General features: G+C 46.6%; 1 protein-coding gene across 1 annotated transcript; it reads right to left on the reverse strand.

Moving 5' to 3' along the window:
* Window positions 1–16271: 16271 nt before the first annotated feature.
* Window positions 16272–44481, reverse strand: LOC129387569 (uncharacterized). The gene is made up of 5 exons (XM_055076646.1): window positions 44314–44481; window positions 42700–42851; window positions 28598–28665; window positions 17448–17534; window positions 16272–16520 (listed from the first exon to the last, which is right to left on the reverse strand). The coding sequence occupies exons 1-5, from the start codon at window positions 44449–44451 to the stop codon at window positions 16384–16386; spliced, it is 582 nt and encodes a 193-aa protein (XP_054932621.1). The 5' UTR covers window positions 44452–44481; the 3' UTR covers window positions 16272–16383.
* Between the last annotated feature and the right edge of the window lie 11206 nt (window positions 44482–55687).

Raw genomic sequence — 55687 nt, forward strand, 5'->3', positions numbered from 1 at the left:
CTTGATCCTCCCCAGCTGCCTTCCCCCTTTGCATAGCTCCCACGGCTTTCTTTACTTCTTCCGGTGTTACCTGTGGGATTTCGAATTCCTCTAGACTATTCTCTCTTCCATGATCGTCGTGGGTGCCACTGGTACTGTATAAATCTCTATAGAAGTCCTCAGCCACTTGAACTATCTCATCCATATTAGTAATGATATTGCCGGCTTTGTCTCTTAACGCACACATCTGATTCATGCCAATACCTAGTTTCTTCTTCACTGCTTTTAGGCTTCCTCCGTTTCTGAGAGCATGTTCAATTCTGTCCATGTTATACTTCCTTATGTCAGCTGTCTTACGCTTGTTGATTAACTTCGAAAGTTCTGCCAGTTCTATTCTAGCTGTAGGGTTAGAGGCTTTCATACATTGGCGTTTCTTGATCAGATCTTTCGTCTCCTGCGATGGCTTACTGGTATCCTGTCTAACGGAGTTACCTCAGACTTCTATTGCACACTCCTTAATGATGCCCACAAGATTGTCGTTCATTGCTTCAACACTAAGCTCCTCTTCCTGAGTCAAAGCCGAATACCTGTTCTGTAGCTTGATCTGGAATTCCTCTATTTTCCCTCTTACCGCTAACTCACTGATCGACTTCTTATGAACCAGTTGCTTCCGTTCCCTCCTCAGGTCTAGGCTAATTCGAGTTCTTACCATCCTATGGTCACTGCAGCGCACCTTGCTGAGCACGTCCACATCTTGTATGATGCCAGGGTTAGCGCAGAGTATGAAGTCTATTTCATTTCTAGTCTCGCCGTTCGGGCTCCTCCACGTCCATTTTCGGCTATCTCGTTTGCGGAAGAAGGTATTCATCATTATCCGCATATTATTCTGTTCCGCAAACTCTACTAATAACTCTCCCCTGCTATTCCTAGTACCTATGCCATATTCCCCCACTGCCTTGTCTCCAGCCTGCTTCTTGCCTACCTTGGCATTGAAGTCGCCCATCAGTATACTGTATTTTGTTTTGACTTTACCCATCGCCGATTCCACGTCTTCATAGAAGCTTTAGACTTCCTGGTCATCATGACTGGATGTAGGGGCGTAGACCTGTATAACCTTCATTTTGTATCTCTTATTAAGTTTCACAACAAGACCTGCCACCCTCTCGTTAATGCTATAGAGTTCCTGTATGTTACCAGCTATGTTCTTATTAATCAGGAATCCGACTCCTAGTTCTCGTCTCTCCGCTAAGCCCCGGTAGCACAGGACGTGCCCGCTTTTTAGCACTGTATATGCTTCTTTTGGCCTCCTAACTTCACTGAGCCCTATTATATCCCATTCACTGCCCTCTAATTCCTCCAATAGTTTTCCGAAAAGGTGCGGCCAAAAGCCACAGGGGACGAAAGGCGACGTGGCTTCAGCGAACGGGAAGATGGGCGACGAGTTTGCAGTGAACTAGACTAGTGTCCGTACGGCGATGGTGAGCGATTGTACCACGTGTTCCTAGCAGAGTTGTCGGCGCTGTAAGACTCGGCGGTGGGCGAAACATTGCGGTGATTTCCATTAAAACGGTTCAGATTGGTTGGCGTGCGAGGTGTTGAGGGCCAGGAGGTGCGACTGTATGGGGACACATCACCTGTGCGGTGACAGGTGAAACATATCGGCTGGTCATCCGCAGTTCTCCTCTCAGTCGGGTTGCGATAACACAGAGAAAAGCGTCGGAGTGGAGCGAAAATAGTAGTAGGGCGTTCGTTGGCTATGGTGTTGGCGATAGAACAGACAAAATGTAGGCCAATGTTTTCGATGTTTTCATGTTCCTGGCGAACGATGGCTTGTACGAGGGGAACTGAAAAAAGGGAAGCATCAGGGTTACGCAAGAAGAAAGCTGCTAGCGCCATTGCGTCCAGTTCACGTCGAACGATTCACACCACGTCCTCCGATGGCAATGCATGCTGCTGTGCGGGATGATCTTCCCACGTCGACGTTGCGGCAGTATGGGAAGTCTCGCGAATGGTTGCAGGACGCGTCGACATTTGGCCTGCTCGAATTGTCCGCACTCTTTGATGATGCTGCTGTAGAAGCTGCGGGAGAGCAGCTTTTGCATATGAGCAGATTAAACGCGTCGTCAGCAATTCCGTTGAGCACATGCCTTACCTCCTCAGCTTCTGTCATGTCGGGATTGGCTTTACTACAAAGCGCCAGCACGTCCTGGATGTACGAAACATAGGACTCCGTGGGGGATTAGGCACGGGAGGCCAGTTCCTGCTTTGCGGTAATTTTACGGCCGGCTGGTTTGCCAAACAAATCCGTTAACTTCTCTTTATATTGGTCCCAGCTGGTCAGCTCCTCTTCATGGTTTTCAGACCACATGTTTGGCGTGGCCCTTACGTAGAACAACAGGTTAGCTAGCATAAGCGTAGGATCCCATCTGTTGATTCCACTCAAGCATTCGTACATAGCCACCCACTATTCAACGTCGGCGCCATCAGTACCGCTGGAAGTTCCGGGATCCTTGGGTTGCACAACCACAACTGAAGGGGACAGCGACGTAGCTGGTGATGGTGATGTTGGAGGCGGCAACGACCTCGATTCCCTGTGCTGACCGTCATTCATGGTGAGGACGGTGATGTGACGTCCACTGCGGAGCTACGGTTCCAGCTGTGGTACCCCACACCTCCCAGCAATATGTTACGGGGATGTTGGGAGTATAGACAGACTGTATTTACAACGTGTATCGAAGCAGAATCAATGGGGTTTAGATAACGGACTAACAACAACACGCAGCAGACAGCGTCTCGCGATCGTTTTCTTCCTCTCTCTTCTTTTATCCCTCCATAACAATATATTTGACACGGGTCGTGTGGGATTCTCATGTGATCACGTGGTAGCAGAATATAGCAAGTAGCTTAATCGCGCTTCCAATAGTGGCGCCAACGGTTACACGACTTGGATTCATGCGTGTCTTGCGGCTGCACCAAATGTTCCGCGTGTACTAAACAACAAAAATTTGTTATGGTGATGTTGCCCGCAGTGACCTTATTTTAGCATACTCCTTACGCATTGGTATTTGTTAGGACCTTTATTTTTCTCTTATGTTTTTCTTCTCGTCTTTTTTGCGTTGTGTGTGAAACATTGGGAGGGTCAGCCATAAAGTGGCCTAACTTGCTGTTGTGCTTCATTTAATAAATGGCAAAAAGAACACGTGCACGCAGTTATTTATTGCCGGCTCACCTGCTCAGTTGTTGTTGCTGCCGTTGATTTCGCACCTGCGACACGTTTGTGGCATGTAGAGCAATTACATTGTGCGCTTATCTTCCATTAATCTTATCATGACCACAGGTCGGGAAAACAAAAAGAACCCCATTCAATGTTTTTCTCTTAGTGCCTTACTCACACTCAGACTCGACAAAATTCTGCCCTGTGCCTGTCGTCGGCATGTGTGCGGCACGTGTCAGCATCGCCGGCCGCCACTCTCCTGTCCTCTTCACCGTGATTGCTCATTGACCCCACGACCTGATTCTCGGCCTCAACTTTCTTTCCGCGCATTCTGCTCTTATTGACTACTCTGCCAGCACCCTTCGCCTTGAGTTGCCGATTCTCGCGTAGCCTTCTGATGCACACCAGTGCCGCTTACGCCCCACCGGCTTTCTTCGAGTGCCGCCAAAGTCAATAGCATTTATTGAACTGTTGTCTTCCCCACGAGTTCCTGATGGCGAGTACCTCGTCACTGCTCTGCCCGACATTTCACTACAATATGACGTTACCGTGCCTCACAGTATATTTACTATTACTGCGAACCGCACTCGCATACCTATCTTTAACATTTGATTGGCAAAACAAATTTTACCGCAAGGTATCTGACTTGCCAACTTTCACTGTCTCGGCGAGCATTACGTGGCAGAGTTATCAACCGATGGTTTTTGCGTGCTTAGCAGGCCCCTCACGCCAGCCTCGGGCGCCAATCCCAACATAAAGAAAATAGTTTAGACGGACCTGTCCTCTACGCAGGCTGACGAGCTTTGCCAAGTATTATCGTCCCACCGAGATATTTTCGACTTCGATGATCGCCCTTTCGGCCGGACGCTCGCGGTTAAGCATCGGATTCTTACTGGCGATGCTACGCCTGTTCACCGACGACCGTACCGAGTTTGTGCGTCGGAATACCGAGTAATTCAAAGTGAAGTGAACAAAATGCTCGACAAAAACATCATTGAGCCTTGTTCAAGTCCATGGGCGTCACCTGTGGTGTTGGTTAAGAAAAAGAACGGCACATGGCGCTTCTGTGTAGAATACTGTCATCTGAACAACATCACTAAGAAGGATGTCTACCCGCTCCCACGTATAGACGACACCCTTGACTGCCTTCACGGTTCCAGCTATTTCGCTTCTATTGATCTTCGTTCTGGATACTGGCAGATTGCTGTTGCCCATATGGACAGAGAAAACACCGCGTTCATCGCACCTGATGGCCTATACAAATTTAACGTACTGCCGTTTAGATTATGCAACGCCCCTGCCACATTTGAGCGTATGATGGACTCCTTGCTCCAAAGATTCAAATGGTCCACATGCCTCTGCTACCTCGACGACGTCATCGTCTTCACGCCAACGTTCGACACTCACCTTGAGCGTCTAAGAACTATACTTGATGTATTTAGAGAGGCCGCAAATATCGTTTTGGCCACCGTAAAATTACTCTTCTGGGCCATCTCGTTGACGCTTCCGCAGTGCAGCCTGATCCTGACAAAACTCGCGCTGTTCGAAACTTTCCGGTTCCGAAGATAGCCGCAGACATCCAAAGTTTTGTAGGGCTATGCTCGTACTTTCGTCGTCTTGTTCCAGATTTTGCGTCAATTGCTATACCCCTCACTGATCTTTTGAAGAAAGGCGTACAATTCTCGTGGGGTACTGCAGAAGCCGCCGCCTTCTCTCGTCTCGTCACTCTTCTAACCTCACCACCCATTCTCGCCTACTTTGACCCTGACGCCCCTATAGATTTGCGTACAGATGCCAGCGGTCATGGTGTAGGTGCCGTCTTAGCCCAGCGTCAGCGTTGCCAGGATCGCGTTATTGCTTATGCGAGCCGCCTCCTAGCACCATCGGAGCGCAACTATTCCATGACGGAAAGAGAATGCCTTGCTGTTGTCTGGGCGCTTGCGAAGTTCCGTCCTTACCTTTACGGTCGCCCTTTTTCCCTAGTCACTGACTATCCTGATCTCTGCTGGCTCTCATAGCTAAAAGATCATACAGACCGGCTTGGTAGATGGCCTTTCAGGCTAAAATGATTTTCATATTCCGTGGGCTACAAGTCTGGCTGCCTGCACCAAGACGCTGCCAGCTTGTCGCGTTACCCTGTTGACGACTCTGACTCTTCGAATATTGCCAGTGCTGCTCGCATATACTCTGTATCACAGCTGCTTCATTTCGCCGACGAGCAACGTCGTGACGCCTATATCAGAGCACTCGTCGACCGTTTTGAACACTCTCCGGCCGATGCCACTCTACGCGTCTTCGTCCTCCGCGACGGTACTCTGTAACGTCGTAACCTTCATCCTGACGTCTCTGCGTTCCCTACTTGTCATACCTTAACACCTCGGCTCAACCGTTCTAGAAGAGCTTCACGACGCACCGACGGCAAGACACCTCGGCGTATCTCGAACCTATGACCGTGTACGTCGCCGTTTTTTCTGGCCGAGCCTTGTCCGTTGCATACGACGTTACGTCGCCGCTTGTGAACTTTGCCAACGATACATGAAGCCTTCCCAGCTCCCCGATGGCTACCTGCAGCCGCCCTACATCCCTGCCGAGCCCTTACATCGTGCTAGGCTTAGGCGTTCTCGGCCACTCCCACTACGTCCTCCGCTGTGACAACCAGTGACATTGTCCACGTCGCCCGACTCTCCGCGCGCCTTGGATATTTAACAGCACCGTGACGGCGCTTTTGCCGCCGAGGGGGTAGTATTACGATATTATCGGAAGATACTCAAGTGACGAGCCGCCGCGAGAATGACGATGAAGTTGGTCTGTGCCTTAGCGCGGGCGAGTGTCGGCCTGACTGTCTGGCTCCAGTGTAAATAGCCTGTAAATAGCCTCTTTCATCTGTGTCTTTCTACACGTAACTATATTTTATATTGACGTACCGCTGCTGAAGCGTTCCGGCGTTGCTTTGCACTTACCCATTTTGTGACACTAGACTACAACCAGGAAGCAGCAACCTTTCCTACCACAAGTAAGTTTCTGTTCTCAAAGTCCTAAAACACGCATTTCAATGAGCGCATAAACGAGCAATGCATAATGAAGCCCTCAATAAAATTTGATTGTCAAGCCACTAGAAGTACAACTGTCTATGTGTTGTATCAGTAGTGCCTTCTTTTTCCTATTCTGAAGTTTCATAAAGCACGTACCGCTAGAGCACCAACCAAACACACTAACAAACGAAGGTCCAAACGATCAAAACATGTTCTTTCATCGTTTACGATGTCGTCGCTTTCTCGTCAGGGCTTTGACACAACGCCTAGACACAAACATCGTCACAGACGCTGGTCCAGCGCGCTATCGCCACTTCGAACAACATAACAAAGCTTTGCGTTGCACTGTCACACTGCAGGTTATAGCAATTCCGCTTGGAGCGAAACCAAAACTGCCAAAAAATACTTGTAGACAAGTTTGTCAGTCAACAGAATGCCAATCCGTAGCCTGTACTTCCCATCAATCCCATGATGGTTTCTCTCTAGTTATACTAATATCAAACTCTATGCGTCCACGCAACAATGGCTGCAATACTTGTGTACTGTCAAACAGAGTTTCCTACAAAAATTACTAGAGGGAACTCTGGCGCTGCAGTCGTTGTACCAGCATGGGATTTATGGGAAGTGCATGGATTTGTCTGATCTTCGTGCTTGCGGATTCAGACGTCCTTGTGGCTTTGCTTATTACGCTATATCAATCTTATTGTAAGTTTCAGCGCAATCTATGCTCTTCGAAGTGCAGAAGACGCCGGGAACACGCACAATTGCTATTAATTGCAACGATTGAGCTTGTCCAGGTGACGAAATCGAAAGGCGCCAAGCGTGTCACGGCACTGGCATGCCCTCGATAAATTCATAAGGTCCTTTCATTCGCTTGTCGACACATGCGCCCGTGGCTTAATGGTTTCAATATCAGGCTTCTGTGCTAGAGTTCCTGTATTCGAATCCTGTCGTCGGACAATTTTAACGATGTTTATTTAATTATTTATTACGCAATACACTGTTGAAAATGACGAATTTACAAAGTCACAATGCCGTTTGAAGTCAAAAGGACGAAGTTTAGGCAAATCCATGTACTTCCCATAATTCCCATGCTGGTACAACCCCTCCCATTGCAGCTCCCGTAGACACTAGCGCCAGAGTTCCATCTAGCAATTTTTGTAGCAAACTCTATGCTGTCAAATACTCAAATACCGCGGCATAAATAAAAGCTCATGTCAAAGTGCGAAAATGCGCTTGTAGCGAAAGCGAAATATTGTGCGGCGACATGCATGCAGACGCGTAGTCGGTAGCTGCGAACCACCGTGCTGCGAACCCCCGCGATCGATGCATGGAGGCTTCATTCTTCTTTCTTTCTTTCTTTATTCAATACTGCAAACCTTGTACAGGTCCAAGCAGGGTGGGTCAAATGACAACAAAACAATAAACAATAATAACAAAGCTAAAAAAAAAAACATCAAAGTGTGGCGAAAGGCAATAAGGAATCATTCCAGTCGGTTATCGTGCGAGGGAAAAATGAAAACTTGAATAAATCTGTTCGCGCAAAATATGGTGTCAGGGAATTAGGATGATGGTGGCGTGTATGCCTTGACGTTGAAAGCGACAGGTATGGAGAAGGGTTAATAGCTAGATCTTGATTCCAAAGCAAGAAAAGAAATTGCAAACGTAAATTTTTTCTTCGTTGTTCAAGACATTGTATACCGTTAATGTGCATTAATTCAGAGGGTGAGTCATACGGGGAAAATTTAGAGTAAATAAACCTTACAGCTTTTCTCTGTACCTTTTCTAGGCGGGTGATATTGTGTTTATTAAATGGGTCCCAGACAACGCATGCATATTCAAGTTTAGGTCTAATTAGTGAATTGTAAGCAAGTAATTTTACGCTAGGGGGAGAACTTCTTAGCTTATGTCTTAAAAAGTACAGTTTACGGAATGCGGAAGAACAGATGTTATCTATATGTAAATTCCATGATAAAGTATTAGTTAGTGTGGCACCCAAATACTTATATTTAGTCTCTTCCAGCAAAGGTGACGAACCAAGCCTGTAGTTAAAAGAAAGCGGAGCTTTTTTGCGAGAGAAGCGAAGAAAGACGGTCTTATCTGTGTTAAGTTTCATGTCCCACGTTTCACACCATTCAAAAATCTTAGCAAGAGAGGAGTTAAGATGGATTTGGTCGTTAATTGAAGTTATTTCTTGAAAAAGCACACAATCATCCGCAAACAACCTGATTTGGACATTCGGATCAAGTTCAGCAGCAATGTCATTAATATATAATAAGAACAATAATGGCCCCAGCACACTTCCTTGGGGTACGCCAGAGCCGACCGGAAGGCAACCTGATTGCTGCTCATTAACTGTTACAAATTGGTAGCGATTGGTTAAATAGTTTGATATCCATATGATTGAAATTTCTGGGAGTCCAATGCGTCTGAGTTTTAAAATTAGTTTGTCATGGGGAACTCTATCGAAAGCTTTACTGAAGTCAAGAAATATTGCATCAATCTGCCCGTTCCTATCGAGACATGAAGCGAGTGAATGTATTACTGCAACTAATTGTGTAATTGTTGAGTATCCTTTTCTAAACCCGTGCTGGAAATTAGAGAGGACTGCGTGTGCATCTAAAAATTCATTAATCTGGTTGGCAATAATATGTTCGATTAGTTTACAACATGATGATGTAAGTGATATTGGACGATAATTTTGTAATAATGTGCGGTCACCTTTCTTGTGTATTGGCACAACCCTGGCTATCTTCCAGTCGCTCGGTAATTTCCCATGAAGTAATGAAATACGAAATAAAATAACTAGAAACTTTGCAATAGATTCCGCATATCTCTTCAGAAACACGTTAGGAAGGTTGTCGGGACCACATGATGATTTAGTTTTTAAATTTAGTAACATAGAAACTACGCCAGGGTATGAAATAAAATTTACATCACAGGGGTGAAACACTGCGTCATTGGATGGACAAGCACCGGATTTAGAAAACACACTGTGAAAGTAATCATTGAATTGGTGAGCAATATCCCCGTGATCGGTAACCACAGAACCATCAACCAAAATTTGCGACACTGGTTTCTTTTTTTCACTTATATAATTCCAAAACTTTTTTGGTTCCTCTACAATGAAAGTTGGCAGCACTGTATTAAAATAATGTTCCTTCGAAGAGTGTACTGCACGTGCAAGACCTTCTTTTAAATCCTGTTATGTTTCATTTTGTTATGCACACTGCCCACTATAAGAACATATTTCACATAGTCTGCTGTCAGCATTTGCTTACCTTTCATGCAAGAAGCCGGCTCTGGAGACTCCGTCGCGGCGACCGCACGCAGTGGCGTTCACTGAACACATTCGGTAAAAAGGTAGCGTCTGTAACATATTATGTGTTTTCGGTTTGCCCAAGATTATTATCTTGATGGTAGAAAACTTCCGCCGTTCCGAGAGTACTTACAGAAATGTCCTGGAGGGCTCCTGCATGATCTTTTTGTTGAGCGCCGACAGCCAAATCTATGAGGAGCGCGTCGCGTGATCCCTCATACTACGCAAGGGAGGCGTTTCCGACAGATGGCGACTCCGTAAGTCCTCGTCCCCAATAATTCCGCGGTGCCAGTACACTTGTGCTGCTACAGCCATGTAATGGGTTATAAAGGAACTATTTATTGAGTTTCACTCATTTTCGTCTTTTTGTTCCCTTTTTTCCGCCGGGCGGGAAGTTTTTAAAGCGCCTCTATAGAGCAGAGGTGTGCTCGGCGTGGTAAGCGCTCGAGCTTCTCACGATGGCGTCGACGTTGCGGCTCTGCATGGAGGAAGGAAAATCTAAGCGGACGCGCTATTCCTTGTGAAGCCTCCGTTACGCCAGAAGTTGGCTTTACTCTGCCATTTTGTCGGAGCAGATTCTTCTCTCTTGTTTACATACCTCGCCTGGGGTGTGCAACCACGCTGGGCTGCGAGCACGCAACGTAGCGCCATACCAAACGCCATACCGTTGCCAAAGTCATGCCTTCCGAGCCATTGTGCTCTAACTGTGAAAGAGTTTCGTATAGTGATCTCCGCGAATGAGACCATGAGGCGGGTCCCCGCTACTTCAGCCGTCTTTTGTGAAAATAAATCTAGGCATTACGACTGTATTGCAAGAATACACAGGTGATGAGTGGCATCACTATTACGGACATCACGACACATCGGCTTATGACTGGCTCATCTGCAGTTTACGAGAACAAGTACGTATGCCCGTCGTGGCTTGTAGAATTGCTTTGCTTTATTGAACAAGTTTTCGGGCGACCACGCACCGCGGCGATGTGGCGAACCCCAGCTTGCTGACGAGGAAGCCAGCAGACGAGAACACGTTTAGATACCTGACTCTGGCTAGATGAGTATTCTCACGGTAATTGAAGCTCCATGTAAGCAAAGTTCTGTGGTATCTGCCGCGCGATGAACAGGGCGCCCTTATGCAGGCGGCTAGCGTGGTGACCGGGCTCGCTGCGTGCAACCTAGGGAATATCCTCCTCTACAATTGGATATAATACGCTATAGCATCGAGCCAGTTCTATCACAAGCAATAAAGTTACTAAACTAACAAAACTTTGGTGCATTACCCGCAAGCTTAGAAGAATATAAGAAACAAATGAACCAAGGAGAAAGGAAGAAGGGAGAAAAGAAAGAAGAAAGAAAAAAGAATGAAAGGTAGAAACGAAGAAAGCGGAAGGAAATAAAAAGCAGGAAATACCAAGGGACTAATGGGGAAGCAAGTTAGGCTGAAAGGAGGAAAAAGAAGAAAGGTAGAAAATAAGGAAGGGAACAACAGAAAGAAGGGCAAGAAGAGTTATGAACATTTGAGGCATGGAAGACAGCTTACCTCACATTCCGACCTATTTTAACAAGTTATTTAGTATCCAAGATGGAAGCTGAAGTTCATAGAAATGCCGTATATATTTTCCCATTGTTCACAGATAAAACGAAATTACCTGAAGCGACTCTCTAGCCATCTCTGCACCATGCGCCCTCATAAAGAAAGATATGTGAAAAAGATAAGAAGAAAGCGATTAGTGAGTACTTGTTGCTGACGTGAGAACAGCCGTGCATAGAGAGAGAAAACAAAGTTGTGCAGCAACAATAAAGGGTACGGTCCCACGATGCCTTAATTCCATCGAAGCTGCCCCAAGTGCGATAATTTCCCTCTGCAAGTCTCCTGAAATTTGTGCATTTGTGAATGCGTTTTTTGTTATTTATCATCATAGCTTAGGGTGGATGTCAGTGTCATGTAAAAATTCGGTGTTTCATCCTAAGCCCAAAGCAGTCATCATGAGATTTACCAAGCCTTCACCGTGGCGCTTCATCTCGCCTATAGGACGGCCGATTTTCTAAGGAAATGCGGCCACGACATATTACCCAGAAGAAGGAACAATGGCCTGGCAGCCACCAGATGTTCAACAACTCTGGAACATGAAATAAGCTGTATTTCAAATTCAAGCGATTGATATGGTCGGGACTCTTAGTACAGAATCCCAATGACTGTCGTTACAACTGCTGCTCACTGAATCAGCGCCAGCAACACCTGAGACTCGCAACGGCTAAGGATCGCCTGCGTACGAGCAGAAAAACTTGCAGGACGGTTAAGCTTCGCCTTTAAGAGTAGAACGCGTTAGCATTCAAAGATCCCCGACTGCTTCTCACGCTGTCTGGCAACTTCATCTTATGTACAAGCAAGGTTTACCGCAAAACGCTGGCGGCGAACGCTATGCACCAAAGCGAGCTTTCCGGCATAAACGCGGCCTCATGCATGGACTGATCCCGGAGGTTGTGCACAGGCGTGCCAAAAATAATTACATAAATTGCAGGACTCTGTTATTATAGCGCACTTTTATTTTTGCAATATGAGAACATTAAACATAAAAGGTATGCGTTGTCTGTGTTTTGTTTCATTACAATTGTTTTTGGGTTGTCATTCTCAATTTTCCGAGGAATAACTTGATCAATAATGTAAGGCAAGGAATGGACAACAGTAGTGATAGAATGGTGGGGCAGTATAACCCGCATATGCCAGATGTAACATAACAAAGCGTGGCATATACATATACCAAAATTTATGCGCCAATTCTCGCTCACGGACCGCTCTGCCGACACCGGCACCGGCACCGGATTGTCCGGGTCACGGAGCCCTTATAGCTGTCGTGTTAAAAAGCGCTTGAGTGCGAGTTTATGAAAGCCCGCATACGCACCTCGATGGTAGACAAGATGAGAGTGACGGAAAACTAATAGCTTTATTTAACAGCCCCCAGTGAAATATTAGATAACGCTAGCTTGACGTTTACTCCTCAATTGCGCTCAGAGGCATGTATAAACACAGCGACTCCGCAATAACGTTTGTGCGTTTATAGATTGATAGTGTACGTGGGAACAACACCAATGCCAGCAGCAGATTGCCGAGACGTTATTTTCGGGTGGTCACCTTCAGGGTGCGACTCTGGGAAATGGCTAATTCTGCTATATTCTTGGATTAGTCATTTTGCCAGCTCTTATTACAGAGGAGGGCTGCTAATGACGCTCTAATTGACTGCAAGTCACGGTAGAAATACATGCAAAGCGATGATTGTTTTTTTCTGCACAGGAAGAGAGTGAAAATGTTTGCATGTTTTACAGATGCACTTACGCTACAGCTCAAACAGGGTATCAATCTTCTAACATTTCGGAAACCGAACCATTCGCTTGCCCTAGCATGATTGCTCAGAAGGATGCCATCGAGCTTGCCCAAACGTCATTGGTCAGAATCTGCTTACCTCAGTGAAAGCACCATTCTGATCAATCCTGCTAGAAGCAAAGGAACGGTGCGCTTTGCGAACCGTTATACAAACGTACTCAAGAGGTCTCAAATTACCGTCTGCCACTGGCATTACTATGTACTGTTTTGTTCGCGCCCTATTTGACAAGAGCCATGCACACCGCAAGCAAGGGCTCCGAGGCCCACAGTCAAGCCGCGAGTTTGCTACACTTGCACGTGAACGCAAAAAGTGGGTTTTACAAAGTGAAGCATACTTGCAGCCCACCAGTTTGAAACATCTATGAATTATGCACGCAGCAGCTCATAGTCAAACACTTAGGGTATTTTCGCAACGTTTCCCACTGGCTAGCACAATAAAACCAGCAACGGGAAGTGCTAGCACTAAGGGCAAGTCCTGCTGATGATTTGAGTGAGCACTATAACAAAGACTCGAAGACTTCAGCCACTGCGCAGATGTCCGTAAACTCATCCTGTTAGATGAATGTCGCGATGGGCTTGACAAAAGTGCTCCAGTTGAGGTTTTTTTTATCCGTATGTTTCAAGTGGCAGTCGCTAGAGATTCCCTGTGGGTCTCCGTCAGCACTTTCGTCCGAAGGAAGTCTGCAACAGCTATTCAAAATCATTTGTTCGTTACAAAACTAGCCGTGATAAGCTCTCATGCGCATAACTTGAATCATAAGTTTTCTCCCAGGCATACGCTTCACATGTAGCAAGGGTTGGGGCCATAATCAGTAGTAGTAGCAGAGCCGCGGGCGAGAAGGGCAGGTCAAAGCCAAACCTTGCTGTGCACCTCAGAGGCTAAGGGCCGTATGGCCTGAAGAGACGCCAAAGGCTCAGCAATGTAAGCCAGGCAGAGGATCTTTTGCCAACATGACGCCCTTATTCAGCTTTACCCCGTGTGTAGGGAGAGCGCCATATAGTATAAATGAGGTCCAATGTTGAAGCGCTTATTATGAAAGCACTAGTTTTTCTTAGCTTGTTACTCAGTTACGAGCCGACGGCGCCATCTGCTGCGAAAAGGTGCTCGAGAGTGCATGAGGCGTCGCGTTGCTCGCAGATGTCGCCGTTCGCATGGGCAGGCTTTGATAGCGCGCCAGAAGGTAGCTCATCAGAGCGCCATCAGGTGCTTTCATTTATTGACGCGTGCGCTTCCACCTATGAAAAAAGGACAGTTTGGATTTCGCAACACCAAGCTCGGTTCCCTTGTACACCACCATATGGCCTTGCTCATAGTTAGTATTAGCAATTCGTAAACAGAAACACGCTAACAAGCCAACCGACTGTTGCCACAGTATTGTCAAATTTCATGGAGGCAGCAGGAGCCTTATGCCTCCAAGTGGTCCAGTGAGTTCGAGATCGGGAGGGGAGATGCCTGTCCTGCCACAACAGTCCTGCCTTACGTGCCGTGAAAGCAGCAGCAGGCTGACGTAAGCAAGATGAGTGATAGGTTCGAGCCGCCAACACAAAAAAAGTGACATACATGCGATAACCCTGCGGTTTAAGCAGGAGTGTCAATCGCAGAGGCCTCAGCATGCACCGACACTTCAAGATCCTGCGGTTTGATACGCCGATGCAGAAGCCAGGTACCAGAGTCGGCCAACAATTACACCACTGAAAACAGACGCTTGAACGCTGGCACTGTCCAAACAGTTTCTCGGCAACCCCTTTGGCTGCAACTGCTCGGTGGGCCATCGGTTGCTCGGTGGGCATCGGTTGGACCAGGTAGTACTCGTTGGAGTTTCCCCTCATTAGAGTTTCCGGAAAGCGACCTGTCGATATTTCGGTTGTACTTCCTGTATCTGCAGTCAATTCGAAAACACGAACTACCTCATCTGTCCGCAACCAATCCCTAGAACTCAGCGCACAAGCTTCCTCCCCTCCTTCATCTCAGCAGCATAGGCGAGACAGTGACTTCCGCGAACAGCTCTGAGTTTAGCCACGGCCACGCAGCTGATAACCGTCATCACATATATAAGAACGTCCTTCGATCTCGCTTTCAAAACAACGATTTGTTCTAGCACATCCAACATATAACGACTCACTTCAGGGATCGACAGACGGCCATTGCTACATTAACATAAACGCCACAAAAGTAAACATGTCTCCAAATAGTTCCATTCTCTCATACAAACAACGTTCTCGTTACACATTTGTAACCGTCCACTGAACTTTATTTACTTCTTTTTAGCTAGTAGAGTTTGCATAACTGTAAGAGCAGTAGGAGATGCCTCGAGACCGTGTAGCCATTGTCGCATCGCATATGCGGAGCTTAAGTGCTTTGGATAGTGAGGAAACCGATTAAAAGGCTTGCCACTTCCCTTGCGTTTGGCGTTCTTCGTCACTTCACCTGCGGATATGTTGCGGATATGCAGCGGTAAACGAAAATGCGGAGGGAATTTTTGCTTAACTTTCTTTATACACACAGGAAGAGTAGCTACACAAATGAATTCTTTCTTACATTCTTTCTGCGTGGCATTGTACTTTTGGTAGTGTGCGATCAGGTTCTGTATCCTATCCGCGAGGAAGTGCTTGGCTGGTCATGAAGCTACGTTCACACCTCAGCTGAACCTCGTTCTCTGACCTAAACCAAAGACCATTCACTGCCTCAGCGAAAAAGCGGTAGGTTTGGTAATTCGATGGGGCTAGGTCAGCCTGTAGGAACAAAGGGGAAGGTCCTACAGCCTACGGTGCGTGCTCACTGTTTTGACTCCATGTGACCACAGAAAGTGCACTACGACTCGCTGTATCTTGTCGAAACGCCTGGGGAGCATGCGACCCCTTGTCAACGCGACACCGGACTGGATAAGGCCATCATGGAAACTCCAATGCTCACGCCACTCCAATTATGCGCGACGTAACGTCACGCAGACACACTCTTCGTTTATTCCCACGAAAACATAAATCCTCAGTTAATTTTTTTTATTCATCTTGTTATATACAATGTTGGCCAATGCATATGTGCCTACTGTCATCTACACCTCCAGAATGGATGTGTCACAGTGACGTGAATGTCCAAAGCCTTAAAGATATTTATATATGTGTCATAGTACCCTGTGCCATGTTTCTTCTCTATGCAAGCATCGTAGATCGCCTTCGTCGTCGTAACACAGGCAGGTAGCAACGTGTTGGAGCTCGTGTTACCCACTCCTGCTGCTAACTCGCTAATATGAACAAGTTTCGCGTCATTTCGTTTCTAACAGCACGTTGGATAGGCGCGCCACTTTTTTTTCCCTAGGGATTGGGTGGACTGCGTGGAGAAGGGGGAAACAGATTAGAAATAACTAATCGACGGGAGAGTTATGTTTCGTGTGATGGAGCAATTTATTATTCGGTACTAATGACCGAACGCTCATAAAGATACACGCGCGTGAGAAGTGCTCTAGATATTGTCGAACACACCCTTGCAAGTTTCGTCGTCGAACACCGCGACCGCCTTGTCGCAGTTGTCCTCTAACTGGTCAATGCATTCTTGCGGGAAACTGTGCAACACATCTTTGGTGACCCATAGACCACAGCCTGCAAAAAAAAAAAGAAAGTTGCTCCCACTGTGAATGCTGCTCGAGCGTAAGAGGGGAAAAGATCTAAATAAATTACCTCATGACGACACGAGTATGTTAATTATGCATTATCACACGTTACTTGTGAGGGTCAGCCTGCGAGGGTCAGCCGAGGAGGATGGACGCTTTATGCGGCAGCGTCTTCCCGTACGCCCTAGGGAAGAATGCGGGACGCGCGCGCGGTCTGCTCACGAGATGTGCGCGCGCTAAGAGGGGGCGGAAGGGAGCAGGTGCGCGCGCATCTCCTTTTCTATTTTGGCTGCGCCGGCTGAGCACGGCCATCCTAACACTACCTTGCAAGCCATGTGCGATGGCTTTGAAGGCTACGTGGCCCGAGGTAGCTGACAGCTTCGTATGCGCTGAGTGCTCGTGCACCTAGTTCGCACTGAAGTGAGAGACAGCACGGAAGGGAATTGTCTCGCCACAGCTGCCACTTCTCAGCACAACAGCGTTCTGACAGCGAGTTTCCGCAGTCATTGATTGAGATGTGTTCGTACTTGCCTGGGCGCGTGAAAGCACGTTTGTTAATTTTGTTAATACGCGAATGTTTAGAGCAGCTTACACAATTGATAAAACTACTAATCTTACTTCGTATAACTGTCTACTAATTCTGTAAGGCAATCAATACTTTGTCTCTCGGTTGAAACTGCGACTTTCTTTTCTTGTTAGGAATACGAAGTCTATGACAATAGTTAATCATCACCCGTAACTAACTTTACAAATCAATAACAACTATTATTACATCCAGTGATCTCGTTGAGGTCATAGTTTGTTGGCTTCATGCTATTATAACGAAATTGCGTATCGTAGTATGCCGCTTTTATATCCTCCCTGCTAAACAATGAACACTGTGTGCCTATTAGCCTAGTTAATTGCAGATTCTTACTTTGTCTCATCTTGAACGGGAAGTCCGCCACGATGCAATTCTCATAGTTGGTATAGATGAAATTCACCATTTTCTCACCATCCGCACCTGCAAAACAAAACAAAAATAAGGCGCAATGAACTGCGCATCTAGGCTTGTATTGGAAATCAGGCCTTACGCTATATTTGATCGTAAGAACAATTTCCCGCCAACCATGATACCAGAGATGCTATGAGCGAAGGCGACCAACCAATAATAAATAACTGATACAAACAAAAACTTTGCGAACTCGTTCCATAAATTACGTGTGCAATTTCGAGAATTCAGCTGCTTGGCGGAAATGTTTGGAAATCTCACTACGGCCAATGCGACTGTAAAAAAAGTAAGGTAGTGAATTTTTTACAAGCGTTCAGCTTGTCCGACGCTTTCACTACATATAACAGGCGAGCTGTTCACTGGTGTGCAGTATTCCTTGGCATTACCTCAAAAGTCAATAAAACGACTTTTGTTCATCGTTGCACGTCACAGGCGCATGCAGGTAGCAGGAACAAAACTTTTGGAAGTTAGTGTACGTCTCACTGGCAATGCGCCTGTATTGTTTTGCTGACTAATAAAAACGCTTTTTGTTCATGCACTATATTTAGAGAACATTTCTGGAACATAGGACTTATAGAGCCGTCCACTGATTATTGCCGTTTGAACTTCATGTAGTAAACCTGAGTATAATCACACTTATATACCATATTGCTCTACACCTTGCTTTTTTTAACTTGTTTACCATAAATGTCCAATAACCTTAAGCAGCAAGAGTTCTAAGCTACCGCGCATAAATACCACCTCTGATAAAACCTTACAACATTTGCTCTCATTTTCCACATATGTATGTATGTATGCGCCCGTGTCTCCGTCTGAGTGTTGGGCGCTATTGGGGGCGAGCTCCACCACTGGAATAGCTGGCGCTGCCGTCGGCTTGACGTGGTATAAGGGATCACGTGAACAAAGCGGCCACGTCGGCTGCTTCGGAAGCGCCGAAGCAAGCTGAAAACGAAAGTTTAAAGTCCCAGCTGCGCTGAGATTCTGATTAAGTGGGGAGCTTTTCCCGCTTCGGGTGTCTGCTTGAGAACATTTGAAAGGCCTATAGTTGGTAGTGGCTGCCTTTGAAGGCGTACAACATGGTAGGCTACTATTCGGTGCCGCAGTGCCGGACGTACGCAACGGAGTCCGGTGTCAGCCTTATTCTCACGTAGCCGCGGGACAAGAAGCTGCGTGAAGCTTGGATCGCGAAATTTACAACCGGCAAGCAGCCACCGACTACAACTCGGCTGCGCAGCAAATACTTCCGGGATGAACATGTCTGCTACGCGTCGGGGCTGCGACGTTCAGTGATTAAAAGAAAGCGCGGATTGCGACACTCGCCCGCGCGCTGCCAGTCAGTGGGATGAAGCATTGATCTATCAACTTGCTGATGCTAGGCACTGGAAAGTTCACTGCAATGGAAAGGGAACGGTTGGAAGCAAGTTAAGAAAAAGGCATATGCTCGTGTTTTTGTCAGCGCCAAACTATACATGTATACGGGATTAACAAAAAGAAGCTGTGGGAAACTGCTCGCTGAGATGACTGATAAACGTACAGCGCAATGCAACTTGAGAAATAATGATATTGAAAAGTTCAAGAATTTAGAATAAAAGAGAAAAAAAGAAAGATTGAATCTTTGCGATCGCCTATAACAAGTCGCCGTAGGCGTGTGTGGAAGCAACTAGTTATAAATTGTTTTTTAGCAGCTTGCTATCGTCCATGCAACAATGGTTGCGTGTTTGCTGTCAAAGGGTCATATGCTACGGCCTAAAGCTCACGGAAAATTGCGAAAACGCGCTCGCAGCGAAAGCAAACATTGTATGCAGGCATGCATGCTGACGCGCAGTTGGTCGCTGCGAATCGTGCGATCGCTGCATTGAGGCTTCATTCTGTTATGCTCCATTTTATTATGCAGACAGCCCACTATAACAACATATTTTACATAGTTTGCTCTCAGTGACTGCGTACCTTTCATGCTAGAAGGCGGTTCGAGGGGCTCCATCGCGGCGACCGCGCTCTGAGGGCGTTCACTATACGTGTTCGGTTAAAAAAAATTAAAATTATGGGGTTTTACGTGCGAAAATCACGATCTCAGTGTAGCTCGCGCCGTACTGGGGGACTCCGGAAATTTGGAGCACCTGATGTTTGTTATTGCGAAGCAATACTACTTTAGGTCGCACTTCAGCCCGTTCCGTGGCGAGGTGGTGGTAGGCACCATTGACCTTTAGCGTGACCTCGCTGCGTCACGTCACACCACGTGAACTAGAGTGACGTCACACCTGCTGTGTAAAAACGGGGCCCCATCTCACGCCGTCGCGAGGCGAGGCGGTAGCCACCAACGGCGGCCTAACTCCCGCTCCTCTCACCAGGGGCGCGGCGCGGCGCCCGAGTCTAGTGTTCCTGTATATGCTCCCGCAGGGAGCAGAGTTGCGCATACCTTTTCCGGCGCCGCTCGCACCGCTATTGTCCGAGCGCGAAAAATGACGTCAAATGATCCGCGCCGATGCGAAGCCAACTTTACGGGCGCATCGCCGACTCATGCGAACTCGTCGTTTCGGTCAGTACCATCGCCATTGTAATCAGTGCACCGTCGATCGTGCGTTCAGAGGAGCAGCTAGAAGCTCTTGCATCTTGAATCTTTTTGTATTTGCAGATTTGCTGCTACTAAATAGTAAGCATTACTAAATAGTAAGTACTACTAAATAGTAATAGTAAATAAAAGTAAGCTTTGCTTAAAATGTGCACATGTCAACATTTGAAGTGCGCTTAAATCTGTGTCTGCACCGCATGTATCGAAAACGTGCAGCTGTTGTGAACGATGGTTAGTGATAAATGGCGCTCTGTTAACGGTCACTGACATAACTGCAGGCACGATACCTCTCTTGGCGACGGTCATTAATCGGCTGGTTTCGGCAGCCAAAATGCGCTAAGTGTCCACCTTACGTGTGTGAAGTTTTAAACACTCTTTAAAACATTTCTTGCTTTCTGACCATGATAAGACAACTTCATATGCATGCTGAAAATCATTGCACCGCTTTTTGTGGCAACGTACTGCGCGTTTGCGAGCGAACTTTGGAGCTGTTCGAGCCACGGGAGTATTTTATTTTGGGGGATGGAAGGCGGTCCAACCCCATATTTGTACGTTCGTGTGTGTTTGTATATGCGTGTTTACATTGGTACATACAAAGTTTCGGTTGGTTGGAAGCCCACCCCCTCCGGCTGCACGAATGACTCGTTCGAGCGTAGCCTGTATTAACAAGTGCCCTTTGCGAAGCGCCTGCGAACAATTGGCGCTTGTAGCTCGCGACCACCAGAGAAAAAGGCGGAATACCGCGCGGCATTTGGCTCCTGCGCGCGCGAGGAGTGGCTTCGCTGCAGAGCTGGATCACGGCGGCGGACCTATGCGCAACTCTGCTCCCTGCGGGAGCATATACAGGAACACTACCCGAGTCATCCTCGCGTGTCGCGACATCAGCAGCGGCCTCCTCGCAGCCGCCGACGTTCGGCGGGTGTCGAGCATCGAGAACGTCGTTGGACCTCTCGTCCTTCAGCTCGATACGGGCGTTCGCCAACGGCGTGCTCAAGTCCGAGATGCACCTGGACGTGCTGGTGCTTAGATGATTCACTGTAAGCCGTAACACTAGCATAACCCAAGACTACCACCAGCCATACTACCAGCTGATCCGAGAATACCACACTATTGCTTCGCAATCACCAGGCTTAACCAAGCTAAGCCAAGGCCGTTTTTTTTAACGTGCACATAAATCTAAGTACACGAATGTTTTCGCATTTTGCCCCCATCGAGATGCTGCCGCCATGGCCGTGTTGCGTATGGGGCTCGTGCATTGCCCAGGGGGCGCTGCGAAAAAGGTGCTAAAAAGCGCCCTCTGTCCTAAAATGGGTCGTACCAAGCTCGGTCGTCTGCTTCGGAAAGCACGTTTACAATACGGACCCGCCACTTTCGGTTGTGTTGTATCACGGCCTGCAGCGAATATCGGGCGCCGAAGATTTTTGCAGGAGTGGCACGCTGCGTAAAGGCAAGAAATTATGCAGTGCCGAATACGTGTATGCCGTTCAAGAATTAAGCGGCGAAGTTTTAGCGTGGTGTCAATCGCAAGTGAAGCGAGTCGCGTACGAAGTGGAACTTCAGGTAAGGTTTGCACGCTGCTAGATTCAGGCGCACAAACGCGAGGAAATGCTTGCTATAGATTAATCCACAGCAGCGATAAGCAGACATCATGTGTACGGAACTGCTCGAGCACACGACGGTACGCGCCGCGACGGCAGCGGTCTTTCAGCATGCCGCGATGTACGAACTGCTCGAGCGCACGATCGTACGCGCCGCGACGGCAGCGGTCTTTCGACATGCCGCGAAACGGCGGGTCTCCTGCCATCTTTGTTGACTGCATGCCGCTAAACAAGTAGTTATGCCTGCGTTGTAGTAGCGGCCATCTGTCTCTTTTAGTAACTGGTAATAATTGATGCAATGCATATGAGCTCGCACGTACGTGCGAATCGCGCTGCAGCGCGAGCTCGTGCGCTGCTCGCTTGATGTAGCTTTTAATGACAACGCTCGAAAATCGATGTGCTGTAATCAATACTATCTTGCTGCGCTGCCTCAACATGCTGGCTTGAGGTCAAGTATGAGCACATTTAACTCTCTAACCTGTGCTGCTCGTAGTGGGGTAGTGAATTGTCACCGAATCAGCCCGGCCATTTGTGGTCATTTGCACACACCTGGGCACTTCACCACTTCGCACCGATCGAATTGTTAATTGTCGCTGTGGCCGGGTTTCGAATCGTGAATCACCAGCCATGCCTGCTGCTATGTCGGTCTGCCGTCGGGACTGTAGGCGCAAAAGACCGAATTTTAGAACGCAGATCTATAATCAAGCAAGCTTCAAGACAGGTGAAGCAGTCAGCATGGCGCGAAGTTTCGCTTAGCCAGCGCGACGAACTGCAGTTATACAGCGTGCCCGACGCTCCGCTTCGTGAGGCCTTGAAGGGAAACGATAGAATCGGATGTTAGGATTCAGGCCTTCTTGTTCATGGCAGCCCACGACGCAGCAGTATCGACGGTGACGCTTTTTCGATGCTGAGCTAGGTCCCTCATGATCGGCGTCGCCGATTCCTTCTGCTTCCAGCATTACGTCCCACGGCACACGGAGAGTCCGTTTTCGTTAAACTATAGGCTGCGACCAGCTCGCAGCCACAGACGTGGTCTGTGAGAAGTGACGAGCCTTTTCGCACTCGCAACAGGGCAGAAAAAAGTGCGAATCGACGCAAAACTCGGCCTAGAAACTTGCTTCGCCACAGCCAGGGCTCAATACGACCCAAGCTGGTACGACCCAGATGTCGTTTCCCGCGCCGCCACCAGGCGCCACTACTATACCTCAAACTCCAGCGCAAGACGCCCATAAGGAAAACATATCCCCTGCGCACCGGGAGGTCTGAGCTGCGCGCCTATTGGCTCTCGCCGCAGGCCACTTCCGCTAGCATGGCGGCTCCCAGGGCCGCGACCTCCGACGTTGCCTCCGAGATTTAAGTTCGTTTACGCTCCGACGGTGGGATGTCGCCGCGGTGAACACGATGCAGCGGTGGGCACTGACGCCCATTTGGTGATAGGAGCACGCATCACTTGCATTGTGGTATATCCGAGGCACGTGAAGCAACTTCAAATGTTTTAACAAACGCCTTTGCAGCGTTGCGCAAGGGTTGTGCGCCGGCTTTTGACAACACCACGCCTGGCGTCCGAAAGCAGCGTCGTTCCATTTTTAAGGACGCTGAAGAAAGCATTGATGCGGAACGTGGACACGCGCTAAAGCGAAAAGGAAGAAGACGGCGGCGGCATGATCATCATCACCATGTGTTGAGGTCACAGCAGTAACGACGACACGGTAAGTTTATGTTGCAGTTCGCAGTGCACATCTCCGAGAACGCTAGTACGATCAGGTAAGACTTAACGCCGCATACATTACGCGGAGCGCGCACTTGTCCAAAATATTTAGGCGCCACATGGAGTGACCGAGTACATGCCACGCGGTATGAGAAGCGCGCATATATATGCAGATTTTCGTCCATAAGCCTTCACAGCATGCTTATAACCATAAGCACTTTCCTGCTGCCATGCGTGCGGCTTAACTCTGACCGTGTCCTAGTGTGGCTTCCAGTTTTTAAAACATGTTGCTTACACTTAGGACGCGCGCAAATTCTCTCTTCGCTTCACTGCAACACACTGTATGCTTCAGCGCGGAGGCCTCAGTTGAGCACCTGGGATAACAAGGCTAGAAGCATGACCAAGTGAGGTTTACAGTTTTTATAATAACTCATTTTCCTTACACTGCACATGCGCACAAATTCTCACTTGCTTTACTGCATTACAGCAAATGCGTCGCCGCGTTGCACAAGTGCCGTGCGCTGAAGCAATTAGAAGTTGCTGTTTTTTTATTCTTCTTAACTGAAGTATCGTAGCAAAGCTCGGTGTTTTAGTAGTTTCCCGCTTGGTCGACGCTTTATTCCAATAAGAGACGACACAGTTACGCGTTGGCCACGCACTTTTACGCATAGCGGGTATAAGGAAATCATATTCCACGAAGAATGGGACATCAGAGCTAAGCCGCACGCGCGGTATGAGGAAAATGCTTACGGTTTGAAGCATGCTTTGTAGGCTGGTGGACGCGCATCTGCATATATGCGCGCTTCTCATTCTGCGTTGCGTGCACTCAGTCACTCTGTGTGGCGTCGAAATATATTGCACAAGTTCGAGCTCCGCGTAACGCATGCGGCGTCTTCTTACCTGACCGTACTAGCGTTCTCGAAGATGTGCACTTTGAACTGCAACAAAAACTTCCCCGTCGTCGTTATTGTTGTGGCCTCAGCACATGGTGACGGTGATTATTATTATTATTATTATTATTATTATTATTATTATTATTATTATTATTATTAGTATTATTATTATTATTATTCAATTCAGAACACAAACCCACTACGGGGGGATAGGGCACGAATCGGGTAGTAATGCGATTGAAAAATTAAATAACTTGGTGAATAAATAAATAACACAAAAAAACGAAAATAAATGAGTAATCTAATATGAGAAATCAAATATTAATAAATCACATAAAGTAGTGTTTAATACCATAGTCAGCCTTGCCTTCATAGGAGTAGCATCAAAAACTTATTACTGAAATATAATTAAATGGTATACTTGAAAGGATATACCTGAACATCAGCAACTTAAATTTTGACTAATAAATTAATAATAATTTAACTGTGAATTTCTTTTGAACTTTTCAATTTTCTAAAAATGAAGTATAAGTAAATCAAATATGGAAACTACGAAATATTAATAAGGCAGTCTTGTTGTGTCACATGGGAAATTAAAAACGGCTCTGCAAAACGTTCCTGTGGCTGTATACCCTAATACCGTTGCTCCAAGGGAGAGTATAACAGTGCTGCATAAAGGCAGTCCTAGATTTTGAAGCGATATTTCTCGACATCGTTTTCGACGAGTAGAAAACCGCCGACACGAAAATGAAAAAAAATGATTGATAGATTGCAGAGGTAGCATAAAGGGAATACCCCCAGACCACATCTGCGCAAGTAAAAAATTAAGTGTTGCAATACGTCGACGCAGGCTTGTAAAAAAAACTTCGAAATACCGGTTACGACCCCATTGTCGGTTGCAAGAATAATTTAGTTGCATGAGATCTATAGATTCTGCTGCTGACAGGTCTTTTTTACCTTCGGTCAAAAAAGACTTGTCTATATGTGGCTGCAGTGATGTACGCAGTTGCCGGCAGCACATATATCGCCGGACTTGTTAAAGAAGCTCGTGCAAAGGAATAGGCTATTTCATGGCTCCATGATGATGCCGCCGCCATCTTCTTTCTTTCCGATCATATAGTTTTATGTTTTCCATGTGGCGCGTGTCCACTTGCCGCATAAACGCTTTTTGGGAGTCGTTGAAAACGGAGCGACGCAACTTTCGGCAGCGAGGCGTGGCGTTGTCAAGGGCCTGCACACAACCCTTGCGCAACGTTGCACAGGCGTTTCTTGAAGCATTTCAAGCTGGTTCACGTGCCTCGGATACACCACAATGCAAGTGATTGATGCTCCTATCACCAAATGGGCGTCAGTGCCCACTGCTTCATCGCGTTTACCGCAACGACAGCCCAGCGTCGGAGCGTAAACAAACTTAAATCTCGGAGGCAACGTCGGAGGCCGCGGTCCTGGGTGCCGCCATGCTTGCGAAAGTGGCCTGCGGCGAGAGCCAATAGGCGCGCAGCTCCTTCTCCCCTGCGCCCAGGAGATATGGTTTCCTTATACGCGGCCTGAATACGTATTCGGTAAAAAATATAGCGGCTGTGAACCATTCTGTGCTTTCTGTTTGTCGAAGAGTATTATGCTGACAGGAGAGAAATTCTTGCGTTTCGAGAGTGCTTACAGAAATGTCCAGGAGGGCTCCCGCATGCTGCTTTTAATGAGCGGCAACAGCCAAACATACATGAGGAGTGCCTCGCGTTATGCCTCATACTACGCGAGCGAGGAACTTCCAACAAATGGCGACTCCGTAAGTCCTCGCCGCCAATATCAGAGACGTCGTCCGTTGTGAATGAAGCAGAATTCAGCTCTTTATTCGAAACAACTGGCGGAAATCTTATTGAGAACACATTGTGACCGGCCGCCGGATAAACTCTGCCCGCATTCCCAAAATCTACTTTGCGCATGAGCGTTCTCTCACTGGCAAGCGAACCGGCAGTAGCTAGGTGCCAAGGGCGTTGGCTGATGAGAACGAGATCATAGGTACAATAGCTGCCGTGGTGGCACATTTCGCTGGCAGCGGAGTGCAAGAACACTTACTCGTCTGTCATGCGTTACGTGAGCGCTAAATAACTTCAGGCGCTCAATAATAATCTGAAGTCGTCCATTCCCATGGGCCTCATATTTATATCGTGGTTTTGCCATGGAAAACTCAAGATTTTCATTTACACATTTTTTCCTCATGGGTCAGCATTCGAACATCAGCCAGTCCCGACCGCAATCTCTGATATAGCAAGTCGATCACCCGTCTTATGTAGGCTCCACTTAGGTGACAGAAGTTTTGTGAATACGGGGCCCTACCAAACACCTTCAAACGATATTTTTTGAGGCATCTTATTTGCATTTGTGCTAGTCTGTATGACCATTTCTATACCTTCGCTGATCAACCGCGAGATGTATGATGGCCGAGAAAATTATTTCGTTTTGACGTAACTAAAAAAAAACGTAGTACCGCGTCACTTTTTGTTCTTTAGAGCTAGCTGCAGTGATTCTTTCCCACTTTATCAGAACCAGTTGCATCCAATGGTGTGATATTCGTAAAGCAGGCCATACCACCTAGCAGCCGTGTTAGCCCATTGCGGCTGAACGAAACAGACATCCGCCATTTCACTGACGCGTGCTGGTCAGTGATAAACTTGGCTTATGACACAAAAGTGTAGAATAGCTTAGGTCTAACAGAGTCTTAAAGAAAATTTGGTGTGAGATCCTCCTGGGCAAAACAATGAAGATACCCACGACACCTCCAGGAAAAAAAAATGACCACAACTTAGCACCGCTAACGCTCTACGTATGTTATGGCGAAGTTTGATTGTGGTGTACGTGATGTTTAGACAGCTGCACGCGCACGTTACGGTCGACCTTGAATGAAATTCTCATTTATCGAAAAGACATTTCAAGAATTCCTACCTCTATTGCAATTACACGCGCGCTCTTACGCGAACGCGTAATCAACGCTTATACAGTCTATCTCTTAGTAAATATATGGACACACCAGGCGAATTTCCGCCGTTGCCATCGTCATTGCCGTCGTTGTCACCATGATGTTTCGTATAAAGTCCAAACGCGATAACGCCGTGACCGCGCACTGTATGCTGTAGGTGCACTGGAAGGAAGCTTGCAAAGGAGAGCCGAGAAGCATGGTGGCTTGATGCGGCAGCGCGCTCAAGGGAGGAGGCAGCGAGCAGGGAGACGTGCGCTAGCTACAAGAGGGGAGGGAAAGGGGCAGCTAAGTACTCATCTTCTCCTCTATTTCGGCTTCAGCCGTACTGATAATATAGGACCGTAATGATTGATATAGGGCCGTACTGATGAACTTGTAAAGTCAGACATTCGTTTAAAGCGAAACCATGAAGTTTTCAGAAATCCATGTAGTAAACATCATTTACATGATGGCTGATTTGCCCTGCACAGCTACCCTTTACACAAGGGCCACAGCTTCCTCTAGTAATTATTGTTTTAAACTCTATGCTTTAAGCGGTAAATTACCTGGCTGCAGCGTTCCGCGATGGCAACATTATTTCGTAAAACGCCTTCAGTGTTCGGATCAAGATACACATGAAAAAGTGTCTCAGAATCGGCAAGAAAGCTTCACTTTAAAAACCTCAACACCAAGATAAGCGGGTCGAGTTCAGATTTCGGAGACATGCTTAAAATGATCTTAGCCAAAACAGAAGGACGAGACGAACTAAAAATGAATAGTTGTCGATTGGAGCTCTTCCTAGCTAACCTGCACCGGGGAGGCATTGAAACGCGACCTGCGAAACAGAAATTACGGTTTACTGCCTCAGATAAACTGCGCAAAGAAGTTTCTGTCCATTTGTGTGAGGCATCAGCGAGCTCTCCTTTATTTTCAACTCTTGATAATTACCTACATTCCTAAGTGAATCTGGGCCGCGAAGCAGGCTGCGTTGGTGGCTGTCCTCTGATTGACACGTGATGCGGGTCACGCCATCGCATAACGCCGCCGGCCTTCACAACCGTCACATGAAAACTGTTGCGGTGCTCCCCTTAACAGCTTTGCTGTAAAATGAATTCCTCTAAAAAGGTGCGGAGAACAGGGGACACGTCTCAAACGCCTAGACATGTAGATATTTCTGTAAAGTACACTTTTTACAGCGACCATTCAAAACTTCTTACCAATTAAGGCGAGTTTCCGTCGTTAACTAGTGGTAAAGAGGGTATTAGCGATATTGAGCGCCACACTTTCCAGGTTACTCCACTTCTATCAAAATACTTTTAAGAGCTTATCTTAATCGTCATTTCATATTTACCGTCGTCCACCGTGTAGACAGGTTTGTCGGTTGTTGATCCTTCCTTTACATGGTAGGTGTGGTTCTCTCTGAAAGATACACAAAATTTCCGTCTCATGCATCTCTTAGGCAAAATGAAGCCAAATATGTTCGAGGGGCAGTATAATTCTTTTGTTTTCGAAGCAGTCAATCATTCACACTTCTCAAGTAAATTCGAAACTATGTCTGTCTCGCAACTAGGATGTCTGTCTTGCTTTCATTGTTGTGCATTTCGCTCCTTTCATTATTCCCAAGAAATGTTTCGTGCAGGTACTGCCACTTGCGAAGTGTTTGGCACACGGCACATATTGTGCCACTTCCATGTGCACCTGCCTAGAAACGCGAACTTGTCCCCACCTTTTTTCCTAAGCTAGCGAATCAGAGATTGTTACAGAAGATGCTGAAGTCAGAGCCCCTTTCTTAACCGTACATAAGTTCGGCATTAAGAACAGGAGTCTTCAAGGATAGTTTTTATTATTGAAAGAACACTCAGGAACTTCGTGTTCTAACAAAATGTTAAATGCCGATAAAGGTGCCGTCGGCGTTCACGGATGCTTCGAATGCCGACGTTACTATTCGAAACTACTCCATGTTCATTAAGCTTAATAAATACTGCAATGTGCTTTGCTAATAATTTATGCAAGTTATCTGACACAGCAAATCATAATTTGGCTCTGCCGATCCGACACTATGACTGAATAAGCGCCTTTTGCGATCCGTTATGTTTTGCTCGCGTGGACGTTGCTTGGGAAGAGCGCTTTACCTTTTTCTTGTCCCTAACAGTATAGATGTCGTCGTCTCCATTACACGTAAGCAAATGACTGAGTTTATTCACTCGGTCTATGACATTAAATTTTAGTTTTCGACGCCAAGTACCCGTTTGCATCCAGAGCGTCGGTGGCAAGCTGGTGAGAGAGCAGTCGTAACTATATTCATGTGTCTCTTTGCAAGCTATGCTCTAGTCATTTGCACGAATACTGCGCCTCAATCGATTGCAACATGGTGCAATTACGTGATGTGCGTTATAAACGGGGCTGCCTCTGCTGCACGAATTTCCTACGGTAAAGGCGATGTGACACATCTCTGTCGCATTTATGCAAACACAATTACCACAAATTCCTTTCCTGCAAACATATCACCTGCTGCGCTCGAAATCAGCTACCCAGTACGTTTCGTGCAACTGTACGAAACATATGTTTGAAATTCTAACTTGAAGTGTTAGGCTGTGTACACCGCGCATAATAATACGGGGCTCCGGGTGACCACGCATTTTGTCAAGGCTACCTAGATGCATCTGCTAAAGGACTACGAGGATAATACGTCATAGCCTTTGTTGTGGTTGTGGGGATATTCGATATGCAGGCGAATTTTTCAATGTGTACGTTAATAAGGTGTTGACGCTCTCGGCCCCGCATTTTTTTCTTTAGGCAGAGATCTTCTTGCTTCACATATTTAGCGTGACAAAGCTCTTAGAAGCATGATACAAAAAGAAAGAAAATCTAATTTTAAAATTTTTAGCCAATTTACGGACATTGCGTGAAATGACACCATCAGGGCTCAAATGTTGGGAATCAAGACTTGATGTATTCTTCAAAAAAACGTACTGCTTCATTATATATTATATAGCAGGGGCTGGAAATGTGGAATAAATTTTCGATTTCATTACGTTCTGTCGTAATGCTTGCTCGGTAGTGTTCAAACTAGGAAATATAACTGTAACAAATAAAAATGGGCTAATCCCAGGTGCTGAGTCGTTCCAATCTAAGTCACAGTTCACGCGGAGCTCTTGATATCCATAGGCCCAGCTCCTGGAAGGAATCTTCAGGTTATTTTTTTTTATTTAGCGAACAGCTTTAGCACACGATTTCAAATATTCTTCATTGTCTTTATTGAAGAATACAAAATGCAACTTAAAGTCGAGATTTTTGTAGCTTTTCAAACAAGTAACTTTCCCGAACGAGTAAATATGTCGAAAGTAATAAACATGCCCATTGTGCTTATAGAAAACGGTGCCGGAAACATGAATAAATAAATGAACTGACAACTCGCAACCTCAGTTTTAAAAACCATTCAGCCCTGGTGGCGTCGAATTCGCACACAGCAAAATGAACTGTTAAATGGGTAGAGAAACTCACTTTGCCCATTTTTTTTCTTGAGCCGCTATTCAACATATGTTTATTGTGCTATAGAGGCGTTTATCGATCAGCTGCGTTTGGGACCGACTGTTAGAGCATGGCTCGGACTGTCAGCACGAGCAGCGTTTCCCGAACAAGAACGCATGTCCGAAGATGGCTCAATGGGTTCGATCACGTATAGTTCACGGGGGATGCGCGTTCGACGACACGGTAGGGTCCTTCATACTTGGGTAGAAGTTTTGATGAGAGATCAGGTGCAGGGGAAGGAACCTTGAGCCACACAAGCGCTCCAGGAAGGAAGGTGGGCGCAGAAGCGGTGTCACCTTGAGTGGTCTTCTGGCGCTCTTGGTCATTAAAGGTAAAGGCCCGAGCGAGATCACGGCCCTCTTCAGCATGTCTTGCCGTGGCCGAAACCGGAGCACATTCATATGTATCCGGCCGGTATGGTAGAATTGTTTCGATGGTGTGCGACGGGTGCCGATCGTGCAGTAAGAAAAAGGGTGAAAAGCCGGTGGTACTCTGAGTAGCGGTGTTGTACGCGTAGGTCACGAAGGGCAAAATGACGTTCCAATTTGTGTGGTCGGAGGTGACATATATGGCAAGGATGTCGCCGAGCGTACGGATGAAGCGTTCCGTAAGGCCATTGATTGGAGGTTGGTACGCCGTAGGCGTACGATGGAGAACGTGGCACTCTTTAAGATTGGCTCCAACTACTTCGGACAGGAAGACACGTCTGCGATCGCTGAGCTGTTCGTGAAGTGCTCCATGACGTAGGGTGAAAAACGAAGCAGGAAGGAGGTAACATCGCGCGCTGTAGCTGCCAGCAGGGGGGCAGTTTTTGCGTATCGCCTGAGGTGGTCGACTGCCACAGTGGCCCAGCAGTTTTCAGTCACATTCAGGGGAACGGGCCCATACCAATCGACGCCGACGCGCCCGAAAAGCCGGGTAGGGCAAGGTAAAGGCTGCAAAATGGCTGATGAAAGACGGGGTGAAGATTTCCGGCACTGACAATCGGGTCAAGAGCGAAGGAACTTCTGAACGTAGTTGTACATCCCTCGCCAGAAGTACCAATCTACAAGGTGCTGGTGCGTTTTGAAAACTCCCGAGTGTGCATTCTGTGGATCGACGTGGAAAGCTGCGCATATCTCGGAACGCAGACTGCGAGGCACTACAAACAAACACTGGCGCCCGTCGGGATTATAATTGCTTCGACCAAGCAGGTCGTCGCGAATGGCGAAATTGTGGGCTTGAGGAGGCAATGAGCGACTGCCTGGCTGGGCTGATCAGCAAGAAAGCAAATATATAAGGGAGTTAATGCAATGGTCGTTGCCGTGATCAGAAGTGATGGCGGTAAAGTCGAGTGAAGAAACGGTAAACTAGGATAGTGAATGGCAGGCATTCTCGTCAGGTAAGGGAGAGCGCAAGAGGGCGCCGGGTCAGAATGCTGGCGTCCGCTGTGGTACAGCATGCGGATATGATAGTCCTGCAGGCGAAGTGCACATCGGGCAAGTCTGCCTGAGGGAGCTTTCAAGGACGACCGCCAACATAGTGCATGACAGTCCGTGCCTACAACGAGTGGACCCCCACGGCCGTACAAATAAGGCTGAAACTTCGTAAGAGCCCAGATGATCGTCAGGCATTCTTTTTCCGTCGGAGTGTAATTGGTCTCATCTATCGTAAGCGTTCGACTTGCATAAGCCACGACATACTCAGGAAACCCTTCTTTGCGCTGGGCAAGCGCAGCGCCGAGGGCAACACCGCTGGTTTGGGCGGTCGGGTCGCAATGGCGCAAAATTGGCGTACATGTTAGGAAAGGAAGAAACTTTTTGAAAGCCTCGTGACACTCGGACGAACGCGAAGTAAGGCGTCCGCTGCTTCTAAATATCTTCAATAGATGCGGTATGACGGCGGCAAAATTGCGGATGAAGCGTCCGAAGTAAGAACAGAGACCTATACGGAACTGCGCAATTTTTTGACGGTCGTTGGCTTAGGGAATTCGGCCACGGCCCGAAGTTTGGTTGGATGGTGCAGTATTCCGTCCTTGGATACGGCGTAATTTGGAGTTGTCAGCTGCCAAGCAGTGAATCAGCAGTTTCCTTGGCTTAGTTGCAGTTTGTTAAACACGTCCAAACACACCGGAGTGGTTGAAGGTGCGCGGTGAATCCAGCAGCAAAAACTGCAATGTCGTCAAGATAGCACAAGTAAGTCTGCCACTTAAACCTACATAGAACTTTGTCCATCATGCGCTCGAAAGTTGCCGTTGCATTACGAAGTCCAAACGACATTGCGTTAAATTCAATAAGTCGTCGGGAGTGAAAGAACCTGTGACCGCTGGACCACTGTAAGGTCATCGTCAGTAGAAACAGCGAACACATCACTGGCGATAGGTCACACGTATAAACAGGACTAAGCGCACTAAAACTAGTACAGTAGCCATCATTGGGAACGTCCACAACTTGCATGTCCTCGACCGCTTCTACAGTGCCAAGACATTCCCGTCGGAGCAGCATAAGAGGTTATGGGAAAAAGTTGCGATCGCAAATGGTTTTGGAGCCCTGCGTTATATCCACTGTCTAAAAAGTACGAGCAGACCTTTCTTAGTAACAAAGCAGTCACATGGAGAGGACAACTCGCTATACCATTTCAATCTTCCGCTACTAATAATATCGTGAAGCCAAATGAACAAGTTTGGCGCTGACGATGTCCTGAAGTGAAAGGAAGAGTGTTCATGCTACTATTGATTATCTTCATTTTCCGCAGAACAATGGTTGTCTTGCACCACTCCACCTAAACTTCTGGCTTTGCCTGAGCACATTGCTGGCTTTACGTCGAAAGCTTAACTCTTTCTGTTTACTTTGTTTCAAGAATAGTGTGGGACGTTCTCTCTCCTGTGGTGCGTTGATACCGCCAAGGCCGAAAGGGTTAAATTAAAGTGACTGAAACCACGTTTTCGATCGTCTAAAGGCCTTGTCTGAAATTTTATATTTTCCTCATTGCCATGGGAGGACCGAAGTTGGCATAGATTTCAAATTTGGAGAAAATGTGGCAACTCTATGGTAAGCGTTTACGAAGAGGTAGAGTTCTGTGGATCAATTATGGGCGTCGAAGGTAATTACTAATTACTCGTTTTCTCCAGGTTTTCATGCTTTATCCGAGGAGAGTAGTTGGTTTTGCAGGTCTTCTACGATGTAGTAAACGAGGCACGTTATTGATTGTTCGTTGTAATGGCAAACATGTGAATCATGAACCACGATGGCTTATTCTGGGTAAGGTATTTGCGAAAAATTACTTATTCAAGAATTCCAGATGCTCTGACTGCAGTCGTCCACCATGTTTTCTGGAGACCTAAAACAACAGGACCAGGCACAACTTAAATAGAAAAAGGTAAATGTGAACTATAATCCGTGGCGAAACGTTCACATCTGTTGCTTAATTAGAAGCCTTAACATAATTGCAGAACCATAGTTATTTCTCTATTTTCATGTTGTATACGAAGTTTGCAGTTGGTTTTCATGGTGCAGTTAGAGAAACAAACAAGGCATTTAATTTATATTTACACAAATAAGTGCGACGTTATGGGCAATGTGCACGCAAAGTTCAAAGTGTGGGGGTAATTGGGCTTTTTGCCATAAGTTATGGGTGCAAGTGCTTTGGATCATTATGTCTGTATTTTACGAGTAGCGTGAAGTTCATTACGCTGCCTTGGCATAGCTACAAACACCACAGACATTTACAGAATTTTGTAAACTGTGCGGAAATGCACCGCAAAATTGGTTGCGACGTCAAATGCACGAGCATCAAACACAGCCAACTTAAGAAATTCCTTTAGCAAGTGCGGGAAAGTGTTATACAGCCATTTCACGCTGCCTTTCCCAGTGTTCTAAGGAAAGTCTACGTAACACCAAGTTTACACTTGCTTAAAATATAGGCCACATTATAGGTTATGTGTGGGCAAAGTGCGAAGTAGATAGTTAACTTACAGCATTTCCAATAAATTATGTTTTGAAGCACTGCGGAGTGTTATGGATGTGTTAAAGGAACGTCTTCATCGCACACTCCCTGGATGACCCAAAATGCCAGGTAATGCCTGCAGAGTGGGCTAACCGCGACGAGGCCACATTGCCTCCACTGCCAGCGCCTCAAGTACTAATTTACGCAGCTCTCTCTCTTAGGACCAGCGAAGAATTTATGCCGGGGCCCTGGATCAAAGGCCCACGATCAAATTTACTGTAACTGGAAAGACTGCTATGGCCAATCTGTGGGCTAGATAAATGCGTGTGGGTTGAATCCAGCCTTCCCAAATACTTTCTAATTAAGACTGAGAAGAGTCATGCGGCCATGATAAGCTATGCTACCCACTGTCGAGGGAAAATTATGCGTGTCACCAAGTTTATATTTCGGGGAAATGAGTCTCATCATGAGTGCAGCGCGTGGCGCATATTTAACGCAAGTCACTGCCGACGGCATCAGCGAGGCTGTAGTCGGCCGAAGCAGCGGAGGAGATGGCCATAGCGCTCGCGGTACTCCACGGAGGTACGGAGGATAGCCTGATCATCAGCGACTCCAAATCAGCGATTCGAAACTACACCTCAGGTTGGGTGTCCGCGGATGTGGCGCGCATGCTCAACGCCCGGGCCGGGGACTTCGGATCCGGCACGATTACAAACAAGTCCCTCAAGTTGTTCCCCACGCACGTCGGGGAGCTTGGCTGTGATAAAAACAACAGCCGCGACAACAATGACAACAATGCTAAGGCCGAGGACGCACCCACACCCCACCCAACCACAACAAGCGCGCCCACCTCTTCGCGAGGCAGCTTACCCACCGCGACGCGGTCACCCAGAGGGTAGCCGCTGCCGTTGTTGTGCGGGACCCCAGCGGAGGAGTGACGGCAACGGCGGTGGCCACAACATCCGGCGCCGCCGCTGTCGTTACCAATAAAACCCAAATTGACGCGGATGGAGCTGGAGATCACGGGGACAACGACTGCGATGTCAAGGAGTTTCCGGCAACGTAAAGAGAGGTGCTTGGTCACTATAGGAAAGAATGAAGGAAATATCCACAACCCCACGGGTGGCTGGACAGGTGCCAGACGGTTGACCTGAGATGGTTGCAGACGTGCGCTTTCACCAAACCCTACCACCTGCACCGTCTGTGGCCCGCGCTGCACCCGTCACCCGGCTGCCCGTGGTGCGAGCGCGAACGGGCCGATATGGCCCATGTGCTTTGGAAATGCCAACGTCATGAGGAACAAGTACCAGGAGGAAGGGGGAACTCAACAGGAGGACCCTCTGAAGCGGGGCGCCTCTCTGAGAGATAGCAAGCCGCCCTCCTCAGCGAGCCACCCAAAGATGAGGAGTGGGCCTTCCGGCGGGCCAGGGCCGTTGCCGAGGATCTCGGAAGATTTTCCTCGGGCGATGGACCCCTGGCAGCTTAGCACTGGGGCACCAACATCAATAACCGTTGGAAAAATAAAGTTTATTCCTATCCTATCCTGCAGAAAATTGCTTAATCGACATTGTTCTCTTTTTGTTTCTTGTAATAGGTTTGCGCCGGCATGCCCGGTGAACTAAACAAGCTATGCTATCATTCTTTTTTCAGAATTAGTGACAGGTTGTGGTTACCATGCAGGCAAAGCTCAAAGTGTGTTGACTAATTATGGCCCCATCAGAACATTATATTGTCACGTGGTGATGACGTTAAGAACACAGTAGCAATACTGTGAAAGGCAAAACTAGATTTTATTGGGCGAACCTGTGCCCACAAAACAGGCTACACTTATAGCACAACGAGAGTGGCGAACACAGTCGGCGATCGTCGAAAAATCTGATCAGCGCTGCGCTCGTCCTGCGCTGTGCGATAACATTTATTAGGCGGCCAAGCGTGGTCGCCCGATAAAGATAAGTACACGTGTCAATATATGCGGGTGATCCGCAGAGTCATAAGTGTGTTTACGAACAATGTCGCAGTGATACTGCTGTCATATGAGACCTATGAATACGACCGAGATAAACGCTCACAAAAAGAGGCAGGAGCAGGGACGTGTCAGCGAATGTTCTGGTGAAGTGAAATGTGTGTGGATGAATTTCTTCAGAAAATCCTTCACGAATACTCGAAAGCGTCGCATACGAGAAAGCTTTCACAAGTACTAGACGCATAAGGGCCACATTTTAAATTATGTGCACGGCTTATAGATATCCGAAATTTTAATTCCAACTTCTCGAAACAACCCGCTTCGCAGGAAGTAGGATTGGTTTTTTGCTACGTATGCACAAGTCTGCTGCCCTTTCTTAGTTTTCATTTGTATAGTGAATAAAAAGTAGATGCATCTGCGAGCCAAGCGATTCGCTGTCATCAAGGTTGCTATCAAGTAACGCAGGTTTCAGACCCACGGCCTATCATGTTCTCCTGCTCTCAAAAGCCGCACAAATGCGCAACTACATCAAGTCAGTCGGTTTTGAAGCCAAGAATGGGATACATGGGAAAGCAACCGTTATTGTTGAAACTCATGGGAGCGGGCAAGACGAGAGAGAAGACGGCGGGCTCCAAAGGCACGTGCGCTAGAAAAAGCAATAAAAAAAAGAAGAATCTTTTGATTTCGTTCGCATCGAACGCAGCTGTCTCGTCTCGTTTCTGCGACATGGTGCCGTGACCAGGATTGCGGCTACTCCTCTTCCGACTGGCCACAGATTACCAGAACGACGGACTGGCCACAGAAGACGGACGAAGACGAGGCCCGCAGGCGAACCAACGGCAGCGAGGCGAGACATCGACAGCAAGGAGCGGCACGGACACAGAGGGCGACCACGACTCAGATGACGGCTCGCCGCTAGAATCTGTAAGCGACCAGCAGTTTCTTCAGTTATTCAAGATGAACAGAGAAGTGATGTTGAAAAAGCGGAAAGCGCTGAGGACACAAATAACCAACTTAGTGAGCGATGTTGACAAGAAACTGGAGGAAAATCAGGATCCTACAGCGATGTCGCTGATAGCCAGCCAGATCAAAGGTATTGCAGACTCACTAAAGAAAGCAGACGAGCTGATGGAGCAGTTCATAACACCCGAAACAGCTGACTCGGAGTTTGCGAAAACCACTGAGTACGAGTTAAAGATAATAAGTGCTCTGCAAAGCATCAACGCGTACCTTTCTCGACAAGAAATACGGGAAACAGCGAGGGAACAACCCAACTTTAATGGCGAAGCTAGACAATCGCAGCAAGCAACGATAGTGAAGTTACCAAAGTTAGAAATAATGAAGTTTCACGGCAATAAAATGAAATGGATGAGATTTTTGTGGCAATTTGAGACAGCTGTACATGAAAGAACCGACTTGAACGAAAATCAGAAATTTACGTACCTTCTGTCCTCACTAACCGGAAAAACGGCAGCTGCCGTGGAGGGACTGCAGTTTTCCGACAGTAACTATGGGAATGCCATTGATTTACTCAAGCAGAAGTACGGAAAAGATGACGTGCTGGCAGAAATGCATATGAAAGAATTAAGTAACTTGAATACAGTAGCAAGCTGCAATGACCATGACTGTTTAAGAAAGCTGTCACAAAAGGTGCGAGTGCACATACGTGGACTGGAATCCTTAGGATAGAAAAGCGAGTCCTATGCATCGATGTTGCTTCCGATCCTGAAAAGAGCTTTGCCAGTGGATCTCTACATTGGATTCCAGTTAAAACAAAGAGGAGGGATCAGTAGATCTTCAGCACAATATGAGAAAGTGGCTATACGTCAAGAAGATTTCTTAGGCGCTTGATGAAATACATAGAAGATGAGGTAGAGTGCAGAGAGGAATTGTCAATAGAAAGGAAAGAAAGCTACGGCAACAGAATGGAGACTAAGCAGCAGACAAGAACTGTTAATTTTCAAAGTACAGCTGCAAAGTTTTGCATATTTTGCGAGAATACTACTCATCATACTGATGATTGCAGGAAAACGATGCCTTATGAAGACAAGAAAATGAAGCTCAAAGAGGCAAAGAGATGCTTCCGTTGTACCAGGCCTCGCCATACTGCTAAAATATGTAAAGCAAACATTAGGTGCAAGATATGTCAAAAATGGCATGCGACGTCTATGTGCCGAAGCCAAGGACTGACAGCACAGTGCACAGCATCTACTCCTGGTGAAATTCAGGAAGAGAAAACATCTACTTGCCAGTCTATGAACCTCTCATCAAGTGTTTTTCTGCAGACGGCAGTTGCATTAGCAGAAGGTAGAAGACAGTCATGATATTGTCGTGTTCTGCTGGACGTCACGGCAAGCCTCGAGGAGCAGTATTCTCAGGAGAAAACGGCACTCCTCTCTGAGCAGATGGTACGTACCAAGGAGCTGCTGAGCAAGCATCAGGAAGAAGTGGAGCAGCTAGAGAAAACGGCGGAGGCAAGACTAGCTGACGAGCGGAGACGCATGACGGAAGAGCTGGACGTGATCCGTTGCAGCCTCTGGGAAAAGGAACAGGCTCTTAGCCGGTGTACCAACGAACAGCAGGTGAAGGCTTCTGTCGAAATGGCGGAGCTTATCAACAAACATGGTGAAGAGGTCCGAAAACTGTCCTCTGCCCTCGAGGAAGAGCAGAAAAAGACAGAGTCACTCCGCATTGCACTTGATTCCCTCAAGAAAAAAAGGGACAAAATCATAGAGCTTGCAGAGAGCATCACAAGGGCAAGCTTGGACTCAGTGGTTGACCCAAGCACTGCAATTAGACGACTTGCAGAAGAGAATGCGACGTTGCGACGAGAGGCGGAAGCGGTACGCACTGAATATGGGTCTATGCTCTCTGAGGAGAAGTCTAGACTGAAAGATGAAGTGGAGAGTGTTCGTGCCGAGTACGAGTCTACACTGCAGAATCTTGAGGAGAAGCTCCGAGGGACCGAGGTCGACCACAGGAGACATCTGGAGGAACTACTTGCAAGCCAGGAGCAGTACGAGGAAGAAGTGAAATTGAAAGAGGAAGAGCTACTTCTACTGAAGCACGAAGTGGACCAGTACGCTGACACGCTTGGCTCGCAGAGGCTGGAGTATGCCCAGGAGCGGGAAAACATCGAGTGGAGTCTGGAGGCCAAGCACGCTGCCGAGATCGAGTCACTCAAGTCAGAGCACAGGGAAAACATTGAGATGCTGAGAGAGAGTCTGCAACGAGATCTGCTGGTACGCCATATTCATCAACTCACGCTGCAGGTTGGAATAAGCGTCACATCATCGCAGATTCAAACTAAGTAATGGATAATACAAGGAAGACAGCTAGTGAAGAAGATAATTCATGAATGTCTAAAGTGCCGACGATTTAACGCCAGACCGCTACACCAAGAAACAGCACCACTTCCTGCTGACGAGTCAGCTTTCTTGTACCATTTACAGTGACAACGCAAGGAGGTTCGAGAAGGCCAACAGAGACAGCAATCGTATGATTAAAGAACTACAGGAAGAAGTCTCCAAAAGAGCAAGCCAAGGAGATCAAATCAAATGGAAGTAAATCGCAGAACAAGCTCCTTGGTGGGGAGGCTTCTATGAGAGGATGGCACGAAGCATGAAATCAGCAATCAGGAAAGTTATTGGAAAAAGGCTGTTATCAAGAGAAGAGATGCAAACAACAACAACTGAAGTTTAAGCTATCCTTAATAGGTGGAAAGCATAGTATTAAATACATTACCGAAGGTGAAAGAAAGGTCAGCATAGAAGAAATGTGCAGAAATAAGCAAAAAATCACGAAAGATTGGTGAAAAAGATGGAACAAGGAATATCTGAAAGAACTGAGAGAACAGTGTAACGCAAGAAAGCAAGAAATGATAGTGAACCAAGGAGATATCATTTTGATCGGCGCACGCACTCCTAGATCCTTCTGGAACCTGGCTAAGGTCATTGAAGCATATTCTGGAGTCGATGCCGCGCTCCTGTCTTTTAGAAATGAAAGTAAGACTCGTTCGGAGACCTGTACAACATCTTTACACACTTGAAGGCTGCTTCCAATGATGAGAAGAAAACTTTTCGCGGCCGGAAGCTGTTGAAACTCATGGGAGCGGACAAGACGAGAAAGAAGAAGATGGCGGGCTCCAAAGGCGTGCGCGCTAGAAAAAGCAATAAAAAAAAGAAGAATCTCGATTTCGTTCGCATCGAACGCAGCTGTCTCGTCTCGTTTCTGCAACAGTTATAATAACGAAAGGCAAAAGTATTCACGAAATGGGAATAAAAATTGACGAATATACAGCTTTCAATCATTCCTGCAACTTGTCCTTATGTCCATTTTCAGTTCCCTTTTCTTTATAATTGTGACTGCAATAATACGGGTGCTCGAAGCGCGCTCATTGGCGTTGGCACCATTGTGCTGTTGTACTGTCGACAGCGCATGCGCGGATCGCGCGTGGAGGGTTAGAAGGCTTCCCAAGTTGTGGAGTGCGCTTGTTTGAAAAGCGATGAAGCCCAGTATACGTACTGTCACGCTCCACTTAATCAACTCTGCCGGAGCCAAGCTACGGGTACAAATCTCCCCGGCGAATTGATCAAAATGCATCCGCTCCTAATAGTGTGCGAACGCACATTAGCATTGCTGTTGACAAGCTCCGTGCATGTGTGGATACGGCTCCATAGTATGTACAGCCATGAGCAATACTATACGTACCAGCAATTGCGCGATAAAACTCATTTTCTGCTCTGTCTGGGAATGCGACTAAATAATAAAGACTGCGGTCTAAACTCGGCATTACAAGTTTTCTAGTGCCCTCGTTAATCTCCAGTGATGCGCGTTAATTAGGAAGAAATTCTGTTTTTCTGGGAACCCGGCGGTCAGTGCACTTTCGCTCACGGGTGCTGACTCTTCTTTGCGAAACAGACAGTAAACGTCGAAATAAATATATGTAATCTTTTCTTTGTGCAATGACAAAGGCCGCGAGATTTCTTTCGGCCTCTTCTAGTACACAGCCTAGGCGGAACAATTGCAGCACCACTCATAACGCCAGAGTTCTGAGAGGCCTTCATCACAAAGACATACCTTGCTACAACTTTCAATGCTTATAGCATTCTCGACGAAACTGTCATCTGCTATTGCTACATTTAAATAAAATAACAAGTAATTAACTTTATTGCTCGTTGACTTTAGTGATGCGTGAATATCTAAATTTTAGAATACAAATCGAATACTTTTGCTGTTTTCTTTGTACTCTATTCCGGAATTTCCCATTCAAGTGTGTCATAATCGCTGCGTTCGAGTGATATAAGAGAAAACAGAACTCTTTGCGGCCTAGAGGAAGAAAGGCTGACGCAAGTCAGAACACTCCCGAATGTTTCTATTGCACGAGCAAGATGGTTGTTGTGAAGGTGCACCAGTTCCTGAGCACACGGAGGAAATACCTTAAGCGCAGTACTTCCCATTTGTTCAATAATCATGTCTGAAAGAAGGCCCCCTATGAATTCTCTGCCTCAATTTAGGCATAGCAATCTATCCTTTGGTATGTATGACTGTGCTTGGATTCCATTAAAACGATGTTTGGTGCTTTATTATTGCTCTTAGTTCTTTCACCGAGCACTAGGGTCTACAGCGTTCCTCTGTCTGGTGGCATTCTCTTTGTTTTATTACTGTTAGTTTCCTGGTGCACCAAATACGAGTATCTTTCCTTTCTGTCTCGTTTGCAAGCTTTACAGGGCAGGTGGTGTTCATAAGGACAATAAATGTAGAAAATAAGGTAAATAAGCCTTTGCTTACCGAAAAGTATTCACTGAACCTACATATTTCAATTTAGAATTTAGAATTTCATCCGATATGCACAAGTCGTTTTTCTCACATATCGCAATTCGGTTTTATTCGAATTATCTTTTAGTACTCGCCTACTTATTGTTGTTGAATCTCACAACCTTCTGTCCCACAATTTTATTCGCTAACGTATATAAACGTACCACCACCACATAACCGTTCCAGGTGCTTGCCATTTGCACCCTATGTGAACTCACGGTTGATGTCCATTGACGGGCGGTAGCACAAATACGTAGGTAGCAGTCTTCTGGTTCTCATCGAGCTGTTGCCGCACAACCATCGCACAGTCCAGATCTCCATCATCATCCGCATCAAACGCGGCAACAGCGTAAGGGAAGACCTCAAACAACTGCAATATCAAGAGAATTATTGTGCTATTGAACCGAATGTACTCGTATTAGTAGTAATAATGTTGTGTATTTTGTGGCAGAGCAGTTATGCAGAGGCCTTGTACCAAACTGTCTTCCGTATGTTACTCAGAGTTCTAAAAAGATTTAAATGTTTATTATTACAGATCTCAAACTGCGTTTTTGTCTCCTGTTGCTGGCGATAAACCTAGATACAGCGTCAAAACTGCCTGCGAGTACTCATAAAGTATTTAAGTCTGGCATAGTGGTATTGCATGTGGATAGCTGTATCAATCTAATGTTCTCCTCTATTAACGTCTACCTCATTACATGGAATGAAGTTAGGCGTTCAACTAAGTGGTTCCTAACAGTATATGCAGGGAGCAGGATCTTTTGCTTGCACATAGAAGCGCATGTTTTAACGGTTAACGTCCAGTGCTATTTTGGCCCCAAATTCTAATTCAGTTCCTTCACTTGCCAAGACTGACCCTTAAAATTTCGGTTTGTTCGTTTGCTGGTCATGCGAACCAACTTGTCATTTACAATGCAGCCAGCCAATACAGCCAGAGTCATAAAATTCACTTTCATAGCAATATTTACTCTTGTACTGAGACCTACTAAACGGCCAATAACACCTACTTGCCTTATAGTACACAAAACTGGCACCTCAATATTCATTACGTTTCACTGCTCATAATCCCAATTTATCACAGATTTAATGGCAGTATCCGCATTATTGTAATGTTTCATTGCTGGTCATAGGACCACGGGCCACAAATATAGTTCGGGTGTCTAACCTCTAAATAAATAACTTAGAGTCACCGTGCACTTTAAAAAACTCATTGGCGGTAGTGCTCCCGATTTTCGGCACGCTTTCTCAACTTCATAATCCTTCCGTTCTTTTGACACTACTTCCGCGCATAAAGTACGCAGGTGTCTTCCAGCCCTCTGCTTTTAATGTTGACATCATCTGTTATTTGAAGCTTGTTCTGCAGGACGGGACAGAATTCACATGATCCATAATCTTAAAATATTCATTTTTAGAAGCGCGTATTTTGCACCGTAAATTCTATGACTAACGCAAAATTCTATGGTGGAATTACCTATCAGTACTACCTTTCACCACTGATCAATTATGCCAAAGGATTTGCAGCTTGTTCGCAGTTCAGTATAGTCGTGTCAATTGATCACTGTAGTGGTGAAACGTTAAACGCTTAGCTGCAGGCATCTCTAGGAAGGATATAAAAGCACTAATCATTTCGGTTAGAAATGCAGGGCCTGTGGGTAACGGAGTGCCTGCCGTGTTTTACGCTCGACTATAGTGATTGGTATGAAAAGTGGGAAGGCCCAAACAAGAACAAAATCTGTGCTTCGGTTTATTCAGCTCCCTAAATTGAGTACAGACGGTCAGTTTGCTGCTGACGTCCTAAAGTCTTACCGTAGCCCGATTTCTTGCGTACGTACCTTAAATGCATCCGTGACATCGTGGTTCAGTTGGTGCTTTGCTTTGCCTGAAGCGACAGGCACTTCTAGCAATAGTGCTGAAAATATAACTAAGACACAAGAAAACAGCGACTGCATGTTTCTACAGAAAAGGCGCATTCTTTAGCTCTCTCGCTTAGCTGGCGAACAAACAATGACCAAGTTTTGCCCCCTTGAATGAGTACAAGTGCTTATATATTTCCACAGCGAAGCGTTTTCCTTCTTTCTGCGTGATAGCTTGAGCAACAGATACAGTTTCAATTACAAGCGCTCAATTTCTCATATGTCTACTAGACGTCAGAGTGATAATTTATTCTATAGTTTCCTTCTACGTCTTCTATCTTTTTGCTGCTTTAATCATGTGCGCTTGATGCAGCATTTGGTTTAATTAGTCGTCTGCCACATTTGAAGCATGCACTTGGATTCAGTAGATTCCCGCCATAATCGATTGCAGTGGAGAATGAGTGACATGAAGTCCCAACTACAGAGGTAAGTGAAAGTTGCGTCGTGGATATGAGAAAAAGCATTGTGCAATGTGTCTAATACGTGCTGCTGTTTCATTTGATTGGACAAACAAGTTTCCTGGTCAAACATACGTGCAAGGGGGGAACTGTTGCATCGCAATAAAGAAAAAGGCATAGCCGAAGCTCACAACTGGACAGTGATAGAAAATGGTGGTTGCCCTATTTGACAGTTGTCGGCTGTCATTGCTGATTCACGCAGAAAGTTGGGCTAGTTGGTGCTGATGCATTTGTTGTGACATGGTTACTAGCTCGAACAAGACTACAGAAAAAACAAGGTGGCACAGGACAGAGCGCGAGACATCAATTAGCATGCTTTACACATAAAAAACATGTATTCCGGCCACGGAAGCCTCATTTCGAGGGGGCTGACAGAGTTGGCGGACGATCCCACCGCTGTCAAACAGATGTAGAAGTCGTCGGACGATCTCGCCGCTGCCACCATTTGAAGGAGTTGACGGTCGTAGAGAGGAACTCGGTGAACAGGATTTATTCACATTATTTACATCTTAGACAAGACATACATCGACAGTCTAGCGTGACTCCCCTATGGAGCCCGCAAAACTAACATACAGCAAACTGCTTACGAGCACACAGCTCACGAGTCCATTTCGAGCATGACAACGAGCACAACAACGAGCACACCCTAGCAGCCGGCAAACGCTGCTTATAAGCACTTGGTCCCCCTTTGATTCCAAGTGCACGGAAACGTTCGTCCAGTCACCGTTCGACGTCACCGTTCGACGTCACCGTAGATGACGCGCCCTTTTGGAGGAGGCGGGCTCACATACTCGTGTTGCACAGGCTTCAGTGCCGCACAGGTTTCAGTGGTCCGGAGCCGACGTCAGAGGGGCTTCGTAGAACTCTGAGCCATCCCTGTTGACGCGGCCGGATAGCATATTGTCTGGTTTCTCGAAAAGTTCATGGGGAGATTCCGCCAATTACCTCCCCTCGAGAACTCCCCTGAGCTGTCCCCGCTCCACGTGGCTGCCGGTTATCCGCAGTTCTCTGAAGTGCGCCCCGTCCGGTTGGATTGGAACACGTGCAGCGGGTTGAAATAGCTGGAACGTTGTCACCCCGTACGGCCATTCCTCACAGCTCCTCCATGGCCCGTAAAATCTTGCCTGGCCAGTGCTGGCAACCGCTGGGCAGGAAGAGAATGGCTGACGAGCAAGACGATGGCTTTGCTCTCTGCAACCCCTGCGTACTTGGAATGCCTTCTACCATCTCACAACAACTGGCACAGAAGAGTCGATCCGACGACACAATACCACTCAGCGTGCAAACGCCCGAAATCACCTGTTAACCCACCAGGCCTCCTATCAAAATTCCAGTGCAAGTCACTCAACTGGGAATCCCCAAATTTTGCCCCAAAATTTCGTGCCGCCCAAGCGAGCGTTCACGTTCCTCTTGAGTTCGACCAAACCCGACCGTCGCGCTGCACAAGAGCAAAGGTTTACGCCGAATTAAACCGAAGGCTCTCAAGCACCAATACCCAAACATAACTTAAGCAGCCTAACTTCGTGAACAGCCTGTTCTTATGCTATCACAGTGGCGTACTTATCTCATGTACTGCTGCCACTGAACCGTCTGGCCAACTCCGCAGGTACGTAAATACAATCGCGCTAGCTTTGTGGTCTATATTCAAAACGCGTACTTGCGATGCTTGCTCACATTTGTTCCTTTAATCCACACAGGACACGTTCCTTAAACAAACAACCAAACTTGCGTAACTTACGCAACACAGAGGAGCCTTTGAACAAATGTGTCTTTTACTAACTAGCTCTACGCACGCGTACTAGAGAAGTCAGAATACGGCTGCCCTCCACACATACGAGCAACCCAGTCATAAACCTTCTGATTCCTTCCGTCCGCACAGGACACGCGCTAATGGACCTAAGAGCTCTTCTCAGTGCAAATGATGCACTAACTGAAAATCTACGCGCTTAACCTTAGAAAATAAAAAGACACATAAAAATAGAAGGTTAACTAAAACACACGCGCGTTACCATAGGCCTCTCAACGATAACCTTGAGATTCAGGTTACTCACACACAAAAAAAAAGAAAGCCTATTTACTTATTAACTAACAACTCGCTAAACTACAGGTTTACTTAAAACGCGTCTTTCAACTCTCGGAGCTTCTTAAACAAAACATAAACAAAGCTCATACCTTACATACTGAAAGAAACTGTAGTCTTAAATCGCGATATTTTCCAAATGCTCAACAATAAAACAAAACAGCATTTTTTTCCTTCTACGGAAGCTCTCTTGGCCTCTCTTTCTCAAACGTTTACAACGGACTCATACTATTTGAGCCGTACTCGAGGTCGTCGCGGTCCGAAAGCTACTCTGGCTACCGAGGAACAACAAAAGGGCTGAATCACTGTCAGCTCCCCCAAGACGTTACAGTTTAATGCCAATTTGCGTCCTGGCGCCCCGCTTTCATCACGACCTCGATTGACCGCGTCGCTACACCCCACCTGGTCTCGTCTTGCCATCTTGCGCTTCTTTGTACTACACGCTGAGCTTCGAAAAGAACGACGGAACGACGAGGAATTTAACTGCCCCGTGCCCTTTGTCCACGTCCGTGCAGAACATGCTTCTCGGTCCCCCTTTGACCGGTGGCTCGAACGATTAGGATGCGTCAACGTCGTCAGTGACGACCGCACCTTTCTTTTCTCCGCGCCATGCCTCTTCGCGCCTGTCGCCGTCTTTGGCTTCGCTACATTAGCCACCGCATTCCGATCTTTTCGGCGCTTCTTTCTGCGGCGTTTTCTCCACGGACTCTCTTTCATGCCGTCATCTCGCGCCTCGTGCTGGCCGTTACACATCTCGTCGGCCCGGATCGGTCTCTTACCCGCACAGCCTGAATGATCCTTAAATAAATCATTCCTCTCTTGGCTACCATGACTGGTGGAGAGCCGCACCGATCCTTGAACAATGCAATTCTTCTCTCGTGAGCTACGGAGCTCGCCATTCCGAGAACTACTCTCAACTGCATCATCCAGCCGGCACTTCTCTTCGGCACCCAGATCTGGCTCGACATGGGTGCTCGCGTCTGTCGGGTCAACAGTACTCTTTACTTCGCTAGCAACCTCGCTAACATTACAAGCGACGCACACGCACGGTAACTGTGCCAATTTGTTCGCAGCTGGCCTAGCTGTCTCTACAGTCATCTGTTGGCACAGCAGCTCATCGCTCTCACTCTGGCCTTTAACGGCCTCTGTTGCCACTAAGGTATCGTTAGTTGCTAGCACTTCGAGTTCACCTATGAACGTGCTGCTACTCTCAGAGGTACTACTACTTTCCTTGGCTTTCGACTGAAATCTACTATTTACTTCCTGCCATTTTCGCTGCGTCCAGCCTACAGATTTTTCAAGCCGCTGCTGACTTTGCTCGATTAACTGCTCGAAACCTTCAATCTCTTTGTTCAGTGCATCAATGTACTGCCTCGTTACTTCTGTTAGGCCTTCTTCCTGCGAAATACTTTTGAGTTCCTGCCTAGCTTCTTCCTGTCTTTGCCTAAATCCTTCCTGTTGTTGCCTAATTGCTTCCTGTTCCCGTTCCTTACTTAGAATTCGGTTACCCATTTGTTCGATGAATTTCAAATCATTGTTACTTTCGAGAATGGTTTTATGAATCTCTGCTTCCGTCAAGTCCTCCACTACGTTTACCACGATCTCTTCACACAACCACAACAGGTCAGCTCTCGTCAAACACATTAGGACCATGGTCGCTACTTTAAGCGTTGGCTCTGCTGTCACACAATACTTGCTGCGATACCCACGCAAATCAAAATGCAAGCAAAAGATCCCCAACGAATCAAATCCAAAAACACAGAGAAATTGAAGCCCGGTAAATCTTACAGCCAAAACCAAACGCTTACCCACTGAAGCAGCACCATATCACCAGTCCTTCTCCGCCGTGCCCAGTCAGTTGCAAGAGGTGGTCAATCTCACGTCGCCTCCAACTTGATCAGGATACCGGTCGTTCACCATGTGCCAACGTCCGTCAGCTGCCATTGCTGTGTCCGAGTCGTAGGCCGATTTAGGAGCCGTAGGCCGATCTCACCGCTGCCATTCAGTTGTAAGATTTTGGAACGGTCGTAGTCGTTGGGAGGACCTTGGTGCGACAGGGCTAGGCGAGCAGGATTTATTAGCAGTATTTACACCTTAGACAAGACATACATCGACAGTCTAGCGTGACTCCCATATGGAGCCCGCAAGACTAACATACAGCAAACAGCTTACGAGCACACAGCTCACGAGTCCATTTCGAGCATGACAACGAGCACAACGACGAGCACACCCTAGCAGCTGGCAAACGCTGCTTATAAGCACTTGGTCCCCCTTTGATTCCAAGTGCACGGAAACGTTCGTCCAGTCATCGTTCGACGTCACCATTCGACGTCACCGTAGATGACCCGCCCTCTTGGAGGAGCGGGCTCACATACTCGTGTTGCCCAGGTTTCAGTGCCGCACAAGCTTCAGTGGTCCGGAGCCGACGTCAGAGGGGCTTCGTAGAACTCTGAGCCGTCCCTGCTGACGCGGCCGGATAGCACATTGTCTGGTTTCTCGAAAAGCTCATGGGGAGGTTCCGCCAATTACCTCCCCTCGAGCCACGTGGCTGCCAGTTATCCGCAGCTCTCTGAAGTGCGCCCCGTCCGGTTGGATTGGAACACATGCAGCGGGCTGAAATAGCTGGCACGTTGTCACCACGTACGGCCATTCCTAAAAGGGCCTAATGCGAAAACACCCGTAACGTTACATTGAGATGCACGTCAAGAATCCAAGGAGTCCAAATTTCCGGAGGTATCCACTACGGCTAGCTTCATTATCCAATCTTGGTTTTGGCACGTGAAACTCCAGAATTTTTAACATGCAAAGGACAACCGTATGCCCAAATAAATGCGCATGCAGAACCATAAGCGAATGCGCCACGTAGGAGGCAACTATGAGCCCAATAAAAAGGAAAAGCGCAGATAACAAGCTGTTTGAAAGCCTAGAATAAGTTCTTCTCGAGCTAAGACACTTATTTATCACCATAACCATCATCAGCCTGGTTACGCCCACTGCAGGGCAAAGGCCTCTCCCATAATTCTCCAACTACCGCGATTATGTACTAATTCTGGCCATGTTGTCCCTGCTAGCTTCTTAATCTAATCCGCCCACCTAATTTTCTGCCGCCCCCTGCTACACTTCCCTTCCCTTGGAATCTAGTCCGTAACCCTTAATGACCCTCGGTTATCTTCCCTCCTCATTACATGTGCTGCACATGCCCATTTCATTTTGGTGATTTCAACTAAGATGTCATTTACCCGCGTTTGTTCCCTCACCCAATCTGCTCTTTTCTTATCCCTTAACGTTACACCTATCATTCGTCTTTCCATAGCTCGTTGCGTCGTCCTCAATTTCAGCGGAACCCTTTTCGTAAGCCTCCAGGTTTCTGCTCCGTACGTTAGCACTGGTAAGACACAGCTGTTATACACTTTTCTCTTGAGGGATATTGGCAACCTCCTGTTCATGATCTGAGAATTCCTGCCAAGCGTACCCCAGCCAATTCTTATTCTTCTGGTTATTTCAGTCTCATGATCCGGATCCGCGGTCACTACCTGCCCTAAGTCGATGTATCCCCTTACCACTTGCAGTGCCTCGCTACCTATCGTAAACTGCTGTATCTTCCGAGACTGTTAAAGATTACTTTAGTTTTCTGCAAGTTAATCTTTAGATCCACCCTTCTGCTTTGCCTCTCCATGTGAGTGAGCATGCATTGCAATTGGTCCCTTGAGTTCTAAGCAAGGCAATATTATGAGCGAATCGCAAGTTACTAAGATATTCACCATTACCTCTTATCTCCAATTCTTCCCAATCCAGGTCTCTTAATACCTCCTGCAAACGCACTGTGAATAGCATTGGAGCGATCATATCTCCCTGCCTGACGCCTTTCGTTATCGGGATTTTGTTGCTTTCTTTATGGAGGACTACGGTGGCTGTGGAGCCGCTATAGATATCTTTCAGTATTTTTACATACGGCTCGTCTACACCCTGATTCCGTAATGCCTGCATGACTGCCGAGGTTTCGACTGAATCAAACGCTTTCTCGTAATCAATGAAAGCTGCATATAAGGGTTGGTTATATTCCGCACATTTCTCTATCATCTGATTGATAGTGTGAATATGGTCTATTGTTGAGTAGCCTTTACGGAATTCTGCCTGGTCCTTTGGTTGACAGAAGTCTAAGGTGTTCGTGATTCTGTTTGCGATTACCTTAGTAAATACATTGTAGGCAACGGACAGTAAGCTGATCGGTCTATAATTTTTCAAGTCTTTGGTGTCCCCTTTCTTATGGATTACGATTATGTTAGCGTTCTTCGAGGATTCCGGTACACTCGAGGTCATGAGGCATTATATATACAGGGTGGCCAGGTTTTCTGGAACAATGTGCCCACCATCCTTCAATAAATCTGCTGTTACCTGATCCTCCCCAGCTGCCTTCCCCCTTTGCAAAGCTCCCAAGGCGTTCTTTACTTCTTCCGGCGTTACTTGTGGGATTTCACATTCCTCTAGACTATTCTCTCTCACATCATCGTCGTGAGTGCCACTGGTACTGTATAAAGCTCTACAGAACTCCTCAGCCATTTGAACTATGTCATCCATATTAGTAAGCATATTGGCGGCTTTGTCTCTTAAGGCATACATCTGATTCTTGCCTATCCCTAGTTTCTTCTTCACTGCTTTTAGGCTTCCTCCGTTCCTGAGAGCATCTTCAATTCTTTCCATATTATACTTATCCTTATGTCAGCTGTCTTACGCTTGTTGATTAACTTGGAAAGTTCTGCCATTTCTATTCTAGCTGTAGGGTTAGATGCTTTCATACATTGGCGTTTCTTGATCAGATCTTTCGCCTCCTGCGACAGTTTACTGGTATCCTGTCTAATGTATTTACCACCGACTTCTATTGCACACTCCTCAATGGTGCCCATAAGATTGTCGTTCATTGATTCAACACTAAGGTCCTCTTCCTGAGTTAATGCCAAATACTTGTTCTATAGCTTGATACGGAATTACTCTATTTTAAGTCTTTCCGCTAACTCATTGATAGTCTTCGTATGTGCCAGCTTCTTCCGTTCGCTCCTCAAGTCTAGGCTAATTCGAGTTCTTCCCATCCTATGGTCACTGCGGCGCACCTTGCCGAGCACGTCCACATCTTGTATGATTACAGGGTTAGCGCAGAGTATAAGGTATATTTCCTTTCTAGTGTCGCCATTCAAGCTCCTCCACGTCCGCTTTCGGGTATCCCGCTTGCGGCAGAAGGTATTCATTATCCACATATTATTCTATTCTGCAAAATCTACTAATAACTCTCCCCTGCTATTCCTAGGGCCTATGCCATATTCCCCTACTGACTTGTCTCCAGCCTGCTTCTTGCGTACCCTGGCACTGAAGTCGCCCATCAGTATAGTGTATTTTGTTTTGAGTTTACCCATCGCCAATACCACGTCTTCACAGAAGCTTTCGACATCCTGGTCCTCATGACTGGATGTAGGGGCGAACACCTGTACGACCTTCAATCTGTACAAGAAGACCTGCTACCCTCTCGTTAAGGCTATAGAATTACTGTATGTTACCAGCTATATTCTTATTAATCGGGAATCCGACTCCTAGTTCTCGTCTCTCCGCTAAGTCCCGGTAGCACAGGACGTGCCCGCTTTTTAGCACTGTATATTCTTCTTTTGTCCTCCTAACTTCACTGAGACATATTATATCCCATTTACTGCCCTCTAATTCCTCCAATAGCACTGCTAGGACTCGCCTCACTAGATAACGTTCAAGCATTAAATGTTGCCAGGTTGAGATACCGATGGCGGCCTGTCCGGACGCAGGGATTCTTAGCACCCTCTGCTGCGTCACAAGTCTGACCGCCGCAGTGGTCAGTTGCTTCGCAGCTGCAGGGGACTGAGGGCCGGGGTTTGATTGTTCTATTCATATAGGAGGTTGGAGGCCAGTACAGAACCAGGGTGGCCAATCCTGATCTGGTGAGGGGGTGTTACCGGTTCTATTCACCGGGATCAGGCCGCACTCCAGGCCTGTTTATGCAATTTTACCAACACGCGGATTTTTTTTATACTGGTGGAAAATTCGCGGCATCGGGATTCGAACCACGATCCTCTTGCACGTGAGGTGGATGCTCTACCTCTACGCTGCCACTGCACTTCTTTATCAGCGAGTGCCAATGATGGAGCACTTACGCATTCATCAGCAGCTTTTGAAATGCAAAATGTCTGGAACATGTCCTCATCTAAGTACCTAGCGAACCGTCTGAGCACTTGTGTGTTATAAAAACACAGAGAGCATTTACGATTACATCGTCGTCAGTGGTCAGCCAAGTGGCCAGCGCCTGCTAAAGTGTTTACAGCGTTCCGGTGCTCCCTAAGCTGGTCATCGAGGCACGTGCCCGCTTGTCCAATATAACACTTCTCACAGCGATGTGGAATTTTGTATACCACCCGATATTGCACTTAACAAAGCGTGTGCCGTGCTCTTTAGTGCATGTGCCATGGCTCCCGGCGTTTCTTACTAACCTGCACATCCCTGCGATCTTTACTTGCGCTGAAACCACAACACTTACACCGCAGTTGTTCACCACCTTTATTAGGCGGTGTCACACGCTGTGTACGTATATGACAAAGCTACAGGGCGCCCACGGCGATGTACCTTATTGCATCGCGGAACTGCCGAGTCAGCTGTTACGCCTTCAATTAACCTCTCAGTGATTGACACCAAGGTACCATCGGGATACCCGGCCCTACGTAAAGGGCTCGCTTGTTGCTGAACGCTGCAGAAAACCTGGCGCACACAAGATTTAACGAGAGCAGCTATCAGGCAGTTAGTAGCTATGCCTCTTTTAACTAACTTCTAGTGCGCCGAACGGTAGTCAAGCAAGAGCTTCTTGCTCCTAGGAGCGTACAGCGAAGAAATTGAGCTATCGTTTAGAATGATACGAATATCTAAGCATTGCAGGCGGCCATCAATTGGCAACTCAAGTGTGAACTAGTCCTACTACGCACAGAACATTTTTAACAGCAGAGCCACTTCTCTCAGGCTTCAAACCTTTCAGTACAGTAAGAAAGTCAACATACCTTGAAATCTTAGCGACAAGAGTATTGTCAAGCTAGGAGAGAATATGATTCTCAACAACAGACTAAAACAAATCCAAGCTTGTTTAAAATTTGTGACTGGAATTTCTCCTAGCAAATTTTTTTTATATTATGTGTACTGAAATGGTATTGCCACATATAGGAGTAATCGGCTACTGCTCTTCTGTGTGAAAAAAAAAGCAATGGGAACTTCACAAGGATAAGAGAGAAATTTTAAGCGAAATCAATTGAGGAGTTTATATGCATGGTCATAAAGAATTTACTTGGAAATTCACAAAATACAAGTGTTCCTATGGAGGTACTAACAAAAATTGTCGTGAATGCGAGATTTCAAACTCAGAAGTTACGAACGCGCACACTAAATCCATAAAAGCCCACAAAGAAATCAAACACATGATCAAGAATAGAGAGTACAAAACAGAGAGCAGATTTCATGGGTTTTTTCGGCTCAGAACTTATTTACTTCGACAGCAGCATTCACCAGCAGGGAAGACAGGCATCTTATTTGGTTGTTTGTTTTGGTTACCTGCTTGTTTCATAAACTATTTCATCCACCAAATACGCGGAACAGTAAAAACCCCAGTGATTGGGGTGTTTTTGTGGAGGAAGGATGCAGATGAACACTTTACTTAACATAACATTTGAAAGGGTGAATAGAACTTGCGATATTAGAGGAAAGTTTGTGTGCAATAAATAAGTTCTCACGTTTTGTTCTTTCTAATGCGCGCATCCTCTTTCTGTATGGCATAATAATCCATATTGTGAAAATCAAACCTACGTACAGGGAGATATTTTAGTATTCTCAGACTCCCCTTGCCTAAGAAGGCTGTATTTATTTAGGCAAAACGCATAGCTCTTGAGATGTATTAGTCTCAATTGTTCGGCCAAATGCTCGTTCGTACCTTTCATTTTGCGCAGCTTTGGAACCTTTTACAAGTTAAATGTATTTCATTCCGATGACCTTGGTAAAGCCTGTTTATCTTTATTTGCTTTATGTAAAACAGTCACGTTTCCTTTTTTCCGTTGGGCTGTACTACATTTTCAAAGCACCTACATGCTTGACTTTGACTCTAGGGGGTATTTCTGATTATCCAAAATTTGCCTCCTTTCATTGTTGTTTTGTATTCAGTTCCGTAAATAAAAATTTATGCTGCAGGTGAAGAGACAGATTGTGTGTTAATTGCTTCATGCTTTTAAGTGAGGATAACTCGTTGCGAATGTCCCTCCTGAATTTACAGACTCCGAGGCCAAAGTTTGCAACTGATGTCACGAGCTCAATGATTCAGTGCTACCTACAAAGTTCAAGAAATTTTATTTTCTACCGGTCATTCATTTATTCTTTTCTCTCTATATATATATATACATTTTTGTCTGCAGTTGCCGTACTGCTATTAGGCACTTGGTGCGTGTGAATTCTTTGCATTACTGTATAAACAAAGTGGCGCTTTCCTTATGACAGTGGGCTTGGCATTGATGTTGTCGATACTTTTGACGTGACTTTCAATTAACAACCTTATTCTCGGCGCATCCTCTATGTTGTTATGTGCCATGTTTCAAGCTTATTGTCATCTTTGTCATGTATACTTTTTGTGCCCCCAAAAGCTGATTTCATGAGCGTGGCAAAGACAAATCACTCGTAAACACACCACCACCTTTTGAATAACAGTGCCTATGCG

This window comes from Dermacentor andersoni, chromosome 2, assembly GCF_023375885.2.
Source record: "Dermacentor andersoni chromosome 2, qqDerAnde1_hic_scaffold, whole genome shotgun sequence".
NCBI lineage: Eukaryota > Metazoa > Arthropoda > Arachnida > Ixodida > Ixodidae > Dermacentor > Dermacentor andersoni.

Excerpts from the sequence above, each read along its gene's own strand:
- LOC129387569 (XM_055076646.1), bottom strand. The coding sequence starts at position 44,451 with ATGCGCCTTTTCTGTAGAAACATGCAGTCGCTGTTTTCTTGTGTCTTA. Across the intron at positions 28,666-42,699 it reads CCCGTCAATGGACATCAACC|AGAGAACCACACCTACCATG; the intron begins GTGAGTTCACAT and ends TGTATCTTTCAG. Across the intron at positions 16,521-17,447 it reads CCCGTTCAAGATGAGACAAA|GCTGTGGTCTATGGGTCACC; the intron begins GTAAGAATCTGC and ends TTTTTTTTGCAG.